The 50641-nt window shown below is 40.3% G+C and overlaps 1 protein-coding gene across 3 annotated transcripts; it reads right to left on the bottom strand.

The window, feature by feature from the left end:
* Nucleotides 1–677: 677 nt before the first annotated feature.
* Nucleotides 678–50427, bottom strand: PUM1 (pumilio RNA binding family member 1). Of its 3 annotated transcripts, none has more exons than XM_081335474.1 (22): nucleotides 50404–50427; nucleotides 42017–42390; nucleotides 34675–34743; nucleotides 24041–24149; nucleotides 22044–22222; nucleotides 21590–21756; nucleotides 20023–20293; nucleotides 19308–19401; nucleotides 18516–18632; nucleotides 17782–17930; nucleotides 15898–16036; nucleotides 15613–15756; nucleotides 13992–14285; nucleotides 12441–12677; nucleotides 10048–10315; nucleotides 8957–9086; nucleotides 8506–8640; nucleotides 7500–7637; nucleotides 5995–6120; nucleotides 4693–4814; nucleotides 3462–3654; nucleotides 678–2480 (listed from the first exon to the last, which is right to left on the bottom strand). In XM_081335474.1, exons 2-22 carry the CDS (start codon nucleotides 42377–42379, stop codon nucleotides 2349–2351), a joined length of 3576 nt encoding a protein of 1191 aa, XP_081191600.1. In that variant the 5' UTR covers nucleotides 42380–42390; nucleotides 50404–50427; the 3' UTR covers nucleotides 678–2348. The 3 variants fall into 3 exon arrangements, with proteins under 3 accessions (XP_081191600.1, XP_081191599.1, XP_081191598.1); XM_081335473.1 differs by lacking the exon at nucleotides 50404–50427 and adding an exon at nucleotides 48456–48581; XM_081335472.1 differs by lacking the exon at nucleotides 50404–50427 and adding an exon at nucleotides 47270–47287 and having other exon boundaries at nucleotides 8512–8640.
* Between the last annotated feature and the right edge of the window lie 214 nt (nucleotides 50428–50641).

The following is a 50641-nucleotide window of genomic DNA, read 5'->3' as shown; positions in this document are numbered from 1 at the left end:
TAAATAAATAAATAAATAATATTCAGAAGACAGCCCCCCGTAAAGAAAAGTATTAGATACACCTTTGGTTAATTAAAGGAACCCTATCACCGTAAGAAACAAGTGAATACCGTTATCTCCTATTGGAAGCAAGACTGATGGTTTAAGTGAAGTTCCCCACATTAGCATATCATCTTGGTCCTTTCTGCCTAGAACCATCTTCAGCAAATAACAACATTTGCCATTCATTATGTAACCATCATGCAATCACAAGAACTTTACCTATATCTGAGTACTTTCCCTCATCTTTAACTACTCCTCTCTGGACTTAAAAATCAATACAAAATTTCACTGAATGCTTAGGGATAAAACCAATATATAAATACAGTGGATTAACTCATATATGACATTAATCCATATTCTGAATTATTTTGACACAGAACATTCATTGTAACCTACAAACTTAATTTATAGCTTCAGATTATGGGTGATTCCTGCTAGCTGTGTCTTAAGACTATAAGCCACCTTTAGATCTGTATAGGAACCAAGCAATAGAATATCCCCCCACCCCCACCCCAAAATACAACTATTTCTTTAAAAGCACTGCATAAGCACATGGTGAAATCAGAAAGACAGACAGTTATTTAGAATATTTCGTCCTGGTGCATTATATTGAAAATACTCAAATGAAACACAAGTCCAGATTCCAAAGTTCTGTATTTTTCAAAATAAAGATCACACATTGTTTAGAGACAATCTACACAAGAGTTACAAAAAATAGTTGCCCAGGCATAAGCATACACAGGTTTGTTAATTATACACATATGGTTACAAGTGTGCTCGCAAAAAGGTTCATTGGAAATATACACAAGGCTCTGTAAATGTACACCGTGTAGTGTTACAATTCTATATTCAAACAAGGAAAATTGACAGTATGTTACATTCACTTACAAGTAGACAAAATGCAAAATACAGTTTTATCTTCTGTACAAAAAGGCAAAGTGATTTCACACTTTACAAGGTGAAAGAGGGACTCTGATTGAAAAGGAATAAGGGGTGTGTTGTTGTTTTTTACTGCCACAAAATAAGTAAAACATTGCTTTTCTTTTTCAAAGAGTCAAATAAACACTATTTTTTTAACTGAATCGTTTGTAACATTTAGAAAGGATTGCTACTCTTTTGACTAGGTGACAAATAAAAAAAACCCAAGCATTTTCTTTTAAACATTAACCAGGCTGTATAAAGAGAACATTTCCTTCCAAAGAAAAAAAATTTACTTCTGGTTGAAATTACAATTTACAATATACAACACTATATGCTACGACCATAAAAGGGGTGAATATACACTGAAATGCACAGGTTTTGCTAATTTATTTTCTTACCAAAAATGGGTTTATGTTGATTCAAACTTCTCCACATTTACATTACAGAGGTTTACAAATGTACAATTGTACAATCAAAAGTATGTTCCACTACTAGGGTACATTATAGATACAGATTAGACATCAAAACAAGAAAATACTACAAATTTTTATATATGCAAAGTCTACACCAAGTATACACTATATATTTATAGAAGCAAGACCAAAGTTGAATTGGATTTTTTTTCTACATGCTAAATAATTAAAAAAAATTGCCTCTGTGTTAACAGAAGAACTGTAGTAGGCAGTAACCACACACCAAACAGCTATTTTTTTAAAAAAACTCTTGGTGTGTATGTTTTCCCCCCAAAATTGACTGCTAAGCTCAATTTTTTAGCACTTTGTACTATGAAAAAGGAATTTTTAAAAGTTTGTGAAACTTAAAAACTTAGCTTAAATTGAAGCTTTAGCAAACTGATTTTTTTTTTAAATTTATAAACAGTGTTAAATGCAGTTCTGCGCAATTTAACTAAAACTTCTCCTTGAGTGTGGACTAAAAGAGAACAAAACAGTTGTTTCCAAAAAGCTCTCCTGTAAGGTAGAGGAGTTAAAAATGTTTTTGTTTTTTTAAATTTCATATTAGCCACCTTGAAAGTTTTCCATATTTGAAATAGTTACATCAATGAACAAAAATGTGGCTTTCCATGTACATCTGTTGCCTATGTACAAGAATTCTATACACCACTGAAACAGCAGGGCAATTTAAAAAAATAATTAGTACATGTTATGCAGGATAAAATTAAAGAAATTTACAAAGGGTCTTTTTTGCCTCCCCTCCCAGCTTTTTTTTCCTGTTTAAATTTGTTGATTAGTTTTATTTTGTCATTCTCATAATATCTATGTTGAGCAACCATGAATATTTTTCAAAGTATATATTAGAACTTGACAGGTTGCTGGTTGTGTATTCCAGGTACTGTGGTCACAAATTCTCTTCTGTAGCTCATTGTTTCAGATGATGCCATTTGGTGGTCCACAAATAGGTCCAAGGTCAACTCCGTTCTTCATGTAATACTTCTCCAGCTTGGCCAAGATGTGTTTTCCATAAGTATATTTGCGGAGAGTGGCAATGTGAGGCCGGATCTAGGGGATGAGGGCAGAGGAATTTAAGCACCATTGGTTCACAAGCACACTCACATGAAACTATGACTGCTGAACTACATAGGATGATGAAACATCAGATCTGTGTATCATCCTGGATTACACAAGTACTCCTGAAATAAACAGTCTGGCGGGATCTTTCAAGCTGCCACAGAGTGGATTAAATGCAAACCATGAACTAGGCAACAAATGCCAACAACAATTTCTGCCTTCATACAGATAGTGCCATTATCTGTTGTAAAGGTGAATTCAGAGACCAATGAAACTAAGCCAAACTAGAGATGATCAACCTTGGGAACTTTTGTTCAACTAGTAAAATGCAAAACAGAGGTATCAAGTTCTGACTAGCCAGTATTAGGGAGACACATATGCACTTCCATCCAAGAAAGATTTGGGATCCTCCCAAATAACGTATTTTAATGTACATGTGATACCCAAGCCTTTGGTAGTCATCATGATTGTGCATTACAGCAGCAGTCCCCAAACTTTCCAGCTTGGTAGGACCCGGTGGGGTGGGAAAAGGTAAGGTTCCTTGTGAGCAGCAAGAACACATGCTCGCACAAATGGAGCTGTATGTGCACACACTCAGCTGCTGCTTGCATGGCCTGTTATGGTTGGAGACCCCTGCATCACAGATTATCATTTGCATTGTCATGATCCTCTTCATGATTATTCACTAATATATAAACTGAATAACGCAAAACCAGCAAATACGGTTAATTTAAACATTGTTTGTATTTTAGTAGGGAAAGTGAATGCCAAAACATCATTCAAGATGCCACCCTATAACAAAAACACAACAACAGCTTTGACAGCTTCTGTTGCCCTAATCAGGACAACTGAGAAGGGGTAGTGGCATCTTTCAGGTCCTTGGGTAGTACCTCCAAGAAATGTCTTTTCATGATTTCTGCACTGGCTGTATTCCAACAAAATAAAATGGGCAAATCTAGGCCATCGACTCACCTTGTGCATCACAATCTTCCTCTGGGCTGGCTCTGCCACATCGATCATTTTCTGTACCACATAATTGGCATACTGATCTTTCATCATGGTGTATAAGGCACTGTGAGGGCCGTCGTTCATAGTACACACCTCATCAATCAGCATGGCTCGTTCAGTGCGGGAGGCATGCGTGACACATTTCTCCACAACATTGCTGCAGCAAGTCAGAAAGGCTACAGGTTATTGGCAGGCATCCCAACAGGCATCTATATCAATGGATTTTGCAAAGTATTTCACGCATCTCTAAGTGTGGATACGCACATCCAGAAAGGACAAAACATCTGAACAGTTTTCCCCTTATCGTTACATAAGAATGCAGACTCAGAAATTAAAATAAATGGTCAGGACTGAGTTTTAGCTTGAGACTGAGATAACAGTGTCTTCTATAAACAAGCTTTAAAATACGCTAATGTTGACTCAGTGGTATCAAGAGCAACTAGGAATAATGCACATAGCTACTATCTACATTTATCTCAAAAACAAGTGCTTTACAATATAGCACGTACCCATCTCCAACTTCTTCACCTACCCTTAAAGGCCTCCTGAATTGACAAACACAAAATAGTTGGTTGGGCTAGAACAAAGATTGTGATTCTAAAGACATGCTGAATATACACTGCACACTGCTTTATGTCAACAGCAAAATTGCTCTTGGATGTTCTTAGTTCCTGAAGCAGTAACAGCTTCATCCTCCTCTAGTATCTACATTACACTGCACAGAAGCTGCCCCCAGCTGGAATCAGATAATACTCGGTCCTGATTTGGAGAAACGTATTGGTGCAAACACTCTTGACACCCAAGGATTTGAATTATGTTTCATAAGAGGGCAGTACTGGATAAAACTAAGCAACACAACACCAAGTGATAATCTAATCTTTCATCTTGGTCTGTTCCATGACTGCATTTAAACTCTACTCATGCAGAATTCATCATTTCACTACCGTTTAGCCTCTCCCCACCTTCCCAATGCCACATTCTGCTCTATGCAACTCTGCCCAATAAAGAGATCTAAAATTACGTTTGTGGGACAGGAGAGAAGCTACTAAATATTTTATCATTAAGATGAATCCTGAACCTTCATTTTGAATTAGTAGCTCTTTTTTCTGTATATGATAAACGAACTTCCCACTTCAGTATTTTTCCTAGAGCTAATTATTTAGAAATAAGGACATAAAAAGAAATATAACGATACCTGGCAAATTTGTGTTGACTCAATACAAGCACGTTGCCTCTAATTTCTGCCACTATCTTGCTTTTATCTTCAGGTCGCCCATGTTCAAGTACATGTTGGATAACATAGTTCCCATATTGATCCTGTTTGGGTAGACAACAGGAGATTAAACCTTGAAACCCTTTTTTGTGCTAAACATCCTTAAAACATGATTGTAATTACGCAGTACTGTGTAATAAGCCAGGCTGTAATCAAGCTAACTACAATTTTCACTTCTGAAATGGAGTACCAAAACTATTGTCTTCTCATCAATTCTTTCTTCATCAAATGTGCATCCCACCTTTTATTCAGGAACTTAACACAATGCTTTGTTCTATATTTCTCTACAAAAAGTGTGAGAGGTAGATTGGTGGGCTGAATATGATAACCAGTTGCTACATAAGAAGGATTAGGTGTGACATGATAGGAGTGTTCCAATGTCTATGGGGCTGCCACAAAGAAGAGGTGATCAACCTATTGTCCAAAGCATCTGAAAGGCAAGGCAAGAAGCAATGGGTGGAAATTAATCAAGGAGAGAAGCAACTAAGAACTAAGGAGGAATTTCCCAAAGTTAGAACAATTCATCAGCGGAACACCTTGCCTCCAGAAGTTGTCGATGCTCCAACACTGGAAATTTTTAAGAAGAGATGATTTGTTTGAAATGTATAGGGTTTCCTACCTGAGCAGAGGATTGTGCTAGACCACCTCCAAGGTCCCTTCCAACTCTGTTATTCTGTTTTCCTAGTGCCAGTTTAACACCTTTAACAGTATAGGTAGTCAATGTTTTTCAGCCTTGGCTTTTTGAAGCTGTGTGCACTATAGTTCCCAGAATTCTCCAGCCAGCTATGCTATGCTGGCAGGGAAATTCTGCAAGTTGAAATCCACACATCTTAAAGTTGCCAAGGTATGCGTATGATAGTCCTTGTTTAGCCACAATTGGGATCAACACCTAAGTGAAACCATAACTACGTTCATGATCTTACTTCAGCATTCCTTTGCTTTACCAATCTGCTAAGGTCATACATGCAAGTATTGGTCATCAAATAACTTTTTCATCACTATTGTAATGGTCAGTAAGCAAGGCAGTTGCTAAACAAGGATTAGGCAGATATCCTATTTTTCTGCCCTTCTCCAATCTGGTATCTTCTGGATGTGAGTTGCTGAACTTCCAGATTGGCCTACCCAGCATTGTCATTGCTGAGAATTTTGAAAACCGACCACATATCTGGAGAACATCCAAGTATTAGAACACTGTCCAATTTCATTTATGATTTGACAGATTACCTGCACAAGCTGTTCTGTGTGTTGATGAAGCTCTTCCAGGATAGGGAGGGTCTGTTCAGGTAGACAGTGTTCAAGGATCCTCTGAATGACCCGGCAGCCATATGGATGGGTTGACAAGGCAAACACCTGAGTTCAACAAACAGAGGTGAGGACAGGGTAAAAATCCTTATTCAGAACAGCCTAAATTTAAAACAAACAAAAAACAACAGGCAAGGTAGCATGTCAAATATTTGATACTCGCTAGTTATCACTCACTGCCAGGCTCCAAAAGCTGTGAAACTGAATTCTTTGCACATTTTAAAACTTGATGTTAAGATTGATGATGACATGGTGCAGTTGGGAGAAAAATGGTCATTTTGAGCTTTCAAAATGTTGTCATCTTGAACTACCTTATTTTCCTGCAGTTCTGGAAAAGAGAAGGTAGCCTTGGCCTACTGCATACTGGATTACCTGAACACGGAAATGCACATGACTCCTTTGTGCACTTCATGCGCAGGGCCCTAAAATCCTGCCGAAGGATTGAAATACTTTTTTTAAAAAAATTGGCTGTTATTTATACAGAGAGATATATTCCCAAGACCATAGGATGTGTGGACTTTCAATCCCTTCTCAAAACTTAGCTCATTTTGATGATGTCTGCTTTTCAGCACTTTAATTTCAGTCCAAGTATTTATAACAGAACTGATCCACAATTTGCTCAGTGACTTTGGGACAATACTTGGAATTTAAGCATTGCAAGGCAGGAACGTGGAGATATACATCCATACCCACACATGTGTATGTACGAAGAAACTTTCCATCTTCCACTGCTCTTTTCCTCTCCCAACACTTTACCAGTTACTCTATAAAACAATATACATATTGGTGGAAAAACAATGGTAATAGCATCCCCAGTTAGAAATGAGGGGGGAAAATGGGCTACGGGACACGGTGGCTCAGTGGGTTAGGACGCTGAGCTTGTCGATCAGAAAGTCGGCAGTTTGGCGGGTCGAATCCCGAGTGCCGCGTAACAGAGTGAGCGCCTGTTCCTCGTCCCAGCTTCTGCCAACCTAGCAGTTCGAAAGCACATAAAAATGCAAGTAGAAAAATAAGGACCACTACAGTGGGAAGGTAACAGAATTCCGTGCGCCTTTGGCGTCTAGTCATGCCGGCCACATGACCCTGGAGACGTCCTCGGACAAGCGCTGGCTCTTTGGCTTTGAAACGGAGATGAGCACCGGCCCCTAGAGTTGGAAACTACTAGCACGCATGTGCGGGGGAACCTTTACCTTTACCTTTTAGACAGCAGCAGACAAAGGGTACAGATCAGATCACTAAGTGTAACTTTTCAAGGAAACAAAGCATTTAAATGATCTGGTATCTGATCATCATCATCCTGCCATTTAACTCAAGGTAAGAGTATCCAAAATTAATTCCTTCAAGCCCTGCTCTTTTACCACCAATTTCCCTGCCTCCTAATGTCTGTGTACATTCTCTGTCAAATATGCACACAAACACCTTCTTACCTGCCCCTTAAATGCATCGATTATAAACTGCAGGGATTGTGGCTGCACACATTCAATGCATTTTTGCACAACATGATTTCCATTCTGGTCTTTTACACACTTCAAGACGTGGCCATCCAGTTCTCGGACCATCTCGTTCTATGGAAGAAGGGATAGAGAAACACAGAGAAAGCACCACCAGCACCAGAGAGAGCAGGCACTGTAACAACCAGGCCTTGAGAACCAGCTAAGAGGATTCTTCTTCTTAAACTCCCAAGCACTGATCAGCAAGATTCTCATGGATCTTGGGCCAAATGAAGCTTCTCCTATCTCCTCTTTCTGATAGGCAGGAACTGAATCGCTTGTGCAAACAAATTCAAACCCAACATGGTTCTGGAAATGACATGATATTGCTCTGATCACCCAAGTGCTTATAGTTCATAGATAGATTTCAGGTTCAAGCACAAAATGGGATGGTTTCAAACTCTTCTGGAATGGTCAGAAGAGCATCCAAACGGCAGTCTTGAGCTGGGAACAAAGTCTTTCAAACGCAGGGTGTTTTGAGTTCAAAACATTTTGCTAAGGCCTATTATTTCACTTCCCCACATCTGAGCTTGCCAATCACAAAGAGCAGATTTTGCTCAATGGGCTGTGGGCTATCTCAAGAGAGGAATGTCCCAACTGTAGCTCCTCCTAGCTAGCAATCACCACTAACCCCACCCCCACCCCCCCACAAGAAAATAGCAAAGACTGCACAAGACCTTTTATTATTTTCTTCACTACCTTTATGGCAAACATGATCTGGGAAGAACACACAGCATCCCCTTGCCCACCAACACCTAGTCTTGCATTCCCCAAGAGTCTTTCACTATTTGTACACGTACACAGGTCACAGAATAGATACATTACAACCACTAAAAGGAGAAGAAAAAAAATCACAAAGACAAAGCCTAAGGTAATTTAGCTTAAAATGAAAGCCAACACTGACATGTAACATCAAGAGATAAAAAGTAAAATGGAAACTTACAATTACCTGCTGGTCTGGGGGAATAAACTCAAGAGCTTTTTGTATAACTCGGCAGCCATACATTTGCAAAGCCAAGGAGAGGACATGGCCACGGATACGTTCTGCTAAAGCGAGCTTCTGTTCTAGGCTGCCAAACTAGAAGCAATGACAGCGGTTACAAGACATATTTCCGAGTTTATCAAAACATGCAGAGTAGGTTAAAACCCATCTAATTTAATATTCTTAAATGGCCAAATTTTTTGCAAGACCGCTGAATCACAGGAAGTTTCTGCGTTCTCACATGAGATTTCACACGGTGACATCATTGTGACCAGATGAGATTAGAGGTAGGAAGGAGACGGTGATGTTCGCCTGAGAGGTTTGCCAACTCCTGAATCATTCCACTCAATTTGCGGCTAAGCCAGATGGAAACAATACCTTCTCTGGAAATACCACTGTAAACAGAACTCACCTCAAAAAATTTCTGGATTACGTAATTTCCAAACACATCAACCATCAGCTGATAGGCTGCCTGTAGGATTTCATTGAAGACAAGCTGTCTTTCAGCTGGGGTGGCACGTTCCAGTTTGAGCTGGATAAACCTGGAGAGGGTACAATTAAACAAGAAATTTGTATGGCTGGTGTTGATGTATTTTTTTTTAAAAAATGAAATGACTGAAGTCAAGACAACTATGCCTAGCATTCGCCTGACAAAAAAAACGAATAAAAAAACAGCACTGAGACTTTCTACTGGATTAACTTATCCATTACCCTCCAGCCAGCAATTCCCTATTGATTTTAACTCAAAATAAGCATAAATCCGAGGATACCAATTGCTACTGGCATGCTGAAGCATATAAACCTTTCTACACAATAATAACCCTCCTCCCTGTCTTTCCCTCGGGACGGCTGCTTGAACCAGAGCTTTCTAAAAAAAAAAAGTTTCTAAAAACAAGTGACTCTTGAGGGCTTCACTCTATGGAAATGATATAGCTAAAACTCGCCAGGATATTAAGTTGCCTTAAGTGGCAATCAGACAATTTTATGCAGTTTCTGTTGCCAGTGCATCATACTGTCTTGCTCCTTAAACTATTTCTGACATTTATAGGAATGAACTCAGCCACCCACTGATCCCAAAGGCTTCAATGATCTCCCCAGGCCTCTTCAAAATTCCAATGGTTTTAATGTGAAAAGAGGATGAAACATGTAATTATATTGGTCACATTCTAGGCAGATGGGTGACCTTGGGTCAGTTTCTTAGGGCTAGAAAGAAAGCAATGGCAAACCACTTCTGGGGAAAAAATTGCCAAGAATAGTATGGCTTTGTCTGTGTACTTGCCAGGAAGGAAGACTGACTCAAAGGGACCAAAACAAAAACCTCCCCGTTATAAATATAAATAAGAGGCTAATCTGAATTTGCAGGGCCCAGTCGTCTTCGAGGAGAGCAGTCCCGCAGAATGCCACTCGAACATTATGCTTGGCCTGGGGGGGGGGGGGAAGGAGGGGCAAAGACCTTGCATTCTTTTCTATAAAAGTTCTCTTCTGCTAGTTCTCCCCACTTACCTTGATCCGTGTTGATCCTGGGAAAATTCCATAATGTGACCAGCAATCTCTCTCAACTGCAGGTTCGGATACCGGTTATTACGGAAGTCTTCGAGCAGCCTGCTGCGGCCGGAGGGCATGACATCGGACATCCCATAACGCAAGCGCGAGGATGGGAAGAGGGTGCTGCTGGGACTAAAGAGACTGGAAGCGCTGCTTGCACTCCGGTACTTGGCTTCAGCTCCAGGGGCAGCAGAGATGTAACGGCCACTTCCATTTGTGAGACCTCCTGCAAGGATTTTAAATATATATATATAGGTAAAGGTAAAGGTTCCCCCACACGAGTGCTAGTCGTTTCTGACTCTAGGGGCCAGTGCTCATCTCCGTTTCAAAGCTGAAGAGCCAGCGCTTGTCCGAGGACATTTCCGGGGTCATGTGGCCGGCATGACTAGACGCCAAAGGTGCACGGAATGCTGTTACCTTCCCACCGTAGTGGTCCCTATTTTTCTACTTGCATTTTTACGTGCTTTCGAACTGCTAGGTTGGCAGAAGCTGGGATGAGTAACAGGCGCTCACTCTGTTACGCGGCACTCGGGATTTGATCCGCCAAACTGCCGAGTTTGTATGTAAAAGCTAAAATAACCAGCGGTAGTTTATGTGGCTAATAAGAATGCCTTGAGCTGCCAACGCATGGAGTCATTTCCCCCCAGGCTGTAACCGAAGTGGAACAGACTTTTAACTGGGGGGGGGGGAATGCACATATGTGATCATTGAGTGGTTGGTTTTAGTCATAAAGGCAAGCTGTGGTTTCCATGTCCTTTGAACCTTTGCCCCTTTCTTTGTTGGCACCAGAGGCGATTAGTCAGTTTCTATATCCAGCTTTAAAAAAACTCCAATGGATGAAAGCTAAAATGAGATAGCCCTCCCCTCACAAGAAAGCACCGCCGGAGAAAACCAAGCTTCCACCATACCTTTGCTGCTGCAGAATGAGCTTTACGCAAGTGGTCTAAGCAAGTGAGTACTTTTTACTTTTTCAGGAAAAACGTAATCAGGGCCAATCACTTAGCAACAGCATAACTTTGCTGCTGCTGCTGCTGCTTAAAAAAAAGCTGCTAGAGATTTCAAGCCCAACAGTAGGCAAAGACACAAATTCTACTTCAAATGCCACTGATGATACTTTTTTATTGGAACATCTTACATATGATCCTATTCTTCTCCACCTTTCTATTTGCTAGCGTATGCCCTTGGAAAAGCATTCTGTACAGGTTCACTGGATGTGCCTCGATCAATACACCAGCCACAATCCGGGTGTGAAATTACGTTATCTATAACCTACAAGTGTGCAACCCTATCAAGGGCCAAAAGTGGAAGAATCCTGAATCCAGTCACTGTTTACTGAGATGCGGTCATCTTTCAGACCAAGAAAAAGGCTGGGGGTCAAAAGCCAGTTAAGGGTTAAGGCTAACAAGACTAATGGTTTAGCATTCACAAAAGGAACACTGCCTAATATTCGGATTCTGCTGTTATTTCTGGCTGAAACAAATAAAAAACAGCTTTTAAGGATTGCAGATCATTTATAAGATAGAAGTGTTCAGTCTTCTGAAGTTCTTTAATTGGGCCAATCTTGCTGGGCTCACAAAAGAGTTTTTCAGAGTGGGGTTTCAAGAAGGAAGGTTTCCTAGCCAGTTCAGATTTAGAACTCTTGAGGTCCTGTCATATAAGCAGGAACATCTACACAAGCAATATAAAAAGGTAAAGGTTCCCCCGCACATGCGTGCTAGTCGTTTCCAACTCTAGGGGCCGGTGCTCATCTCCGTTTCAAAGCCGAAGAGCCAGCGCTTGTCCGAGGACGTCTCCGTGGTCATGTGGCCGGCATGACTAGAACTGCTAGGTTGGCAGAAGCTGGGACGAGTAACAGGCGCTCACTCTGCTACGTGGCACTCGGGATTCGACCCACCAAACTGCCGACCTTCTGATCGACAAGCTCAGCGTCCTAACCCCCTGAGCCACCGCGTCCCTACCCAAGCAATATAACATAACAATAGACAAAATGGGATCCTCTCAATGTTTTGAACTGGCTGACCTAGGCTGTTAGCCAAACCATTCTAGAGCAGAGATGCCCAAAAGTTTGGATACCAGGGACTGGTTTGTTGGAGAGAGGTTTTTCCACAGACCGGAGGGGACGTGGTTTTGTGTGCTGCCTGCATCCCGCGGATGGGGCTTTGCTCGTTTGTGTGGACGGGTCACTGGCATGCCGCGGCCCGGTACCGGTCCACAGACCAGGGGTTGGGGGACCCTTGATCTAGAGGACAGCAAGTTTCAAGCAGTGGACCAGACAGGAAACAATGAGTGAGGGGCAGCCACAGCTTCAACCCAGATGCAGGTTTAACGTGTGAGAACAGCAGTGCCCTTACCAAGGTTTAAGCTTGAAGAAGAGCCATGAGAAGACAAAGATGGCGGAGGAGTCTGAGAATGGCCAGGTCCTTGACTAGGTAAAGGCATGCCGACTGGGCCAGGTGAAGAGGAAAAACCAAGGCCATTATAAAAGCTATGTCCTATAGGATTCAAATTGCTGGAAGTCCTCTTGTAGAGATCGGTGCTACCGGTGAGGGAATCTCTGCGAGAACCGCTGCCTGTGTTGGAATTGGCAACTGAAAAGAGAAAGGAGAGGAGGTGAGGAGCGAAAGGTTTCATCAATAAGAAAAGGAGGATACTGGGAAGGAGGAATACCTCTGGGTCTAATTATCAAAGCAAAACTGAGAGATTGGGAATTATTTCCTAACGCTACCAAAATTCTTTCACATTAACAGAAACAGGCATGACAGCGCTCTCCACATTAAATAATTTTAAAATAATTATTTTTTTAAAAAAAATCTGGAAAACTCTTGAAATCAAAATCTGGCTGGAATGCTCACGTCCTGTTTTACACACCCTTTTAATTTTCTCACGTGAGATTTCTAGAAATAGAGGGATCAAATTACGGATAGGGATGTGGCATTCCTCGTAAGAGATTTTCTCTGAGAAAGACTGATTTTCTCAGACACTTTCTCAGCAATTTAGCAAAGCGCCAGTGAGATGTAAATGGTTGAAGTACTGAGATTCAGAGGGCGGAACAAAATTTACTAGGAAGCCTTGGCTGAGTCACAGTTTTAACACAATACTTTCGAGGTAGGTGTTTAAATAGGATAGGGGAGGCCACAAAAAAGGCTAGGAAAACGCAAACAAATAAAACACAGCAATAAATATTCCTTCATATACAGACATCAACAAGCTGAAATGTAAGTTGTGCTAACACACTGGGCTAAGTCATACTTATTTGTCATATTTAACCACCACCAATCTCCCTCACGGAGGGACTTGTGTGATTTATTTGATACGGCTGTGTTGTCTGAACCTAATTCTTGAGACACCCTGAGAAAACTCTGGCTTTAGACCACTGTGTAAGCCCAGGGTCACGTCCTAAAGCAGTGATGGCGAACCTTTTAGAGACGGAGTGCCCAAACTGCAACCCAAAACCCACTTATGCATTGTCGGGTGTCGGGTGGGCGTGGCCCATTGGGTGGGCGTGGCCCATTGGGTGGGCGTGGCGGCAACGGCAGACTGGGTGGGACTAAAAAGTTCAATCAATCAATTCCAACTTTGCGAGATCTTTTTTCCGAGAAGTTGAAATTGATTGAACGTTTAGGGTTTTTTTGCACACGGCGGCGGAGGGCTAAAGCAAAAAGGTTTCATAAAACCCAGCTGAAGGCCTAGGACTGTGGCGACAGCGTGCGTACCCACGGAGAGGGCTCTGCGTGCCACAGGTTCGCCACCACGGTCCTAAAGGATCTTCACTGGGTCTATTAAGAACCGGGAGCTTTATTCAGAACTGACCCGACATCAAAATTCTCATTCCCTCCTCCGGAGGCAAGTCATACGAGTCATATTGTTTGCTTCGCTCCGGGAGAGCTGCCGCTCCTTCCTACCTGCTGTTCCGAAACCTCCCAGGGCAGACCCCAGGGTAGCACCAAGGGAACTGCTGCTCCCAAAGCCGAGGGAAGTGTTGGCAGGTTGGGCAGAGCCCTGAGAAAAGAGCGAGCTGCTCTGCGAATTGCTCGTTAGGGAATTGTTGCCGTAAAAGGAGCTGGAGGCCAAGTTGCTGGTGGGCTGCTGCGGCTGCGGCTGCGGCTGTTGAGTCCCAAGAGGTCGGAAAGGCCCGCTGGTCGTTCCTGCCAGGCCACCCGCAGCACCGTTTGCTGAAGCTGCAGCAGCTGCAACTGCTACCGCAGGGAAAGGGAGAGGGGGGGAGAGAAACATTAACAAGGCAAAGAATGGGAAACCTCACCCAGCCTGAATAAATAACAATTCATTTAGTGACCGTTCAAAGTTACAAGGGCACCGAGAAAAAAAGTAACCTATGACCGTTTTTCAGAGTTACAAGCTTTCCAACACCCCCAGAATCACGTGGTCAAAATTCAGATGCTGGATAACTGGTTCGTATTTATGAGGGTTGCAGCGTCCCAGGGTCACCTGGTCACTTTTTTTTTTTTGCACCCTTCTGACAAGCCAAGTCAATGGGAAAGCCAGATTCACTTAACAACCGTGTTGCTAGCTTGTCAACTGCAGTGATTCCCTTAACAGCTGAAGCAAGAAAGGTCGTAAAATGGGGCAAAATTCACTTATCAAGGGTCTCACTTGACAACAGAAATTTTGGGCTCAACTGTGGCCGTTAAGTCGAGGACTATCTGTATGGCATTTATTTTACAGAATGCTATGCATCCAAATTCATTTCCAGGAAAGGCCATCGGTAACTTCTGTGTGTATCACTTGGACCAGTAATTTCTAAACGGTTGGGAGAAGAGTCTTATCACACTGGCAATCAAATTAAATGATTTGCCATGATAGCGAACCAGCTTTCCACTTAACATTCCACACCCTCCTTTTCTTTCTAGTGAGTTTGTAAACAGCAAAGTACTTTTACTGCTGTGGCAGTTTGGAATCTGCTTACATGCAAACCAGGAATCGTGCTTTAAAACAAACTCTAGCTTACTAAAACAAAGCATAAAACAATCACCTGGTTAACATGTAATATTAAGCCACAGTAGGAAAGATTAGCATAACGTGATTTGCCAACCTTGTATCTTAAGTGTTATGTGCAAATCTAGCCACGGTCGATCATTCAAGAAACACTCGATTTTTTTTTTCAATTGAAAAAAAATCCTAGCTAAATATAATGTGAGAATACCACCAATTCAGGCTTGGAAGACGGCAGATTCAACACTTACCAACTAGAATCCCTGCTCTGTGTGTTATAATTTAAGAATCACATATGCATAGAAACGAAATGCCAGTTTGGTCTGCATGAGGGAAGAATGCTTGGGCCCAGTTTGCTAAATGGGAACGACACCTCCTGGCTCGCAAACATGCTAGGCAGGACTTGCCTTTTCCATAGTTAACAATATCGTATTTCGTGTTTTCTATGGATTTTTAAGTCCTATGCAACCATCAGTGTTCCATCTGGATTCTGATACCCGTTACATCTAACAGTTTCACAGAGTTGCTGAAACGGACGATGCATCCGACTGCGGTGCTCCCACAGAGACTTGCCTGCTTGTGCAGCTGAGGAACTGATGAGGACAGGGGCAGGAGCCACCAGTCGTACCGGAGCCCCAAGGCCATTCCTTGCCCCTGTATTCACCACAAGAGCACCTGTTTGGTCATAATAGGCAGCTGGAGCCAGGACTGGGTAACCTATGAAGACAGATGGGACCGTTATAAGGAATCGTCTTTACAATACTGGTGTGTGTGGGGGTTTGGTGTGTGTGTTGCCATACATACACGCACACACACACACACACCCCACACACAGCTCTTCTGGAAATAAGCTCTTACCTGGCATTCCTGCTGCCAGCCCCTGCCCAAAAGCAAGAGCTGAATTCACGGCTGCTGCAGCCACTAAAGGATCCGTCTGCTGGCCCTGCTGGTTCTGATTTGGGGTCAAAGGACGCTGGCTGGCTCCTCCCCGGAGAACCTTAGAGAAAAGCAAGGAGGTTATCAGGTATCAGCACTATCAAGAGTAGAAAACAACATGCTGAAATTAACACAGAACATCCCTTTTTATTTGTTATATTTTGGAACCAGCCATCTCCCCTAAAACACCTCCACTGAATGTCATATATATATATATATATATATATATATGTATGTATGTATGTATGTATGTATATGTATATGTATATGTATATGTATATGTATATGCAAAATCAAAAATGGACGAATTTTTTTTCATGCAGAACCAGAAATGTAAAAGTTGGGCTAGAGGAAACATTTATTAGTCAGTCAAACCTTGCACGCTCTTTTTCTAAAACCTCAATTTTTCAACTGCTCCTCATCATTCCTTCTAGAGTCCCATGATGGTCTCCAGCCTATCACGTTTATCCTTGTCTTTGCTCTGGTCTACTGCCTCCCAATTTTTTAAGAATGTCTCACTAGAAATGTAGGTTATGCTTAAGGCTACAACTCTGCTTTAAAGCATTGCCACTTCTCAGGGCTGTTTTTATAAAAGAATAAAAAAAATCAGGAGGGGTGGAGAACGTGCTGGGCTATAAGGGCAAAGTTGCTAAGGGACCCTGAAAAGACTGGTTTTCAACAGCGGCACCGATTCCTGATTTTCACTCAGAAAAAAATTAAAAAATGGAGTTTCCTTTATGGAGTATTTCTAGCCCAAAATGACACCATTGATATGTATACCTGGATTTTTCATGGCTGAGTATAATTAACTGAGCTTAATACTCCTCATCATTATCCATAATTAGTCTTAATGGATTGCTGCAAGAAATACAAGGTATACATATAAATACCACAATGAGCGTCTGTCCTATTTTATTGTAGTTTTACATAGCAAGTCGTTATAATAACAATTTGTAACTGTTTTTATATATATGGGAACTTATAAAAAATATCTAAGTAAATTCTTTGGAGAACAACCGTTAATAATATCTCCATGTTCATTCAGCAGAAAACAAATGGTAAACTCTTATCATAATAACAATGTGTTGTTTAAGAAGGTCCAGCTCAGCTTATCTGAGTCCATAGCAAGGTTCTCATTATGGAACAATGTTCTCAGTGAGGGCAAGGGTGTCATCACTGCCAGACCTTTGGAGTCCAATGACTCTGAAAAGTAAATTAAACTGCATTTCCTTATCCTCACATGGCTGAAACCGCACTGCCAAATGACTTATTTGTTGCAATCAAATAATATTATTCTGCCAAACCCCATGCCAAAATCTAGACAGATAATCTTCTTTTTGAGGATAGATATGCGTATTTTTAGCCAGGATATGAAATCTATGAAATAGATAGAACACAATAAACCATAAATCATGGTTAACAAACCCAACAGGGGAGTTCACACAATACGCGACACCAAAAGCACTTCTACAGCTTAACACAATATTGGAACCCAATTAAAACTGCCCGTACATGAGAATTTCAGCAAATATTCTTGGCCGTATTTCCATCCTTCTTCTCTGCCTCGCCTCCTTTTATGCACACACCAGGCTTTCTTTCTCATAATCAAGGACCAACATGCAAATCCCATTTATCAGTTTGCGCCTTGGAACTACTTATTAAAAAGTCTGCTATCGCTGCAGACTTGGCTCCAATAGGAGACTGCTCAGCAGGAAACCAACAAAAAGAGTCTCGTGCCATCACCAACCAGATCACACCTAGCTACTACAAGGGGAAGGGGCTGTCTTTTGAGGCAAGGCTTCTTACCTGCTGTTGTCCTTGCTGGGTCTGCTGTGAGGTCTGTTGATTTGAGGAGTTTGTGGCAGCGGCGGCAGCGGCTTGTTGCTGGAAAAGACTGGCGGGATACACTCCCCAAGGAGCTACTCCGTAATATTGATGCGGGACAACGGCAGGCCCTAAAACACCAACAAAGGACTGGCTTTATCTTTTACTAGTTGCCTCACAGGGATTTGTAGCTCAAAGCAATCCACCATTAACTGAACAAGAGAAATAAAGAGCTAGGTAGCTTAAGTGGAGGAACCCTATCGGGCCCAAGGGGAGAGGGGATAAAGAAGACGGCCCTGCCACATGGCCAATTTTCTAATATGTTCCAATTATAGGCAAAAATAATAATAGTACTTAACGCCCAGAACAAATACTTGCTTACTGGCAGGTATCTTTCACCTGAGATGCCTATACTTTTTCAGTCCAGAAGCCCAGGGATACAAACTAACTGCTCTAACTACTTAAGGCTCTGGACAAGCTAAACCACATACTTGGGTCAGTTTTGTCTCCCTGGTCACCCCTTTCCCAAACTTCTGAAAGCCAAAGCAGGGGAAGGCAGCAAGCCGGGAAGGATACTGTGACTCAAGATACAAAGCTAATTCTGTGAGACATGAGGAAGATGGTCCCTCGGAGCCTCGAGTATCTGTGGGGGGTGGTGGGGTGGTGGTGGGAGAGTGTGTGTGTCCCAGAGCAAAGAGTGTGTAAAAGCAACTTACCTAAAGTTGCAGCTGCCGCAAGCCCTGCTGCATAGGGATCCGTTCCTGGTGGAGCAGCACTGATGATGTATGGGTTGGGCACAAAGGCAGCAGGAGCTAAACCTGCTGAAAGCATACCTGTCAGTGAAAACAAACTTGGCTAGCACTGCAATCCTACTAAACAACTTCTGCAGGGTGTGTGTGCGTGCGTGTGTTTGTAAGCAACCTATCTCCGCTCTAACAGAGCAAAGGGTTCAAGGCATTAAGAGAAGAGTCTTAAAATCTAGAGGTCTTCTGTTGAGAAAACTACTACTCATTTTGATTTATTATTTTAAAAAAAGAGCTTAAAATGTGGTGGTTCTTTCCCATTTTTTCAATAATTACATAGAGCATTTTTTCCACGTTTGATTATTTTTTTTTTGGAACAGCTCTATAAACCCCCATAATAAGGCATATTTGCCTTCTTGTTCCAACATTATGCGAGGCTATTTCAGGAGGAATCGGAGGCAGGAGAATGTGTTTCTCACTTCAATCTTTTAAGTAGCTTAATTCACGCCTGGCTCAGAGGCAACGAGTCCTTCCAATAAAAGTTCTCATTATAGACTCACAGTCTCAGTGAGGGCAAGAGCATCATCACTGCCAGACACGATAAAGGTAAGGATATAAAAACCCTGTAAAATCACATAATCATTTCTGCTTTATCCTCTTTCTTGAAACAAATGAACACCCATCTCCAGAGTTACTTAACCAAGTGATGAATGTTTAACAGAGAAGGTGATCAGATTTTTACCCATTCAGGACCTGAAGGCTTACCTATGTGAGGCTGATGAGCAGCTGCTAATGCGTATTGCTGTTGTTGGGCTGCTGTCAGTTGCTGGACCGCAAGTGCGTTCGGTCTTTGGAACAGCTGAGAAATATGCAATTTTTTTAAAAAAGACATTAATTTTACAACTTTACCCCAACGCTCTTAATGCCAGGAGCTCATTTAACCTAGAGTCTCTTTCTGCCCATAATGCTATCCCTCTGACAAATACAATTGTTTAGCGATTGCCTCGTACAACAACTATTTGCAGTGATGAAAACATAACTCTGTGACCAATCCTCACATTTATGACTTTTGCAGGTCTATAAAGCAAAGGAAAGCTGAAAATAATAAGCCCACCCAGCTGCCATTTTGCAGAGTGACAGCTCCGTTTAACAACTAGGCCAGTGGTCCCAATTGTGGTTACTTAAATGAGACCCTGCAATGGCAATTCTTGTTATGCCTAAAACCTGCCATTCTGTTTAATGCTAATGGAAGTCCCCATTCTACTCCCTCATTTTACTCTCATTCTAGCCATCTCTCTCTCTACCATATGGTCCCTGAGTGATAATTCAGTTCGCTGTTATCAAACTTTAGGATGCATTTATTTGTCAAAATTTCCCTAGAAGGCACTTGTATCTATTGCCACAATAATGCTACACATCACATAGGGCCAGAAGAGAGGAGGTTGAAAAAGGCATCTGGGTCGATAAATGTAGTAGCTACCTGTTGTTGTGAGTTGTAATCAAATAAGCCCACAGTTGCCGCAGCAGAATCCACAGGTACTTGGGTGCCAGAGTAATCAAACTGAAGTGGCTCCATGCCAACATGCTCCATGGGATCCAGAGGAACATTCTGGGATTCCATATTAGAGAAATCCTCCACAGGCTTGGCACCATTAGTACTAGCTAGCTGGGCTAAGCTTTCTGATCCATTCTGGTTTGGCCCTAAAAGATCCACATCACTGGCAGAGTTCTGACAGTTTCCTGGTGTCCTGCTGAAAAAGAAAGGGGAGGCTCTGTTTTCAGTTTCTCCTACATATTTCCTATACACTTAATTTTAAGCTCCATAGGAACATGTATACTTATGTGTTACAACACACTCTGCTTAGTTGGTTTATTATATATGGCTTCTCTTTTCTTTTGTATTATAAACGTCTTCAACCCAGACAGGGTACCATTTTGGAATTCTCTCCCAGGATAATTTTATTATAGTGACAATAAAATCTGAAGGCAGCACAATAAGGTCTTGCAAAATTATCTTGTTCACTTAGCGATCCAATGAAGCTGCCTACTTCTATGTGATCTCCCAAACCACAACTCCCAGGATTCTCAGTCAATAATCCTAGCTTACAAGGGGAAAAACCTACCTGGCCCTTTCTACTCGACCAAGTTTAAAGTCCAAGCCTAGTAATTTGGTAAAAGGTAAAGGTTTCCCCTTATCCAGTCATTTCTGACTCTAGGGGGCGGTGCTCATCTCTGTTTCTTAGCGGAGGGAGCCAGCATTGTCCAGATATTTCACGGTCATTGGTCAGCACGACTACACGCTGTGGCACAGAGAACCCCATTACTTTCCCACCAAAGTGGTACCTATGTATCTACTCTCATTTGCCTGCTTTCAAACTCCTAGATGGGCAGGAAATGGACCAAGTAACAGGAGCTCACCTGTTGCACAGAGCTTGAGTCTCAAATTTGGGCAGTCAGCTTTCCAGCTGACAAGCTCAGCTTCTTTTACTGCTGAGCCATCATGCCCTCTAAGTAATTTTGTAATACATTACAAACTTTCCACCAAGTGGACGTACTTGGCTACATTTCTACATAACCCTGAACTATGTGCATACGTACCCGCTCCATATAAATTTAATAAACCTAAACCTTTAATAAACCTAAACCTCCTTCTGGAAGAAAGAATTGGAGAAGCACTCCAATTCATTTTCCTGGTTTGCTGTTCATCAGTGAAAACAACTTTAAATTAGGATTTTTATTTATTAATCACATTTATATGGCTGCCTGTCTCACACAAAGCAACTCCGGACAGCTACGTAAACTTAAATTTTCTGTTCAAGTCAACCAAAACGCCAGGTCTTGTCTACCAGTTTGCTTAGCAACTGATCAGAATTTGTTGTTGCTAAGCAAACTGGTTACAAGACCTGGCATTTTGGTTGATCTGATCAGAAAATATAAGTTTACGTAGCTGTCCAGAGTTCCTTTCTCCTTAGAGAGTATTAACCCTGATTTGGCATGATGAACTGCTGCCCTGCCCAGCGCACCATCACATATGGAAACTTACGTACCTAAAATCTTTTGTATCTGCATCAATTCCATTTTGCACAGGTAAACCATTAGCCTTGTCCATTACGTCTCCCTCTTCCTTCAAATCACCTAATTTATCGCCATCAAATGTACTTTTATTTTTCTTGTCTCCTTTATCATTGTCATCATTCTCTGCATCCCTTGGCCCCTGTGCAAAGCATAGAGGGTTGCTAAATTTTGCATAAACCATGTCAGAAAATTCAATTATAACAATTTGGAAAAATTCTGCATCATAATCTGCATATCACTTATAAGTTTAACTACTGTTTTAATTCAGTCCTATTTAATTTTACCTTATGTCAACGTAATTTTGGGGTATTAAGATGATGATCCACTCAAAATTGTTCCAAATACAGTGACAGCGCATCAGGTATATCCCAAATAAATAAATGATTCAAAAACAGCAATGCCGTAAATAATCTAGTTATTACTTACAAATCCTCCTTTTCTGAGACAGGAGTCCCCAGGGGATGAACTCAACACATATTCTACCATGCTAACGCCGAGTCCACCACTTTCCGATCGTGGAGACAGCACTGAATTAACTTCATTATTCACATGAAAACCTTGACCAGGTCGTCTCTGAACCATGATTGGTTGGGAAACAGAATGATCTACGACAAAAATAACCACAACAGTCACGGGTTACAATTTCTCAAAAGGGAAATTTGTTACCAGCAAAATATTTGGGGTCCGCAACATTATGATTATTTCCCACCTTGTTCTTCATGCCCTATTATTACCTACTCATTAATTTTACCATTTTTTCCCCACCTCTAAAAGCCACCAAGGATAATATTCAATTAAAAACATCTACTAAAAGTTAGCATGAAACCTAAGGACAAGGAGACACTGTCCTATAGAGCAGACATGTCAAACACAAGGTCCGGGGGCCAGATCCGGCCCGCAAAGTGGTTTCATGTGGCCCGCGAAGCCATCCTGGAAACAGTGAGGGAACGGCCCCACGGCCCTGGCCCAGAGACCCTCCTTCTGCCAGAGACCCTCAGATCCCCTGTCCCACTCCCCTGTCCCACTCCTGCCCAGGCCCCCATAGGCACCCTTTATGCGAACGATGTAGAGCTGGCCACGCCCACCCAGTAGGCCATACACACTCTAGCCACGCCCACCCAGTAGGCCACGCCCACCCTGGCCATACCCACCCGGCCCCCTGAGGGCAACCACAATGCTGATGCGGCCCTCAATGAAATTGAGTTTGACACCCCTGCTATAGAGTAAAAGCTCATAGTCATCTATGACAAATATTCCACATCATTTCATGTTGCTGAAATTGGGTATGTGTAGTTTAATGAAGAGAAGGGTGAGGGGTGACATGATAGCAGTGTTCCAATATCTCAGGGGCCGCCACAAAGAAGAGGAAGCCAAGCTATTCTCCAAAGCACCTGAAAGCAGGACAAGAAGCAACAGATGGAAACTAGTCAAGGAGAGAAGCAACCTAGAACTAAGGAGAAACTTCCTGACAGTTAGAACAATTAACCAGTGGAACAACCTGCCTCCAGAAGTGGTGAATGCTCCAACACTGGAGGTTTTTAAGAAGAGACTGGCCAGCCATTTGCCTGAAATGGTATAAGGTTTCCTGCCTGAGCAGGGGGTTGGACTAGATGACCTCCAAGGTCCCTTCCAACTTCTTCTTCTTCTTCTTCTTCTTCTTCTTCTTCTTCTTCTTCTTCTTCTTCTTCTTCTTCTTCTTCTTCATCATCATTATTATTATTATTATGTAAAGTAATACAGAAAAGTATTTACTGCCTATTTAAAAGCACAGACAGAAAGGAGGCTAAACTCTTTTTTCTCTTGGCAGGTGTTTCACAATCAGAGGCAGCTACCAACAATACCCATCAACCTTGGCTCTTGAGGGCCTCTAGGAGTCATGTTAAATGATCAGCAGCCTCAAATAAAAGAAGTGGGTGTTTCAGATATCCTGGTCATAAATTATTTAGGGATTTCAGAGTCACAACCTGCACGCTGAATTGTAGCTGAAATAAACTGGAAGCAATATCCTCTTCCAAGAATGGTGCAATGTAATCTCTGAAAGGCATTCCAGTTAAAAAAAAACCACCACCCTATGTACAAAGGTTTTCATTCTGCCTTTAAGGAATTTGTCTTTAACAAGCGCAAAGAAATTAAGTACCCCTCAGTGGCTGTAGTCAGCCCTGACCTTTTTTTCACTTCCTTAAAAAAGTGTACCCAAGATAATTTGCTTTCCTGTATTATTCCCTTAATCAATAAAATGTATTATTCCCTTAATCAATAAAATTATACTTAATTTTGCAATAATTGGCGGTTATGGACCACTTTTAAATACCAACTGTTCAAAAGTGTTTTAAGGAAACAAAGAGAAAGAGAAGTCTAGTTGTAAAAGAGAAATAACACAGATTTGTCCAGAATTATTTTAAAATCGGGGTAATTCAAAGTACCTGATGTCCCCCAGGCACTGTCTCTCCACTGATCACCCAAAAATATTCCTTTTGGTCCATCTTTGCTTGAATCATCGGATTCCCAAAATTTTTTCCCTGGCAAAAGCTGCTGTAAAATAAAAGCAGAAATAATGCAATGTAAACATTGGGAGAAAGATAAAAGCTTTAAAATAATGCATAGTTCTCGTCTCTCTCGTCACCCTTCCTCATGTCGCTGACAAATAAAGCAGATTTCCTAAGTATGTTAGGACTGCAACTTCTTCCCAGAAAGGTGTGCTCGGAAATTGCCCTCTCAACACAACTGGACGGTATGGGTCAGGTACGTTTTGTCATTCAGCATTTCAAAGCAAGGTGAGGGGTATGTGTGTGTGGAAGACAAAGTGATTTAATTTTGGACAGAAAAAAACATCATTACAGGTAGTCCTCAACTTAGAAGAATTCGCTTAGTGACTGTTCAGATACAACGGCACTGCAAAAAGCCACTTAGGGCCATTTTTCACACTGACAGCCATTGCCACATCCCCATGATGTGCAACTAGCTCATGCTGACGACAGTCGCAGTGTCCCTGGGTCACGGGATCCCTTTTGTGACCTTCTGACAAGCAAAGTCCATGGGGAAGCCAGATTCACTTAACAACTCTGGCAAGGAAGGTCGTAAAATGGAGAGAAACTCACTTAACAAATGTCTTAACAACATACATTTTGGGCTCAATTGTGGTCATTAAGTTGAAGACTACCTGGTCCTATTCTCTATTCTTTGCAAGGAAGGAGGCAGAAATACCTTCCTTGAATTACAAAGAGAAGGCAGACACTCTTGAGCAACATGTCCAATAAATCACCAAAATAATTCAATTTATGGGGCAGGTCTAGGTCAGGCACAGCAGGCCTGGCAATATCTTTTGCTCCAAATTTACAAAAGTTTCGATGACTGTTAGGCTTTAATTGGGTAATAATAAAGTAAGGCAGAGTCGGGCGGAACAAAATTGAGTAGTAGGGGAGAGAGGTACATTTAGGAAATTCTTCAACAGCAACAACAAAAACAGTTATGGCTCAGTTAGTGAGGAAATGCTTTCTAAAAGGGAACTTATAAATAAGTGTACCAAGAGCAGTATGACAGTAATGCCTCAAAAGAACACACAACTAATTTAAGGCCGAAGAGTCACGTTTACATGCCAGTATTTACATACAGTAATAACATGATTATATAACTATATACTCATACTAGAATGAACAATTAAAAGGCCAAACACAGCCACTATGCAGGAAGTGGTAAACTTTTAAGCAACATGGAATTTCTCATTCTCTCTGCGGCCTGACAGCTGCCTTCTTTTACTCCCTTCGCCATGTTCAAGTCCCCATTTGCTAAAATACAGTTTAGTAGCTTACAATAAACCACAAAAGCTCTCACTCCTAGTAACTGACAGGAAACTATAATATTTTATTTCAGACCTGTTGGCATATTAAATCAAGATGGAAGGGTGGAAATGCTGAAGAAGAACGGCACAAATTCTGGAAATAATTTCACCCAATGAACCATTTAAAAAAAATACTCCTCTGATCCAGCTGGGTTTCTTTGACTGTCCAAAGGCAGGGGACTAAATTTCCAAACTGCGCTAGTAATATCCTACCCTACGCAGGTAGGGTAATTTAGGGTTACTGTGACACAGAGCAATGTAATATATCAGCTTTGTTGTTAGGATTCATCCAAGGAAACTGGGCTAAAACAAACTATGACTCAATGCACTTGTGACCCCAACCAATTTCTCATATTCTAGGGACTAAAAGAGGGGCCGAGAGAGTATGGGAACCATTCCTTGTCACTTATTTGTAATTTTATAATTAATATACACGGCACATATTATTATGCTATGGGGTCTTCCCATTCAGGAAGTTGGCTGACCATTGACATTTCATGATTTGAAGTTGATGTATCTCATAAACCAGGGGTCTTCAAACTTGGCCCTTTTATGACTTGTGGACTTCAACTCCCAGAATTCCTCAGCCAGGCATGCTGGCTGAGGAATTCTGGGAGTTGAAGTCCATGAGTCATAAAAGGGCCAAGTTTGAAGACCCCTGTCATAAACCTTCTGTATTTCCGCTTCCGTTATTCAGTATCATGAAGGTACAAGGCACAAGTCCACACGGCATGTCTTGTTTTTGCTTTATTTATTTTTTTATTAAAAAAAAGCTTTTTATATTTCTTTTTAACATTTTGCACAATCTGGAGCTTCCCTCAGCTTTTTGGGACCTTATTCTTCTTATTCGGAGTCCGTTATGGGTGCAAATAGCAGCTGAGTCTGCTTTAGAGGAAGTGATGTCTACAGTAATGAAACTCCACAGACACAGCAGTCCTATCTATTGCTGGTCCTGTAAGTCCCCCTCAGCAGAAGTAACCAGCATGGAATGTTTTCGTCTAAGACAGGGGTAGGCAACTTCGGCTCTTTTATGACTCATGGACTTCTGACTCAGGAATTCTGGGAGTTGAAGTCCATGAGTCATAAAAGAGCCGAGGTTGCCTACCCCTGGTCTAAGACAGTATGCTGGCTGGGGAATTTTGGGAGTTGAAGTCCACATAGCTGTAAGCCACCAAGGTTAAGAAACATCGATCTAAGAATTTGGTAGGGCAGAGTGAAGGATGGAATAGCATACTATGCTGATACTGAAAGTCAAGTATTCAGGGATTATGTAGCAATTCAGATGTACGAGCAGTGGTCTTTTTCTATCAGCATACATTATTCATTTATAATGCATCAGTCAAAATTAAAAATGTGAAGCCGAACAAAAAAAAATGTATTGTATCAAGCAAGTTAATATTTTCTCAGTGAACGTAGGTGTGTGCAATTTTTTTTTAGATTTTCTAATCCCGTCTTTTTTTATTTTTATAAGTAACTCGAAGTGGCAAACCTACTTAATATTCCTTCCTCCTTCTATTTTCCACACAACAACAACCCCATCAGGTGAGTTGGGCTGAGACTGAGTGACTGGCCCAAAGTCACCCAACTGGCTTTCATGCCAAAGTCAGGACTAGACTGCAGTCTCCTGCTTTCTAGGCTGGAGCCTTGACCACTAGATCGAATTGGCTTGGGGATAGTCTACAATGATTAGGAGAAATACGACCTGTTACTACCAATTTTATGTGTTTTTTTCCTGGTTGGTTAGTAGATTTTAGCTGATGAGATCGCTTTTTTCATTTAAAATTCTAGTTTTATTTCAAACCACCATTCATAAATAACTAGCAGAGTTTTTAAAATAAAAGATCACTATCCTATTCCAAACATTACCAATAGGAAAACCAGTAGCCCTGTGACAACTTTCCTTTTTTAGGCTTCTACAGAGAACCAAGGAGTTTCACTTATATGGTTCTTTGGTGCCTGGGTACTTATTCCTGTGCAAAAGAAGGACCCTTGTCCCAAGAACTTTGCACTTTACCACTGCTATAGCTACAAAGACTATAGTTAGAAGATTTACACAGACCTGCCATAATTTTTTTGTAAATAAACTTAGTGGTAAATCCCATTCTTATAATCTTTTGAGAGACAGTTCAGAAAAACAGCTTTGCCTTGTAATCCAGATTCTTTTTACCTTATGTTCTCAAATGCTCTCATTAAGTAAACTTGGCTGTTATTATTTAGGATCTTATAAAGGTCAACATCAAAGCTTCATTTATTCACCTGCAGGTGAAACCAAGCCAGCCAATTAAAACTCTATAATACTGTCCTTCAGATCTTTTGGGGTTCTCCGTTTCAAATGAAGATATTGTTAGTATGAGCATTTTAAGCTTAAGGTTTACTTGTATTTATATACTTTATAAATTTATAAACATTTGTATTTATATTTGTAATTTATTTCTGAAATATTCATATATTTAAGAAAGTAGCCAAGACCCTTGGTTTTTTTTTCTTTCCATCATCTCTAATTTATTTTGATAATCGTTTTTATATGCAAGGAAGCTACGTGTCAAAAGGTCACTTTCACCCTAAGGAATAAAATATGTCCTCAACTTTACGGATGACAGCTACACCTCCAAAGCTCAGTATCTTAGCTGATGCTTTTGGCCCAATTTTCAATATACTTTGCATACTATTTCACACTGTCCCACCTACATTAAAAAAAGGTTCAATAATACTGACAAAGAAGCAAAGTGGAAATGAAGTTAACATTAGATGGACTAATTTTTGAGACACAGAATTATATAGCATAAAACAGCATTGGCACCTTCAAGATGCTCTCTAGAGACAAGAGTTTAAAGCAGGGGTCTTCAAACTTGGCAACTTTTAAGACTTGTGGACTTCCAACTCCCAGAATTCCTCAGCCAGCCCTTAAAATTGCCAAGTCTTAAAGTTGTCAAGTTTGAAGACCCCTGCTTTAAAGTATAGGCAGTATAGGTAGTCCTCGCTTAAACAGTATTGGGACTGGGAACTCCATCACTAACCGATGGGGTCATTAAGTGTGGAATGTGATTGTGCCAATTTATGGCAGCTGCAGCAGTTAAAGTTGCTGTCATTAAGCGAATCCCACACTGTCATTAGGCACAATGTCAACTGATTGCTGTTTGCAACCTTCTTTTGCCTTCCTGACTGATTTTGCTTGTTAGAAGCTGGCAGTGAAGACTGCAAATGGTGATCACCTGACCAAGGGACCCTGCAGCCATTTTAATTTCAAGCCAGTTTGCCAAGTGCCCAAATCACAATTATGTGATCGAGAGGATGCTGCAAAGGTTGCAACTACAAGGACTGATTGTAAGTCTCCTCATTCAGTACTGTCATAACTTCAAACAGTTGCTGAACAAGTGGTTATTAAACGAGAAACATCTGTATTCAATCATAAAATTTGTTTGTGTGGATAGCAGCACTAGTTACACTAACAGAAATCTCAGTTCTTTGAACTCCAGTCATATGAAGCCAAAGTAGATCCAGCAACATGAGGGAAGTTAGCAGGCTCAGAAGAACAATAGAGATTAAAAAAAATATTTTACTAAGGAAAACCTTAGGATGTTTAGTAAATGGAATTATTAGACCACCTGATAGAGAGCACTCCATACTTCAATATTGTGTAATGTTTCTACTTTCCAGCTTAAAAAAACACTCTACGTAATAGGAGAATGCACAATGTGATTTTAGTGAACTTACTCAAGACTTCTCAGGACAATTTTTGCAAGAACGAAGTTATTAAGCTGCTAATAACTCAGATTCTTGGCTTTCTATGCAAACAGATTAATTAATTTTAATTAATCCAAACTTCAAATACCAAAGATGAAATGGCCTGAAAAAATAAACACACTTGCAAAGGCTATTATTTTCCTCTCTGTTCTGGCAAAATGCCCAAACAAACCACAAATATGGCAGCTTTTCATCTCCATTTTTGCCTGTACAATTTATGCTTGAAAAAATAAATATGGGTAGAATCCTCACAAATACTACAAATGGGTAGGGCAGCCTTGCCACTAGATATGCTATCCACAGCCCAAGTCACCAATCATCCACAATCTGACTGTTTAAAATATTTCAAAAACAGGAGACCTATAAAGTGAGTGGTAATCTGTGCCCATCTTGGTACACCCTACTTGTATCACTGCCAAACCGATCAAAACTGAGCCTTGCGCTCGCTCCTTCACAAGTCAGAATCATGATGGAGATTAGTTCATGTTTGAGGAATCATGGCAACTTCTGGAAGCAACGAGGCATAAATCCCATTCAGTTGTTATTTTACACTTTTCAACTTCCAGATGTGTAGGACTACACCTCCCACTATCCTACTGAGCATTTAATTTTTGGTTTGCCCGCAAAGGAGGAGCAAAATTGGAGAGTTAAGAGTAGGGCTACTTCTAAAAATAAATTGTGTTCTCCAATATTCTAGCACAGGCATGCCAAACTTGTGACATCGCACGACGTATCACGACTTTTTCCCCATTGCCGGCAATGGGGAGGGCACGGTTTTGTCGTGATGCATCCAGCCCGCGGGCCGGCAGTTTGACATGCCTGTTCTAGCAGATTCTTGGTGCAAACCTCACTTCTGCTTTCATTCAGAGCTTTTTTTTTTGTAAGCATCGTTTTAGTCCACGCAAGCTAATATATTTTCCTTCCCAAGTTCACCAAGTAGTCCTAACAACCGCCACATATTATTAAAATAAATTCTGAGTTGGTCATTTCCCATATTTGGAAAGATTTTTTTATTTTTATTTTGGAGATCCACATGATCAGATTTTTAAGGTGGAGGGAGTAGAAATGTCGAGGGGGCAAAGTAATAAGGGTTCCTCTAATAAGGCAATTCTTCAGTAATTAGCAAACTTGAAAACTCTTGAACACATTCTTTCTTAAGACAAAGAGAGCCTCCCTGCCCAAATCCCTTTTCTTCTACCATGCCTTGAGGAACAATTCCATCATCCAGTCAAACTACAGAAACCAACTGAAGGTCAGACCAGCTAGAGCTAGGCACAACTGCTTCTTATCAGCATTTAACTTTGTTTTTACAGGGCAAAGCAGGTAAAGAGTCTGGGTGGAGATGCCTCAAAGGAAAGCCAATCCTTTATCTGTTAGTTAGGATAAGGAAGCCTCTCCCTAATTCAGTCTCCCTATATGGCCCAGGCTGCTTTACAAAGCAAAATAGGCTGACTGACCATAGGAATAAAAAAAAAGCCTACAAAGAAGCAGATTGAATCCACCTCCATTGCTTAGTACTGTATTCGTCAAAAGTATCTCTTGTCCATTTGAATCCAAGAGCAAATAACATTTGCATTTTATTGGCCAACCTTTTACTTAGTTTACAGCAGCTGGCTTTGGATTTCATATAGCTAAGGTGTATGGCAATTTGGTGTTTTTGGCATGTAGCTTGCAGGCAAAACTCAAAAATGTTCTTAAAGTTTCAATAAGGTAAAGGTAAAGGTTCCCCCGCACATGTGTGCTAGTCGTTTCCGACTCTAGGGGCCGGTGCTCATCTCCGTTTCAAAGCCGAAGAGCCAGCGCTTGTCTGAGGACGTCTCCGTGGTCATGTGGCCGGCATGACTAGACGCCAAAGGCGCACGGAACGCTGTTACCTTCCCACCGCAGTGGTCCCTATTTTTCTACTTGCATTTTTACGTGCTTTCGAACTGCTAGGTTGGCAGAATAAAGTTTCAATAGCATAATACAAAGAGCTTCAAGTAGCTTACTTCTCTTATTTTTATTTTATTGATTAAATTTATGTGCTGCCCATCTCACTATCCAAAGCAATGCTGGGCATAAGTTTTTAGAACTTTCAAGGGCCACCTTACTTGTGCTTTCTCCTCTATGTGGAAGGCATACGTGGGAACATGACCCCAGGCCATTTCTACACAGGCCTATAGAATAGCACTCTAAGGCAGGGGTCCCCAACTCTAGGCTGTGGTCAGGAACCGGGCCACGCAAGCAAGCGAGGCCCCAGCCATGCAAACACAGGATCCAGGCAGTGCACAAAACCACTCTCTCCAGTCCGTGGAAAAAATGCCCAAGATGGAACTGGTTCCTGGAACTCAAAACGTTTAAGGGCCACTGGTTTAAGGAAATGTTCCTCAAAAGGTTTGTAACTTAAGTTACTAACTTAAGAAATCCTTAAAGCCTGGAATACCCTTCAAAAATGGTTATGAAAAAGGTTCTTGTTTAATTCTACTATTAAATGAACAAATAATATAGAAATTTTAAAAACTATTTTTTTAAAAAATAAAAAAATAAAAATTGGATTATCCTTTAAAAGAAAGGTAATGGGATCTGATACAAACAGAATACTGAAGTTTAGGCTGACCATTTTCTTTTTAATCTCCAATGCTGGACCGTCCTGTGATCATCTAAGCAGAGAATATTATAGATCATAAATAGAGAACTAATTATAGTGACAAACATCAATGATAAGTCAATGTTTAATTACCTAAACAGCTAGAGAACGACCCCAGGTGGAGGAAAAAAGCAGTGGAAGCAGGAGCGACTTCCGACTTCCTGCTTGTGGGAAGCTGGCAGGAAACACTGGAAATCACCACCATGTGATTGCAGAGATGCTGCTACGCCACAACTTTGCAAATAAAACTGGTCTGAACATTTTCAAGTAATATTTCAAGTAACAGTGACAATCTCTGTGGCAACCACGAGTGCGCGCTCAAAACTGATTTAGCTGGACTTTGGCTGGTTTCCCTTGAGAAGTTGCTATAAGGCAGCCTGCTAACTTCTGTAATAACTCTAATGAACATGTTCTTTTCCGTATAATAAAACGTAATGACACTATTTATTTGTATTCTGCCTTTTATTGTTATTTGTATACTGGATCAAACCACAGCACCACTAAGTGATAAAAACACTTCTTCTTCCCCACCGCCTTGACTCTCTTTTCCAAGGATTTACGCCCACTGAACTTTTCACACAACAAAACCATGGGAGATTTAGGGCTCGAAGGGAAGTTTTAAATAAGAAACAGTCTCTTTTTCCAAAAATCGCTCATTGAGAAAGGAATAGCTGCTCTGTGATATGTATTTCTGGCTTCTATATATCCAGGTTCAATTTCTTCTTCATTTCACGCATGGACAAATCAGTAGACAATAAAGGGAGGAGGAGGTCTTTTCTATTTTCTATTCCCTTAATATCTGAAAAAGCCAGTTCAGAGATATAATATTGAGCTCAACAGATATGACATGATAAAAGGCACCTTTTGTTGTGATTCAGGGTCAGCCTGTGGGTTCGGCAGTTGGGTCGGACGACTCAGAGGAGGAGGGGGGTGTTGAAGAGCTTGCTGATGATGGCCTTGAGGCTCCGCAGAGCCCTCAGCCAGGCCCCTCCCACCTGGTCACGACGGAGACCCAGCTGTGTGAGCCTGACAGCGTGGATGAAGATGACCCACAGCTGGCCCTGTTCAAGGACGCCCGACGCAGGAGGCAGTCAATCAGGAGTAAACAGAGGAAGGCAATGGGGCACCTCGGAAGGAGGCAGAGAGAAGCCATGCCCTGAACTGTATAAAAGGGGAATACGTGGGAGGGCTGGTTTGCTGAAGGCAACCGCTTGCAAAGCTCCTGTTTCATGGTTCGTGTTTGCTCTCTTTGCTCTGTGTTTTTATGTTAATAAATTTGGCAGGCTTAATTCCAGCCTCTTGCCTTCTTGTAAAAGGGGTTGTCCCTGCCTTTTCTGCAGGGCCGGTAGCAGGCTGGTACAGAACACCTTTTTAGGATCAATACTCCTACTCGGAATGAAGAATATATATATGAACGTGGCTAGTCCAAAGCAGGACCAACAGTCAGAGATGGCAGAGGTTACAGTCTCAAACACCAGTCCTCAATCTGTACCGGCAGCTGCACTGGTGACAAGAGGGGATGGTTTCGTACAACCTAGCTCCCGCACATGCATAAATGAAGTTTCACACACTTGTCCACTTCTTGTGCAGCCTGGTTCCCAACGGGCAGCATATTGGTACCGGTCCGCAGCCTGGGGGTTGGGGACCTCTGGTCTAAAACATTTGAAAAAACCCAGGCCAGTCTGGGATAGAAAAGTAGTATTAATCATCATTTAGTAGATCATGCATGTGTACAATTTGCTTAGCTATTAGTTTATTGAATAAGCCACAATTGGCTAAGTTCATACACAATAGGTTATGCCATAAATTTGGGCTTACTAATGCTTCTGTCTGCATTCAAAGCCAAACAACAAAGAATATCATTTAGTAACACTTTACAGCCAGCAATATCGTCACAGCATCACACAACCTACTATGAAGAATTCAAAATAAACAGGAAACCTATTCTATTCTATAAGGTCATAAATGTAGTTTTGTAAATATGTAGTCATTTTACAGAAAGGAAAAAAAAATAACATTTAGACGGCTGGAACATTGAAATGGATGAGCCGCTATAAACATACCTTTGAAATCGCCAAGTATTTAAGTACAGAAATGCCAAACACCTTAGGGGGCTATTTACTCAAGCAAGATTTGAGCAGCTGGACACAATTGTTAAATAAGGAAGGCATAATCAAATCCCGTATAATGAATATACTTATATTTGAGGAGCCCCCGAGACAGAAGACATAACACATATTTTATCTGAATGTCAATAGTATAAGAAAGAGATAAATCAGTATCTGGAACTGCATATTAGATGAATGGCCTATCGAGATTATTATATTAAAATAATAGATTTCATGTGCAGTCAGAACCCAAAAATTACATATAATATGGATTTTTACTTGAACCCAAAAATTACATATAATATGGATTTTTACTTGAACCCAAAAATTACATATAATATGGATTTTTACTTGAACAAAACAGTACAGCTGAGAACTGCATATGTGGTTCTAATTTGAGGTAAGTTGTAGGGTGACATGAAAATTGATTTGCATTTTCTTTTACAGTACTTATTTCTTTTATTCTATTTTTAACGTATGGTCTTATTATTGTTCTGTGTTTTATATTCTGTATTCTGCTTTGGCTTAATGGTTAATTCTGCTTTGGCTTAATGGTTAATCAATAAAGTATTACTGATACAACATCTGGACAAAAGGCAATATTCCCATAAACAGTGTGAGAGTTTTATCTCTAGTTCCATCTCTAAAATTAAGCCTAAATCAGGTCATTTATCATATGGAGACAAGGAAGAGCACTGGCTTTGCTAGAGGAAGATCAAGAGAATAAAATCACCTACTTACCTCCCCCATCGCCCTTCCTTCCAAAGCAAGTGCTTGAAAATCATGATTTAATTCATCCATGGATCGAACCTATTAGAGAGGCAAGAGAAACTTAAGTAAGAGAAACTGAAAAACTAGAGGATATAAAGCAGAATTTTGAGCAACTTGAACATAACCATATGTACTTAACTTGCATAAAAGTATATTTAAAATTACAGGTGCAAAAACAAAAGCAAATGTTTGGTTATCAGTTAAGGTACACAAATCATTTAAATTTACTGAAACAGAGAGATGGTTAGCCAACATAAAAGAAAATGCAACTGAAGCTAATATAACTAAACAAAACATTCACATTTACAATATGTGTATTCCTTTTAAGTTTGTAAATCTCAAAAAGTTTCTTGAAAAAACAAAAAGAAATAGAAGCTTATGACTGCACCTAAAAGAGACTCTGGATTGCATTTAATAATTAGAAAACCATCATTATCAACTGTATTAATTTTCTCTTATATGAAATGATATCTAATGAAATCTCTCCTACATTTCAGCTCAAAAGAAACACAACATGATTGTTTTCTTTTTCTTTCCCTCTATAAGTTGCCTTCTGAACTGGTAGCAATGGATACATTATTGTTATGTTACTGAAAGAATGCATAAAAATATACAAAGTCCATATGACTAACGAAATTGTTTACGCTCAGGACAAAACATCCATATCAATTTTATAGCATTAGACAAAGTTTACAGTAACTGAATCTATGCCTCATCATTCTGTGTAACAACTCAAAAGTAGAATCATCCAAAATTTCCTTATACTGTATTTACTGCTATAAATAGGCAAATGAATTAAGTTAATTCCAGAAACGGAGCAAAGAGAAGGGAAAAGGATAAAAAGCTTTTTCCCCCTTGATTCCTCCTAGGGAAAAGAAGGGCAAATAAATAACAAGTATTGTGTTGAAATGTGATGTGTATCTAGTCTGCAACCCCTAAAAACAGCTTCTGATTCATGCTAAAACAAATAAGACTAACTATGAAATTCATATGACATTAAAGATGTCCTGATTGTCTTAGGTAACATCAAATTTCACACTTATTTTCTCCTCAGGCGTGTACATATATTAATATAATTTTTGTGTTTACGGCTACCTTCAATCAGTTTTGATTCGAAGTGACTACATGAACATGTCTATGCAGTTTCTCACAACTATTTCAGAAACAGTCTACTATACAATACCATAACAATCCAACTTGACTAGAGCAATAGTTCCAAAGAGCTTTTATGCTCATATATTCTGATTGACATCAGAACAGAAAAGGATTGTGCAACTTTGTATTCTTGAGATTCCTCCAATACAGATACAGCTAGTCCTTGACTTAGGACCAGTTGCTTAGCAACTGTTCAAAGTTATGACCTACCTGAAAAATGGGCATTTCTAGCCATTCCAAAGTTTCGCAGTCACGTGACTGCATTTTGGACGCTCAGCAACACAGCATTTGTAGCCATTTGCAGCATCCTGTGGTCACATGAATGCAATTTTAACACCATTACTTCCAGTTTTATGCAGCTGCGTAGTTGGACAGAGTTTTGCCTGAAACATGATGCCCAACTGCAATTAACAACGGCCACACAAAAGGTCATAAAATCTGATTTACAACTGTCACAGTTTACCACAGTAATGGGCAAGCTCCATTACAGTAGTAACCTGAGAACTATAGCTGTATGTATGCTCTATCCCTGAACACAGCTAGTGATAGTATCCCAATTTTACGGATTACAGTCCTGATATTTCACTCATACTACTGAGTGGTAACTCCCAAATCAGCTTCAAACAATTCCACACTTCTACAGAAAGACAGCTGCAGTGTCCTTCTGGGATAAACAGCTTCAGAGGGAAAAAGAGGCTTAAGCAGAACCACTGCAAACAGGAGTCACCCCATCCTCATACTGTGTGGCTACATTGTCAAATCTAGTTCTATACTTAAGGGTATAATTAAAAAAACTGACTTGTAAAACATGATTCATTATTTTCCTCTTTCCTTTGTCAAGAAGCTGGTAAATTATAAGTGTTAGCATAAACTTGCTCATTATCTTATGTTGCTAGTGCTAATCAAAACATAGTCATCATTCTTGCTTTGAGATTAGTACTAAATAACTGGGGCAACAACAAATGAACAGGCAACATTTAAAGCAGGAGACCAAAACTATGTTATCTGTACAACAGCTTAAACCTTTGTTGTACTATTTTTTAAAAAAAACACTACCAAAATTGTTTTGTGTGAAAAGCAAAAACTTTCTCAAGGCAAAAATAAAAGAAATCAAAATTGGTAATGTTTCAAATTTACGCCAGGCCATTCAACTTCTCTCAACCTTTAAGAGGATTTTGAGGGGGAAAAACACAAACCTCAAATCAATTTTAAGTGTAGTATATGTTAAATTTTATATGGCAAACCTTATGTGCAAAGTATTAATATATTATCTTCAGACTGCTTATTTCAGCAATGGCCAATGGAAGTTTTTATTAACTGATTAAGCCCCCAGCTACAAAATTAGATGGAACGCTTAATGAAAGCTCGTATGATTGATCATTAATGAAAAGAATTTTACAGCTATAAATATTAAGATCAACCAAACATCTTTAAAAACGTAAAAAAAAACTGGTTATGAAAGCTGGGACTTACTAAACTATTGGATGGCAATACTTAAATATCTGCCAAAACAGAATGAGGAAACTACAAAAAAAGCTGAAAAAAATTGTTTTGTGTGAAAAGCAAAAACGTGTTTCATAAACTTTTCCAAGAAAAATCAGAGACAAATAATGAGAAAAAGTACTGTAAATTAAAAATTACACATACTGCCTCCAAATTCGCTAGTTCTCTACCAGACAATTGAAAAAAAATCACTTTTATAAAAGATCCCGTAGCACTGGGATAATCAGTTGACTCTGTGCCTATTCACTGATTCTTGGGCTTGTTAATTTTTACATAATGACTTATCTGGGGGATGGGACTTATCTGATGGAAGACACCACAAGCCTTATTCGTTCAGGATCTTGGGTCTCTCTCTCTCTCTTTCTCTGTGTTTGTAAAAAATAATAAAGGTGGTGTCCGTGTGTGTAAAATATAAATTTAAATGTTATAACTATCTCAGGCCTAGTTTATCCACTGTAACTGTCTCCTAACAGCCGTTGCTGATCTCTCCCTGTCCCGCGATCCTAGCACAGGTAGTCCTCAACTTACAATTACAGTTCAGCCCCCAATTTCTGTAGCTAAGTGGGACATTTGTGAAAAGGGAGTTCTGTCCCATTTTCTTGCCACAGTTGTTAAGTGAATCACTGCAGCTGGTAAGTTAATAACCCGGTTGTTAAATGAACTTGGTCTTGATTGTCAGAAGGTCGCAAAAGGTGATCACATGACCCTGGGACACAGCAATGGTTATAAAGCATCACATGATTATGGGCATGCTTGCAAAGGTCGTAACTGTGAAAAACGGTCATATATATATATATTTCAGTGCCTTTGTAATTTTGAACAGTCACTAAACAAACTGTTATAAGTTGAGGAGTACCTTACAAAACAGTGACATTTTGACTCTCTTGGGCCTTCCACATCATTTTCACGATTTCCTGGTACCTGTGTTTACAGCCCTCCAATTACATAATTCCCTCTGTCTGTCTTCCTTTATGTTTTGGTTCATTATGCCAATGTCACTGTCTCCAGTTTCTGGGTCTTTAGGGACCTGATCCTAAACCATCCCTTTCCCTCTGTGGAAATATGATGGTTTGAAATAGTTTTTCTTTTATTAGATTAGTGAATTATGGTAGGTCTGGTTGTTCCAGCCTAATTGTATTTAGGAGAAAATTGTAGGTTGCATCTGTTTTAAATATATTCAGTCCTACCCCAGAGTAGTTTAAAAAATCACTGTGTGGTTATTTTATTACGAATGAAGGCAAATAAATGTTATATTATTATTTATTAATATTGTTGTATTACATTGTTGCATTCTTTTACTGGCTCTTTATGCGTTCATATTTGTTTAATAGATTCTGGGTTTATGTTATTGGATTAATTTGTAATTACTGTTTTCTACTATAGGTTGGTAAAGGCATTTATTAAATCCTTACCCTTGTTCTCTTTATTGTCCTGCTTGTGCTGACAGGATGTAGAAAATGTTTTTGTGTTAAGTTTTGTAAGCTTAACAGAATCTTTCCCAATCTAGTGTCTTTCAGGAATGCTGACCCATAATTCCCATCTAGAGTCAGTGTGGGTAATTAGCGAATGAGTAAGAGCTCTGGAGCCTTTGTTTAGTTTTCAGTCTCCTTCCACATAGTCAACTGGATTCAACCGAGTTGACATGCATAGAGCTACATTATAAAACTTTTTCCTTCCACAGTGAATCTATGTTAAGGATTTACGCTCATCTAAATTATGGCACAGCTATTAGACACTAAATAACAACTGGTTTAGGAACAAAACAATTGGCTATCCCTAACAGCATATAGAATGACTTTACACATCAAAAGTAATTTCAGAAGGACAATATCTAAAGAGTTTTAATTTCCATATTCTATACACAATGTACCCAGCTAAAATAACTGATGGCATATCCCTTCTTAAGAAGTTTAATTTGTGTAATACCAGAGGATATTTTGCACAACAAGCAATACAGGTTTTAAATTAAGTAAAGGTTTGATATATGAACGTCCACATCAGGCTTTTAAATATTTTTTAATATCTTTCATGAAAATGTAACTGTGTTTCATAAACATTTGCAACTCAACTGCTTTGAAACTCATCAAATTTGGTGCTCAATGTATTTTGACGCAAAAATTTTGTCCCAGTGCTCACTGTTTGTTGGGTACTCAATGCACAAGCTAGAACTTGTCAGTGTCAGCTGCCTTGTGACTCACTACCTTATTCCTAATGGGAAAAATCTGTTTTGATACTCATCGTTTTTGGTACTCATCATGCCTCCTGGAGTACTGAGGTATTCTACAATTCAGGAGAAATACACCTCGATTATAACAGATTCTTACATTTAAAGCAACCAGAACATAATGTAGATCGTTTTCCAATTAAATTCTCAAATCAGGACCTGAGCTTTGTTTCATTCATAAGCACAGCCAAATGCTAGAAGAAATTAATATTCTTAACCCTTATTAGAAAATCCTGAAAAAGGGCTGGAATGAAAGCCCTTGCTGAATCTATCGGAAGAACCAGCCTAAGGACAGGAAAATCCTTCCAAAAGAGGACAGGCAGAAAGGCAGACCACAGATTTTGGGATAAATACCAGGGGTCCCTAACCCCTGGTCCGTGGACCGGTACCGGGCCACAGTATGCCAGTAACCAGTCCGCACAAACAAGCAAAGCCCCATTTTGGGATGCAGGCAGAACACAAAACCATGCACTCTCTGATCCATGGAAAAACCTTTCTCCACGGAACCGGTCCCTGGTGCCCAAAAGATTGGGGACCTCTGATATATACTATTATCTAAGCAGTATTGTACCACATGCTAGATAATAGTTTTACTCCAGCTCATCAAAATTTTGGTTGAGGTCATGCACAAAGGTTTATCCTATTAAGAATCTTGCTAATTCCCAAGCTCTTAAAGAGACAGCAGATTATCTTGTAGCTTTTATCCTTTTTTCAGAAAGTGTGTCAGGACACTCCTCTTTCATCTGGCATTCTGAGCTGCTGCAATGTTAACTTTACCAGTCATGTATGAATTTTAATGATGCTTCAGAAACAATTATTTCAGTATGTTAGTTGTCATTGTTCAGATGGAATAAATAAATAAAAACATGTTTCAAAGTAATGTGCTAATTGAAGTCTTCCATGAGAAGAGCATGGTAGGAATCTAAGCAGTGCAGACGCCTGAGAAGAAATTATCAAGTTAGCAGTTTGAAATCTGAACACTGAAGAGTGAATATATATGATTTCTGCTACAAAAAATACTGAGAAATTAAACAGGGTATGCTTAGCAGCTGTCACTACTATTTGATAGACATTCTCAAAAAAATGCACAATTCATTTTCACAAGAAGACAGTAATTATTTATTTTACAGCGCTCTTTATGTATAAGATTAAATCCACAGAGTAAATTTCATCAAGAGAAAATATATTTCTCAAAGCATGGCTACGCTTCACAGGTTGTCTTACTCTTTGTCAACTTTTAAAAGGGGGTGTCCGGTTCCTAGAAGGACAAAAATGTTAAGAATTGGACATTCAGCTCTGATCCAAACTTCATATTCTTAAGAGACTGAATCTGTTCAAGATTCTCATTAGCTCGGGAAGGCCCTTTTTAAAAGAACATGTTTAATGAGATTAGTTTCAAATTTTCACTTTTAAACAATCTAACAATGCCAACATGCTAAAACAAAAAGAATTAAAAGTTGTGAAAATCATTATCTTTAAATTAACATCAACACATAAAAAATAAACACAGTCCCACCCTGTCTTCTAAATCCCCATTACTACCCACAGCCTTCTATATATGAATACAATATAGTGAGTTTCTACATAGCATTCCAAGCACATAGAACAAAGGCATATAGCAGCAGCTATTTCCTGCCTACATTATAAATCACCACGACCACCCTTCTTCCATGTGGCTCAAAAGAAAAGAGCTGATGGAAACACACTCCCATTTCAATGGCTTTTGACAGATGATTCAGGGAAACATAATTACTGTATCCATATAATTTAGTTTCTAGAAGGTTTACAGGACCATAAAAAGCATATACAAAAGAAAGGCTTTGCTTGGGTGACCAAATAGATGTTTTAAATTTAATTTGAAAACATTTTTAAAATTCCCCGGTTATTGGATATGTAATAAAATTCAGCTTACTTAAAAATATTTACTAGCAGCAGTAGGAGGGCAGAGAGAAATGAAAGTCCCAGGAATGTTTGGTTTTTAAGTTATGCTTCCCCCAGTCCCAGCAGACATGGGACTGAACAAGCAGCAAACTATAGACATTCCACCAATATAAAACATTAAGCATCTTTGCCAGTGACGCTTTAAGAACTTTGATAAATGTACTAAATAGATTAACAATAGCAGCACATCTGAAAAGGAAAGAAAAGGGTGAGGGAGAGAAAGAAGCATTACACTCCCAATTTTGATACAAAAGCAAATTAAACAAGCTTAAAACAATTGATGAATATTCTGATTTGAATCAAAAGGTATTTGGAATCTCTTGTTACTGTGCTCTAAGCAAAAAAAGAATGTCAGTTTGAAAATGCAAGAAGAAAGAGAAGGAAACATGATCAATTAGATACACAGGCATTTCATAACATCCACCGCATGCAGCTACCATAAGGCCCGCTTAGCTCATTTGTTCAGTTCTGAAATATTTAACTTTTTACCTGATGTTCAGCATGAATGTTATCCCCAGTAGGCCACCGATGTTTGCTGTTATTATAGCTGCCTCCACCACTTCCGCCTCCCCCAAGCTGCTCACCATGCTGCCTCTGAAAGAAGTAATCCACCATTGCGTCGTCCTGGGAGCGACCTGCAACCCCTATGGATCCAGGAACAGGGCTGGAGTGGGTCCCTGCTGCAAGGGCTTGATTTGCAGCTGGCTGTGACTGAGCCTGGGACCCTGTTCCAGATGTCAAAACAACAGGCATGTTGGGATTAGCTGTGTCTTGACTGTGCTGTTTCAGGTGGGGGCTGAAAGAGTCCTGCCAGAGCACTGCTTTTCTCTTCAAAACACATGCAACGCTCATTCCACCAGTACCTAAGGGAAGACAAGTTCAAAACACTAATTAAATTGAGTCTGCCATTTCCAAAACTCACTGAATAGCCATATCAAGGAATCCTAAAACTACGTCCCACATGTATCACTACACTAGCCCAGTGGCCCCCAACCTTTTGGGCACTAGGGACTGATTCCGTGGAGAGAGGTTTTTCCGTGGACCAGAAGAGGTGTGGTTTTGTGTGTTGCCTGCATCCCACAGATAGGGCTTCACTTGTTTGTGTGGCCCACTTTGTGGCATGCCGCAGCCCAGTGCCGATCCACAGACCTGGGGTTGGGGAGCCCTGTACTACCTTACTTTTTCACAAGGCATTCTTGAAAGTGTACCACAGCAAACATTACTGGATGAACGCATGTATCCCTAAATTCCTGGATGAAAAATAATTTTGGGTACATGCATACATACACACATATTCCCCCTTACACACTCCTCATTCCTTCAGAGTGGTATCAGCAACTACTTTTAATTTTAAGTAAGACATAATTCCCAGTTTAGTTGGAATTCAAGGAAATGTGATCATGGCTTATTTAAAGAGTTTGGATGATACAATATACAGAAGCAAAAGTGCTAAGGGTGCATGCATGAAACATCATTACTCCTGTTTCCATACAGTAATACTTTTCACACATCTATCATCTCAAAGAGAAAAAAAAGACAATTCAGCATGCTCTGGATTGCAGCTTAATCAACCTATATTTGGATATCAAAATTACAAAGTTTCCAGTTTTGCTGTTTATATATAGTAACAACAAATTATTAACAAAATGTGGTCAAATTAAAATATTTACTTAAATAAAATTATTTCAATCTGCATTCAGTGCCATCATTAAGTGTAACTTATTTTGTTATTTGGAGCTACAGCTCCAAAACAAATAATTAATTTTTCTTCTCTTTTTATTTCCAAATATGAAAGCATTCTCCAGTTTAAAGTTGCTGCTTGTCCTACAGGAATGGCAAAGAAGTTGCATTATAACTGACATTTTTTAAATTAACATATAAATAAAATATATATGTTGGCTTTCTACTCTACAGACTAGCTTAAGCAGGAAAAATGTGTTTTGATGTAACAAAACAATGAAAAAAAGAGTAACCAAGCCGCCAGGCAAATTACTGCAATCTCTATATTTAGACAACCACTGAAATCAGAACTACTGTACTTTAACCAGTATTTTTGAAGCATAGCCAACCAAATTGTCCTTAGGAAGTGAAGCCACAAAGTAAGTACTACTACTACAGGCCTACAACTGAAAGAGTGAAGAGTGGGGGCAAGGCAGTTTCCTTGCAAAGGGGAAAATCTGGAAAGCCTACAGAGAAATTCCATTTCTTAAAATTATTTGGTAAATGAATAACAGTCAAATAAAGCATGCAAACAGCATGTATACTCTTAATTAAGTAAGAGCTGTCCTTTATTTTGTTCAGGTGAATTATTCCTCTGAAACACAGTTGAACTTCAGGATATTCTACTGAGCTAAGCTATGCATTACAACATTCAGAGTTGCTTGGCCCAGAAGTCTGAGCATAGCATTTTCCAGAAGGTGGATCTGTGCTTCTGACAAGCCATAAGAGAGCAGCATTCAACAGACCTCTCATTTCAATAAAATCTGGAGAAACACTTTCACACCTCATAAGAGGCCACTATTCTTGCCACTGTATAGGGATATTACAATGAGATGGCATACCTTTCTGATTTTCTAAAGGACATGTCAATGAAATGCACTCTGAGAAACATGAGGAAATTTAAGTTATCAATAGTAGACACGGTGACTATATGAGACATTCAGAATCCATGGCAGGTTATCTTACACACCAGTTCCTAGATAACAATGGTGTGAGAGAACTGCTGCCTTTCCACTCTGTTAAGTTTCCTAAATCCATCCCAGTTGCATGAAATGGTCTTCGGGCTGATTCATCAGAATTATTCTTCTCTTATAAAATAGAGGAAATCCTACAGTTGCATAACACTACCAGGATTATCAAAAGTTGTCATCCCTCCCTTCCCCAATAACCTATTGGCCCATTACTGGAGCGATAAGAAGAGTAAATTAAGCAATTGTGTAGAATTTCTAGAGTTTTTCAGGAGGGATTTGATCATATTTTGTTTCCATTAATATTCTCAGGAAGTTAACACGATCCAGAGCATGTTTGGCTAAAGAAGGAAAAAAGAACTAACATGAGAGAACTATTGTTTTTTTTCACAAACCTGAGTGAGGGTGTAAGCTGTTATGCATCAGCTATTTCTCTGCTATATTTAGTGATAACAAACTATTTGTTATTTGTAGTCTTTGTTATAAATTTAAATGCTGTGAACGGCTTTGTCAACCTTCTAGATCAAAAGTGGGATACAAAACCAAAATGGTTTGAGTGCTGTTCATGGGCCTTGAAAGCTTATCTTGCAATTCTTTTTAAAAAATAATGTAAGAGGTTTTGAGATAATTAAAAAATTAAGTCAATATATTTTGAACAGCACTGCATTCACGATTTTTGTGTTGCACTAATGCTCCTTATCAATCCATCTGTCTCAAGATGTAAAGACAAATCCATATGACAAAAGGCTATCTTACTACAAGAATAGCAGCAACAATGAGCATTCCCAAGGTCAATTGGCGAAACAAATTTTCAATTCTTCAGTGAATGACTGCCTGTATTGAAAATGTTAAGGGTAAAAGTATTATTTTTCTATATTCAAAATTAAAAGAAAAACCTACAGTATTGTGTATTAATTTATTCATGGGCATTGTTGTTTAATCGTTTTTAATTTTTGTATCTTGTTTTTTAATATGTATTACCCTGTTCACCGCCCTGAGTCCTTCAAGAGAAGGGCAGTATACAAATTAAATAAATAAATAAATAAATAAATAATTCTTAATTACTGAAATAAAACATATTTTCAGCATCATCTCCAGGACCAAGTCAATAAATTAGTGCTTGAGGGGAAAAAATATTGGTGAGTATATGTTTCTGTACACCTTCCCCTGTAAAACCATTGCTTTTATGGATGTTTAGATAGTATCAGTTCTATTCATGAACATGGAAAAGAAAGCACCCCATGCAATGTAACTGCTGCATTGTTGCTTGCAAAATTGTTAAGAAAACTAATTCTATTCTGTCTTCTGGAGAATTCAAGAATATGGCGCAATGGTTAGAATGTTAGTTAAAAACATCCCAGCTTAAATCAGCTCAGAACCTGAGAAGATTTTGAGCCAGACATTTGCTCTTACTCAGAAGCTAACTATCACATAGGACCACAGGAGGACAAGAAAAGACTTTGTAGGTTGCAGGAGCTATATGGAAAAAGAGTAGGCTAAACTATGATGAAGGAATTAATCACTTTCTCCTCAGAATCTTAGCAAGCATCAGTACTACCAACAGTCATAGATTTTTATCTGCCATCCGCAAGGCATCCCAAAATGAGTAAGCCTGACAAGTTTTGAACAGCAAATGGGGAGCAGCATCACAGGAAAATTAAGTGTAAAAATGTTTGCATTACTCCATGGAAACAGGTGACACTGAGCCTGATCATTCAGAGAACTGAGAAATGAACCCATCGCATCTCGTGGGATTTCTTCATTAGCCCATGTCTTTACCCCCTCTTGTTTACAAGAAGAAATTATAGTGCACCTCCTATTTTTAGTTAAGACATCTATATTACAGAATTATCATTATCAGATGATTAATGGAATTAAATCTCCTGGAAAATTCTAGAACCTACATAGGTAAGATTCACCTGTCATGGTGTATATTTGACTAGAATGTCAAGGATGCTGTTGCCTAGAAATTTAGATGCATTATTTAAATTCTAAAGGGGCACTCTAAAACTGACAGATTACAATTCCCATTGACCCTAACCTGGCCGGACATCTACGGTTTATCAACTCTCCCTTATCAAAAGTTCATTGCCATTAGGAGAAAATAGAACACTAAAGTTCTACTACCTTCATTTTTCACTCAACAAAAAGTCCTGCTGTACAATTTGAAACATGCCATTTAAGAATATTACAACTCAGTAAGTTCAGGCCTCATGATCACCACTGCTTTTTTAATTTCCCTACTTTGAGCCCCTAAATTGTTTTTGGTTTTGATTCAGTTGCCGGCGAGATTTATTTGTAGTTATCAAAGAGTTTGTCAATGTATTCTTTAATAAAAAGTTATGCCTGCTATAAATTACCCAGTGTTAAGCTGGAACGGAAATTAAAACATGATCACAAAAAGCCATGGTGTATTAATATTTTGCTGAACAAACCAATACTGTCACTCTAGATTCACACAGGATACCAAGCCAAAACCAAATAAATCACTTTACAGCTGAGCACAATGTGAAGCTACACATAGCGCACACACAAGCACATATATTTATGTGTACTCATCTCTTTCTCTATATATATATATGTGTACACACACACACACAGCTTGAAATAAACTCAAAAATCAGTTTGGTAATAAGAAAACTGTCTTCTAAATAGTACATCTAAATGTAAAACTTTACTTTGAAAATCCCATGCAAGAAAATATTTTTAAATACCTCTAGTCTAAATACCTGTAATTTAAACTTATCTTATCAGGCCATCAAAACTGTCTTTAATGCAAAACCTAAAATCAGCTGTTTCCCCTCACAACTGCTTTCAAACTATACAACCTAAAAACACTAAACAGTCGACTAATATAGGACATAATTCCCCACATTACATGCATGGGGAATAAACATGGCTGAATACAGTGGAAATCACTATAAATAAACATTTACAAAATCAGGCTACATTGTTAAAACTGTCCCGGAAATGCAATCCAAACACTAAAAACTTAACAAATTACACAAGTCTCCCCTGTTTAAACAAAACATTTGATAACTACAACAGGACTTACTCCTGGATATGTACTGACTGGACTGTAAAATACTGCTAAGCCTTTTTTCACAGGACAAATTCGCATTATAACAATAGGCCACCCGGTCCTCTTCCATAACTGCTTTGTTTCCAAGCTGCTCGGCCAAAACTAACTTGAAACTGGAACAGCCGAGGGCCTAGGAAGAGATGAAAACAGCCTCCTGTTGCTGCTTGCTCCCTTAACGGACCAAAACATAATTTTTAAAAAGTTATAGAAGCGAAGCCAAGAAAGAAAAGCCTTATATTTTGTTCCCAGTCCCCTTTATTTAGTGGAGGGGTGGGGGGTGGGGAGAGGAAATCAACTCGGCGCACTTTTTTGCCTTGTTAATCCTAACCTAAACATTACCGAAGTCCCAAAAATAATAATAATAATAATCAAGCCCAATTACATCCTACCAAGCGACCCAGCTTTCAAATGAAGGACAACCAAATCTTTCATCGTTTAACACAGCCCAAAGCTTAACGGATGACATCCCTACAACCCCAAACAGATAAAAAAAACTTCATACCCTAGGAGCTTGTGCAGAAGTCACGTACTCCATTTCCTGCCCATACGACTCCTCTACGTGTTAATTAAGACCTCGCCTTCCCCATCCTAGTTATTTTCCCTTGTCTTACTTTTCTCTCCCCCCCCACCCCACTTTCCTTTCAAAACCACGATGGAGTTGGATGAAGGCAGGGGGAAAGCCCCCTCCCCCTCAAGAAATCACCAAGCCACCTTCCTCCTGGCTGTTTGGAAACAGTATCCTAAAGGCCAACCCAAGCGTTCCCCCTCCCCCCAAGAAAAGCGAAAGGGCAGGGAGGGGGCGGGGGAGGGAGGAAAAAATAAAATCGAGCCAAGCCGCCGTTGGGGAGCGTAGGGGAACCCCCTTTCTTTTCTTTGGGGTCGGCCGAACGGGGCAGCCGCCGCTTCCCCTTGTTCCCCCAAGAAGCGGCTGGCCTTTCTCTCCCCTTCCTGGAACAACAATAGAGGCCTTGCCTCGGACTCGACAACATGTACCAGGAACAAGCGCGAGGAAGAGCCTCGGCAAGAATGCCCGCCCAGGGCCGCCTTTCGGAGGGCCCTACGCCGCCTCGGCCGAAGCCCTTAACCCCAATACGACTTCGCCGTCGGGCCTCCTGGGCTCCGGAGTCCCGTTCTAAGTCGCTTCGGTCCGGATACTCACGGGCGGAACGGTAGGATGAAGACGGATCTCAACGGCCCCCCCCTCCCCCCGGCCTCGTAAGCTCCGGCTGCCGCTCCCCCTTTGCCTTTCACTTCCACAACATGGCGGCGCACTGGGGACTCGGGGAGTCGCGCTGCATTCTGGGAAGTTGAGGCTGGCAGCGCGGAGAAGCTCGGGCGCCGCGGAGTTTCACCCCGCCCCCCCGGCGTGGCGGGATCTGGGCAAGCGAGAAGAAAGGGAAAGAAAGGGGAGGGTCTTTCGGTAGGGTTTCTTCCCACCGCCCGGACGCGTCTGAGCCGGCGGGGGTGGAGGGGTGGGGGGGAAGGAAAGTTGCATTGGATCTCCGTGCATTCTTCGCACGAGCCATAAAATGCCCATTTTTGCCAAGAGAAGATTGGGCTGGTTGGGGCTGCGGGGGGGGGGGCTGAGTGAATGACCGATTTGAGCGAACAGATACGGGTTAACAGGAATGTTGCATTCACAAATGCAATGATCCAGCACGGGGGGGAGGGAGGGAGGGAGGGAAACAGCTGATCCCCTATATCAGACAATACGTTGCAACACGGGTGCCTGCGGCCCCGCAACGCGTTGCAAACGAAATCCGCCCGCGGTCAGTGGTCAGAGCGAGTTGCGGAAGCCCCGATGGCCAAGGAAAAGGAAGGCGAAGGAGTGAACAGCTGGCTCGACAGGCAGAAATCCGAGAGGTCTACCCCAACCGGCTCTCTCTGCCCGCAAGAGATGGGCAAGGTTTGGAAGCTTTGACGACAATAATTGCACTTTAAAAAAAAAGTTTCACTCGGTGTTTTTCAAACTTGGAAACTTTTAAGATGTGTGCACTTCATAATAATAATAACTCACTGGAGTGATACTGCTGCCCCTTCTATAACGGGGTGATTCACAACTGGGGTCCTGCTCTTCCACTGAGCTTTGTATAACTATAGTGTGTTTTTTTTTGTTTTTTTGCTTGAAATCTGCCCAGCATCGTGAAAGAATCGGGCAGCATTGACATTTGATGACATACAGTAACCCTAGCAAGTTGGCTACCACATGATACATTTAAAAATTAAACCAAGGTTAGTCTTTTGTCCAAACGATTGCTTGGCTTATAACAGGTTATAATAGACCTGGTTAAGTCTGTCAGGTGAACCAAGCCATACCCAGTGGAAAACACTAGGCTGTTTTTAATTGGAACAAAAAGTGCTCCAACTTCTCTTCCTTCCTATAAACAACCCACAAACAATAGTTCCTTCACCAACATTAGTTAGTTCCATATTCTCGGCAGCAGATGAAATCCACTCAACCCAATTTCACACTCTCACCAGTTTTTTTCAGAAGAGCAAGCACAAGATGACACCAGCCATACTAGACCGAGTTGAGTATGGTGGGACAATGCCCCGTTTCTCCCGAGGCCTCAGATTTGCAGATCTCAGTTGCTACTCTTAGTCAATACAGTAAACCAGCGTGATCTTGTACAATTTCCTCCAACTTTCTGCCAGCTTCCTGCTTTGCAAATATGGACTTGCCACCCATAAACAGCTTGTCAGTAGCCTGTCAATCTTCCCCCACCTTTTTTTAGTAGAAATATTTGCTAAATGCCCATCCAAATCAAGCCTCCGGATCCTTCTGCAAACTTTTAAAACCTGAAAGATAAGGTGGTGCTCACTTGATTTACCTTAGGAATCACAGATTAAAACAAAGGGTGAATACAGATAACAAATAATAATCTGCTTTCTAAATACCTTTCCTATGGAAATGGAACACAGTAGCACTTTCCAATGAATATTAGACGATATTAGAATATTAGCATGGGAGAACTGTGGCTAGGCCTCTTCAAAGCAAAGGTCAAAACTCCACAAAACTATGCTTTCAAAGGGAAGAACTGCAGACCCAATACATCTAGAGAATTCATATTGAAGCAAATTTATTAGAGATAAGGATTGGGACTTACCCAGTCCTTGTGTGAACTTATATTGTGGTTTGTCAGCCGTGTTTTTGTTTAGTATATCCTGTGGACCGATCTAATTGTGCTTTATTCCATGTATTATTAGTAAAAAAAAAATCGTAGGAAAACATGCTGTGTGAGCAGGCATCTCTAGCCTGTATACAAGATTCGGCTTCCACAGAACGTATCTGTAACTTTAAAAAAAAAAGTGGGCGGTGCGGAATTACACAAAGAAAGGTCCCTC

This window comes from Vipera berus, assembly GCF_964194415.1.
Source record: "Vipera berus genome assembly, chromosome: 9".
Classification (NCBI taxonomy): Eukaryota; Metazoa; Chordata; class Lepidosauria; order Squamata; family Viperidae; genus Vipera; species Vipera berus.
The sequence above is the reverse complement of the archived record's forward strand: the minus strand, read 5'-3'. Positions and strand labels throughout refer to the sequence as shown.

Bases quoted from the DNA above. Each gene is read 5' to 3' on its own strand.
- PUM1 (XM_081335474.1), bottom strand. From the start codon at position 42,379: ATGAGCGTTGCATGTGTTTTGAAGAGAAAAGCAGTGCTCTGGCAGGAC. The intron at 34,744-42,016 runs GTAAAAAGTTAA...CCTCTCTAATAG, and splicing joins ACATTCATGCTGAACATCAG to GTTCGATCCATGGATGAATT. The intron at 21,757-22,043 runs GTAAGTAATAAC...TGCTTTGCACAG, and splicing joins GTCTCAGAAAAGGAGGATTT to GGGCCAAGGGATGCAGAGAA.